This window comes from Nyctereutes procyonoides, unplaced genomic scaffold (assembly GCF_905146905.1).
Source record: "Nyctereutes procyonoides isolate TBG_1078 unplaced genomic scaffold, NYPRO_anot_genome, whole genome shotgun sequence".
NCBI lineage: Eukaryota > Metazoa > Chordata > Mammalia > Carnivora > Canidae > Nyctereutes > Nyctereutes procyonoides.
Genome location: NW_026575049.1, coordinates 26521476 through 26580506, shown reverse-complemented (window position 1 = coordinate 26580506; position 59031 = coordinate 26521476). Strand labels below are relative to the sequence as shown.

The following is a 59031-nucleotide window of genomic DNA, read 5'->3' as shown; positions in this document are numbered from 1 at the left end:
GACTACTCAGTAGAATGAGCCTTAGCTGGAGAAGATGACTCCCAGAGTGGGATGAGGACATCACAGTGGAGGGTGCGCCCCTCAAAGATGACCAGCCCTCCATGCTGTGATGTGGGTTTGATTGATTTATTTTTAAGATTTTAAAAAATTTATTCATGAGAGACAGAGGGAGGCAGAGACATAGGCAGAGGGAGAAGCAGGCTCCCCGCAAGGAGCCTGATGCAGGACTCAATTCCAGGACCCCAGGATCATGCCCTGAGCCGAAGGCATATGCTCAACCACCGAGCCACCCAGGCACCCTGTGATGTGGGGTTTTTGTTTGTTTGTTTGTTTTTTTTTTTTTTGATAGAGAGAGAGAGAGAGGCAGAGACACAGGCAGAGGGAGAAGCAGGCTCCATGCACCGGGAGCCCGACGTGGGATTCGATCTCGGGTCTCCAGGATCGTGCCCTGGGCCAAAGGCAGGTGCCAAACTGCTGCGCCACCCAGGGATCCCGATGTGGGTTTTTAAAACGTGATGATACGATGACCATTTCTTGGACTTGACAGAAATCAGCCTGAAAGTGTTTTAACAGAGTCAGAATAATTTGGGGAAATATAAAAATCCTCTAAAAAAAAAAAAACTAGTTTTCAGAATCAGAGCCCCTACGTAATTTTGGGGTCCTCTTATTCAAAAAGTAGAAAAAAGGGGCCCCTGAGTGGCTCAGTCAGCGAAACATCCAACTCTTTATCTCAGCTCAGGTCTTAATCTCAGGATCCTCAGTTCAACCCCTGAGTTAAACTCCACACTGGATGTGAAGCCTACTCACAGACAGCAATAAAGAAAAAAGAAAAAGTGCTGTCAGAGTACTAAAATAATTTTTTTCCTTTCAAAATATTTGATTCCTTTTCAAATGAAATAGGGGTTACAGGAGTAACATCATAAACTTAAAGTTGCAAAGAAATATATTTTGTTATAATTAGTACATTTAGAGCTGATGATTTTTATGGAACAATTTGTCAAAAGATTTAAGTCTTTGAAAAATCAATTTCACATATGCCTGAATTAATTTTATAGTAAGTTTATACAGTGACATTTTATTTTATTTTTTTTAATTTTTTTATTTATTTATGATAGTCACAGAGAGAGAGAGAGAGAGAGAGAGAGAGAGAGAGACAGAGACACAGGCAGAGGGAGAAGCAGGCTCCATGCACCGGGAGCCCGATGTGGGACTCGATCCCGGGTCTCCAGGATCGCGCCCTGGGCCAAAGGCAGGCGCTAAACCGCTGCGCCACCCAGGAATCCCTATACAGTGACATTTTAATATTTCCTCTCACATTTTCTGTATCTTGTGAGGTTGTTTTTTTCTTTTAAGATTTTATTTATTGGGACAGCCTGGGTGGCTCAGCGGTTTAGCACCGCCTTCTGCCCAGGGCCTGATCCTGGCGATCCGGGATTGAGTCCCATGTCGGGCTCCCTGCATGGAGCCTGCTTCTCCCTCTGCCTGTGTCTCTGCCTCTCTCTCTCTCTTTCTCTTATGAATAAACAAATAAAATCTTAAAAAGAAAAAAGATTTTATTTATTTATTTGAGAGCAAGAGAGAGGGCACAGCAGGGTGAGGGACCAAAGGAGAAGCAGACTCCCAGCTGAGCAGGGACCCTATGTGGGACTCCATCCCAGGATGCTGGGATCATGACCTGAGCCACGAGGCACCCTTGTATCTTATGAAGTTGTACAAGAAACTGAAAGTGAGGGGTGCCTGGGGGGCTCAGCGAGTTAAGCATCTGCCTTCGACTCAGGTCATGCATGATTCCAGGTTCCTGGGATCGAGTCCCATGTCGTCGGGCTCCCTGCTCAGCAAGGAGCATACTTCTCCCTCTCTCTCTTTCTCTCAAATAAATAAATAAAATCTTAAAAAGAAAAAAAAGAAAGAAAGAAACTGAAAGTGATACTTACCTAGCAGAGGAGATACTAAATGATCACCAAGGTGGTTCTTGCGGGATGAGGCTCACACACTGCACTTAGGAAATGTGGGAAACTCAAATGTACAATTTCTAATAATGGAGGCCTGCATTCGTGGTCTCCTCTGGGCAGGGGGGACTGAAAGCAACTTCATAATTTGTGTATAATTTTAATAATCTGTTTAAGCACCTATTGCCCTATCTTTGATGACAAGAAAAATTACTTTTAAAATTGCCTTTCTCAATTAATAATCAAACTTCACATGAAAATAGAATTATTTTCTATAAAATGTGACCTTTAACTTTGAGTTCTAGTCTTAAGCCTCTGAATACTTGCTTTGCAAAGTTGCAGAGGTTTTCAAAATCAGGGATTCTGGGGATCCCTGGGTGGCTCAGCGGTTTAGTGCCTGCCTTTGGCCCAGGGCGCGATCCTGGAGTCCCGGGATCGAGTGCCACATCGGGCTCCCGGTATAGAGCCTGCTTTTCCCTCTGCCTGTGTCTCTGCCTCTCTCTCTCTCTCTAGGTCTATCATGAATAAACAAATAAAATCTTAAAAAAAAAAAACAACAGGGATTCTAAACTCTGAAGAACTGACAACTCCTTGATATGCTTTATTGCAATGTCCATGTGTAGGCTTTGGTTTTGTAGTAATTTACTGACAGTGTCCTGCCCGAGAGCTGGCACTTCCTGTCCCAGACTTAGGCTGCAGAGCTTACATTTGTGTAGATCTACTGGATGAGCTCTTCCATGGGAGGGTGGGGGGGTCCCTTCTCTGACCATGGCTTTGGTGGACTGCAGCCATATTCTGCGGCTGCCAATCTGGGCACAGATCCCAGACTGGCCAGCCATGTGGGTGCACACTGGGTGGCCAGGCCAACTGCTCGGCCCCATGCTACCCACCATCGCCATACTTGCTGGCCAGGGCCTGCTCCCTGCCACCTGGTGTATCTTCTCTGTTCACACACATGCTTCACTGTCCCATTGGACTTCCTTTACAAAGCACAGGTTCAAGGAGAAAATTATTATGAATTTCAAGATGGTGGGAGCAGAGCGTTAAACCAGGAACTCGGTCCATTCTGAGCTGCGAGGCCTCTAGAAATGCACAGGTCACCCGCCTAGGAGTTCAGCCCTGTCCCCGCTCCAGTGCCCCTTCATTCTATTCTGAATCGTTTGTTCTTTTAGTCTCCTTGTCAATGAGAAAGTGAACTTAACTGTGGGCCTGTCATATTGGCTATAATTATAATAAATCTGATCTTCATCCAGTTCTAGTTCCTGACCCAGAGCTGTTAAAATCCTTGAAATTTCTGATCGATAGGGTTAAGAGGTACACCTTCTATTGTTCATAAGTCCCTTTCAGTCAGACCTGGGTGTATATTAAGGAGGTAACTTTTGGAAAACCCCTAAGGATGGGGTGGGGTGGGTTGGGGGAGCAGCCAAGTGATTGGAAGGTTGGAAGTTTCAGCCCCACTCCCTGACCTTTAGGTAGAGGAGAGAGGGTGGAGATTAAATTCAATCACCAGGGGCCAATTGATTTAATCAAGCATGCCTCCATAATGGAGCCTCCATAAAAATCCTGACCAATGGGATTCAGAGAGCTTCTAGATTGGCGATGGTTTCAAGGTGCTGGGAAGGTGGTGCAGCCAGAGAGAACATGGAAGCTCTGCTCTGCTCCCTACTTCCCTACCCCCTCCCCAAACCTTGCTGGATTCATCTTTTTCATCTGGCTGTTCCTGAATAAATAGGTAATAGAAAACAAAGCATTTTCCTGAGTCATGTGAGCCATTCTAGCAAATTATTGACTTACTCAGGAGGGAGTCATGTGAACCCTGATTTATATAGCCAGCAGATCAGAAGTAGGAGAGGCTGGGACTTTCCATTAACATCTGAAGTGAGGGCAGTCTTGAGACTGAGCCCTTAACTTATGGGATCTGACACTAACTCTAGGTAGATAATGTCAGGACTGAACTGGGGACACCTGGGTGGCTCAGCAGTTGGGTGCCTGCCTTCGGCCCAGGGCATGATGGCATGATCCAGGAGACCCCAGATCGAGTCCCATGTCGGGCTCCCTGCCTGGAGCCTGCTTTTCTCTCTCTGCCTGTGTCTCTGCCTCTCTCTGTGTGTCTCTCCTGAATGAACAAAATCTTAAAAAAGAAAAGAAAAAAAGAACTGAACTGAACTGCAGGACACCCTGCTGGTGTCAGAGAATGGGTCAATGTGAGAAGAAACCCACGTGTGGTGTCAGAAGTGTTGGTGCCAGTGGTAGTGGAGAAGGAATAGCATGTGGGTATGTCTTTGTAGGGTCAGGGCTATGCTAAGCACGTTGTTAGCACTTTTATTTTACTTCTTTCAACACCTGTGATAGAGACATGAAGCTGAGTCCTTTGTACAGATGAGCTGGGCCAGAGAAGGGGCACGGCCAGGGTTACACTGGGCAGAGCCTAAAGAAATATAGTGCACTCACCTTTAAAATCCATGTTCTTGGGATGCCTGGGTGGCTCAGTCAGTTAAGCATCTGACTCCTGATTTTGGCTCCGGTCATGATCTCAGAGTTGTGGTATGGAGCCCAGGGTCATGGGATTGAGGCCCGCATTAGGCTCCACGCTTAGCAGTGAGTCTGCTTGAGATTCTCTCTCTCTCTCTCTCTCTCTCTCTCTCTCTCTCTCCTTCTGCCTCCTTCCTACCCCTCCCCACTTGCACTCTCTAAAATCAATAAGTAAATCTTTTTTAAGAACCCATGTTCTAAGCCATTGCCTTTTGTTGAATTATTTTTATACCAGTATATGGTTGTATTGGTAATTCACATAAGCCTAAAGTCAGTTTTATGAAAAAAATGCCCCAGCTCAGAATATTGTTGGATCTGCAAAGGCTCCGACTCTGGTCACCCTTCCATCCTCCTCTGTGCTGACCCATCTCTGGTGTCTTCCCACGCTTGTCCCGATTATGTGTCCTAGAAATGCTACTTCAAACATTTGCAAGCCCTCCAACAACACCAAAAACCTTTTCCTCTGGCTTTTTCAAAACTCTGAAGGCTTTTCAAAAATGACATCAGCTGGGTGGTGGTATCGGTCGAGCCCTTACTGTCAATGTGGCAGACTCCCAGGCTCACCCTTGGCCTTCTTCTCCATCCACACTCGCTTCCTTGCTAAGCCCATCTGGTCCCATGGCTTGAAATATCCACTGAATGTTGATCATTCTCAAGCGTACACCCCCAGCGTGGGCCACCTGTATGTCCAACTGCCTGCCTATACACTGAGATATCCTCCTGCTTATCATGTGGAAAGCCAGACTCCTGATGTTTCTCCCCATCTCAGTAAATGGCAACTTCAGATTCCATGTGCTCAGGGCAAAAATTCTTGGAACACTGTGGTTCCCCTCTCGCTCATATCTCACGTCTGACCCACTGGCCGATGCTACTAATAACTCTTCCTCATTCTGACCACTTCTCTTCACTTCCACTGGGACCTCACCATTCTCCTGGGTCACTGGACCACTGCAGGAGCTGCCCAAGGGGTCCCTGCTTGCACCCTGGCCCCCTCCAGTCTGTTCTCAACACAGCAGCCTTGATGTTAATTATCATAATTACTGCTCCCAGTCTACGGTGCTTAGAATGGGCCAGACACCGTTCTGAGTGCTTTCGTGATACTAACTTTATTTAATCCTCACAATAACCACACAAAGTGATTGGTTGTTATCCCCATTTTACAGATTATGAACCTGAGGCACAGAGAAATTAAAGAACTCGTCCAAGATCACCCAGGTAGAAAGTGGTGGAATTGGGATCTAAAGACCCAATTCCAATTCCAAGAAGGAATTCTTATTCACTAAGCCTTTAAAATACAAGCCATTCAGGGTCCTCATCTACTCAAAACTCTCCAGAAAGCCTTCCTTGTTTTCTTAGCATAAAAACCAGTCTTTACAGTGGCCTATAAGGCACCACAGGAACTGCCTCTGCTACCCCTCCTATCCCATCTTCTACTACTCCCCCCTTGCTCTACCACACTCTTCCTCCTTGCTCTAGCACACTGTCCTCATCACTGTCCCTAGAACATATCTAGCATGTTCCTGCCTCAGGGCCTTTGCATATGCTGTTTCCTCTGCCTGGAATGCTCTTCCCCCTCCAAGTCTCTGCCCACATGACATTTTGTCAGTCAGACCATTCCTGGTCATGTCTTTAAAAAATTGTGGACCCGGAGCTTCTGGCTGGCTCCATTGGTAGAGCATGTGACTTGCTTTTGGGGTCATGAAGCAAGCATGGTGACTTGCTTTTGGGTCATTTTGCCAGCCCCATGTTGGGTGTGGAGCTTACCTAAAAATAAAATTAAAGTATTTTTTAAAAATTGCAGACCCCATCTCTGTTTTACTTTCCTCCATAACACTTTTTACCACTTGATATATGTTTACTTGTTTCTTTCTTGCCTCGCTCTCTTCACTGAATTTACATCTCACTAGAGTAGAGATTTTGCCATCACTTTATCCTAGATAACAAATGCCTGGCATAGAGTAGATGCTTAATTGAGAATTGTTGAGTTAATGAACTCATCTTCCCACCAAACCTCCTCCTTTCCCTGTGATCCCCATCTCAGGGGCAGGCGCTTTCAGACCCTGGGTCCCCTCCCTGGAGGTAATATCCAGGGTCTGTCCCTGTCTAAAAAAGTCAATGCATCTGTCAGATCCTGTTGACCCGACTTCCTAAATATTTTTCAGACCATCCACTTCCCACCATCTCCTTTGCCATCTCCTTGGTTCTGCCCTTCTATGACAGGTGCCTGGAATGCATACAAGATTACACTGAGCTTTTTTTTTTTTTTTTTTTTTTTAAAGATTACACTGAGTTTTGCACAGTTTGAATTTTTCTGTGTCCCCTTCCCATTGATCCTCTGGTCCTCCCCAACCCGGGCCCAAATGTGCTCTCCCTCGAGTGCTCCTGTCTCAGTAAATCCTCCACCATCAACACAGCTGCCCGAGACAGGAACCTGAGGGTCCTCCTTAACAGCCCTCTCTTACACTTCCAAACCACTGCCAGGCCTTCTCTTTTTATCCAGTTGGACGTTTTTGAAAACTGCCCCCTTCCTTTCATCCCCGTGGCCACCATCCCAACTCATCTGGGTTATTTCAACAGCCCCCTAGAGCTGGTCTCCCCGCCTGCCATCTGGTCTGGGCTAATCTTCCTAAAACACAAATGTGATCACAGGACTCTTCCACTTAAATTAATCTCTACCCTTTGCCGGGCATGGATACCACTCCCTGACTTGTTGTCCCTCAGCTTCCTGCCACTCTTGACTTCCGCCATCACTCCCTCCCACTCCCCCACTTTGATCATGCTGTTCCCTTGGCCTAGGATGCCTCTCCTCTCTTCTCTGCCTACCCAATTCTTCTCCCCTCCTAGACCCAGCTCCAAGGTCACCTTTTCCTGTGAAGTCTCCCCTGAATGCCCCTCCGCCCCACCCCCCAACATCCTCAGCCACCTACCACCTCCCCCTGGCAGCTCACCCATCCAGCCCTCCTGAGCAAGGTCACCTCAGCTCAGGTGATAAGAGGCCAAAAAGATATTTGGGGGCCAAACAGTAAGGCCTGAGTAAGCACCTTCTGTGTGGCTGGAACTGTTCCCAGAATCCCAAGGTCAAACAGTAGAAGCATATGGCAGGAGGAGGGAGTAATGGTCTGGAGGAGGGAAGAGAACCAACATGTTTGTACTGGATTCTGTGTTCCCATGCTAAAAACTTGGAAAAGGTTACTTCATTTCATCATTGCAACATTCCTGGAAGGTAGGGATTTCCAAAACAAAGAAACTGGTGCATAAGGTTTTCAAAACTTAACAAAGGCATCATTTCAAAGCAGTGGGAGGAAAGAAGAGATTAATCAATGAAAGGCTTTCATAGGAAATTGGCAACGCGTATGGCATGAAACTCCAAATGGAATGAATATGACCAGTAGTTAAGTGAATATTTACTTCAGTTTGGGGTCAGGTAGATCTTTCTCAGCATAACACAGAAGACAGAGACCATAAAGGAATATATTGAGGGAGCTGGATAGTCAAAATGTAAATGTTTAGTATGTCAAAGAATAAAGTTAAAATGAAAATGGAAAACTGGGGAAAGTATTTCCAACATGTTAATATAGACAGATATATCTAAACAGACAATTCACATATTAAGAAATATATGGGGGCACCTGGGTGGCTCAGTGGGTTAAGTGTCTGCCTTCAGCTCAGGTCATGATCCCAGAGTCCTGAGATAGAGCCCCACATCAGGCTTCCTGCTCCTTGGGGAGCCTGCTTCTCCCTCTCCCTCTGTCTGCTGCTCCCCCTGCTTGTGTGCTCTCTCTCTCTCTCTCTCTCTGAAATAAATAAATAAAATCTTGGGGAAAAAAAAGAAATAAATATATGTATCCAAAAAAGTTCAATTTTCTGAGTAATCATAGAAACACAATTTAAATTGAATTGAGGTGCCATGTTTAATTTACCAAATTATCAAATATTCACTTTAATAAGATTATTCTATCACAGGGTGCCATGGGAGAATGCATCTTAAAACTGCTGATGCTAGTGACGTGAGAAACAAAGAGGAAATGTAGAGGGGCATCTGGGTGGCTCAGTGGTTGAGCATCTGCCTTCAGCACAGGGCATGATGCTGGGGTCCTGGGATGGAGACCAATAATGGGGCTCCCCGCAGGGAGCCTGCTTCTCCCTCTGCCTGTGTCTCTGCCTCTGTGTGCCTCTCATGAATAAATAAAATCTTAAAAAAAAAAAAGAAAAAAGAAATGTAGATAAAATTAAATGTCCTCATAACCTGCAGCCCATTGGCAAATACTTGAGATAGGCAGATTGTAACGTTCCTCCAGGATCCTGAATCTTCTTTAGCATATGTAAATCCTCTAGGAATGTCCCTTATCTTTACTTCTCTCAGCCCCAAGGTGGATAATCACCTGCTCCTCACAATCCCGGGGCAGCAGGGAGCAGCAGGCAGCAGCCACAGTCGCTCTTCCTGCCCGTGGGTCCTGTCCACATGCTTTAATAAAACCATCATTTTACACCCAAGACATCTGAAGAGTTCTTTCTTGGCCATCTGCTCCGGACCCTGCCAACCTCATCAACACAACATTCAAAAAACTACACCACCAGAACTTGCCATTTTAAAGGTTATGGGGTGTCTGGGTGGCTCAGTTGGTTAAGCGTCTTACATTTGATTTTGCTCAGGTCGTGAGCTCAGGGTCATAGGATCAAGCCTAAGGCAGAGAGTCAGTTTGAGATTCTTTCCCTCTGCCCCTGCTCCGCTAAAATCAATCAATCAATCAATCTTTAAAAATCAATAAATGTTATAAACAGGGGTGCCCTGCTGGCTCAGTTGGTGGAGCATGCGACTTTTGATCTTGGGGTCGTGAGTTCGAGCCCCATGTTAGGTGTAGAGATTACTTAAACTTTTCAAAAAGGATATGAACAGATTTTACATTCTAAGGCAGAAGAGAACACCTTTGTTTACAGAGAACACCTCCCCTTTGTCCTAGATTGTTCTGGAAAGATCACCTCTGTGGACTTTCTTGGTCAGGTAGCTGTGAAGTAAGACCTGCTGCTGCTCTTTGGGAAGCTCTGAGCCAGCTGCTTCAGAGGAAGACGTTGAACATTCTGTTTGGTTATATAAACTGGGTCTGTCAGTTAAAGAATTTTTTTTAAAACTGGATTTTCCACTCTGGGCAAGGGAGGGAAATTGTGTGTGTGTGTGTGTGTGTGTGTGTGTGCACGCACATGCTCGCTGACCATCTGCAAACAGGAGGATGGCTGAGCAAGCAGGTCAGACCTTTCCTGAATCACTGGTCTGGGCTGTCCAACTGCAGGTGGTATATGACCAGCCTAACCTCAGGGTATGCAGCCATATGTTGTGCTGGTCTGGCCCCACCAGGGCACGTGATGAGGGTAGGGGTTGACCCCAAAGAGAATGAATATTCCCAGTATCAGAGTTGCAGGAGCAGAAGCTGAAGTTGGGTTTCTCCTCCCTCTAGAGTGGGAGGGGGCGCTGTGGAGGTCTATGCTCCAGGCCATAGCGACTCAGCCAAGGGCTTCCACGCTTGAGGTCAGCCAGTTCCTATATACCAAGATGGAGGAGAGTGAAGAAAAGAGCCAGGGTGGTCCCAGTGGAGAATCCGAAAATGCAGACTTTGGCAGCAGCAACCTCTAGTTTAAATCAGCCTTCTGTCCCCAAACCTGCAGTAAGGGTCATCAGGCTGGTGGTAGCTGTGTTTTCAGGAGTTCTGGGAGGGTGCTGAGCCCAGGGTAGCCACCCTGGGAGCCGAAGACTGCAGATGTCACCAGATGGCAGGAGGCGACACATTTCTGGGGAGCAGGGCAGTGATCCAGAGTAAGGGAGGTGGCGGAGGTGACAAGCAACAGCCAGGTCAGAGCATCGCTTGGAAGTTGCTGGGGAGTCAAACCTGTGAAAGCTGGTCTCTTGAACAGCCCCTCAGGTTGTTTCCATTTGAGTGTTAAAGAGCAGAGTAGGGATGCCGGGGTGGCTCAGTTGGTTAAGCGTCTGCCTTCTGCTCAGGTCATGATCCTGAAGTCCTGGGATCGAGTCCTGCATGGAGCTCCCTGCTCAGTGGAGGGCCTGCTTCTCCCTCTGCCCCTCCCCCTGCTTGGGCTTTGTCTCTCTCTCAAATAAATAAATAAAATCTTAAAAAAATAAATAAATGGGCAGCCCGGGTGGCTCAGCAGTTTAGCGCTGCCTTCAGCCCAGGCTGTGATCCCACGTCGGGCTCCCTGCATGGAGCTTGCTTCTCCCTCTGCCTGTGTCTCTGCCTCTCTCTGTGTCTCTCATGAGTAAATAAATAAAATCTTTAAATAAATAAATAAATAAATAAATAAATAAATAAATAAATAAATAAAATAGCAGAGTGGCTCTGGAGATAAAGAATTTGAGGACCCCTGGTAGGAGGCAGGAGAACAGGCCCTTTAAATGCTGGGTGACTGGAAATTGCATCTCCAACTGTCAGCCAAAGCTTACATGTGAACATACTTTGACCCAACGAAACCGCTTCTAGGACTTTACCCTCAGGTCAAAGGAAGCTTACTGTACACAGGAATCTGTGAAGATGGATGGGGAACAAAACCATCGCACCTTTATTTTCAGAGACCTCTAGGTGAGATGGAGCACTTCCTTCACTTACACATTCAGGCAGCAGCCCACGGTAGAACCAGCAGTACCTGTGGCTTTGCTGCCAGCAGAATTGCGTTCAAAGGAATGAAGTCTTTCATAATAAGAAGTATACCTCTATAGCTCATTTTTTGGGTACTTCATAACGGACTTTATTTTCTAGAGCAGTTTTAGGTTTACATAAAAATGGAGCAGGAACTAGAGTTCCCATATACTTCTTGTATATGAGTCCAGAGTGGACTCTACTATTAACATCCTGCGTTAATTGCTTACCGTTGCTGAAGTAACACGTTATTGTTGACTAAAAACCATAGTTAATGATGTAGGGAAGATGTTGGGGTTCAGAGCCCACAGACCAGTAAGAATACCTGAGACATCTTTGGTGCAAAAATGTGGGTTTTTTTTTTTTTAAAAAAGATGTTATTTATTTATTTGAGAGAGAGAGAACAAGCAGGGGGAGTGGCAGAGGGAGAGGGAAAAGCAGGCTCCCTGCTGAGCAGGGAGCCAGAAGTGGGGCTCCACCCCAGGACCCTGACATCATGACCTGAGCTGAAGTCAGATGCTCAACTGAGCCATCCAGGGACCCCTAAGGGTGGTTTTATTAAAGCACAGGGACAGGACCCATGGGCAGAAAGAGTTACACTGGGTAATGAGAAGTGGCCCATTATATACTTTCAAGTTGGACCGGGGTTAGGGAGAGCGTAAGTCTCTAAGGAATTTTGGAAGAAGGTTTCCAGGACCTTGAGGGAGCTAGCTATGGTTGGGATAAGGTCATTTCACTGTCTGATAAACCCTTAGTCATGAGACCCTTCAGATGTCTGTCGGTGGGTCATATGCTTACAGGATAATTGCCAACACATATCTTGGGGGGGTTTAGAGATAAAGGAAGTTTCAAATGAATTTTTTTTAAAAGATTTTATTTATTTATTCATGAGAGACACACACACACACAGAGAGAGAGAGAGAGAGATTGAGAGAGAGGTAGAGACACAGGCAGAGGGAGAAGCAGGCTCCACGCAGGGAGCCCGACGAGGGACTCGATACCGGGCCCCCAGGATCACACCCTGGGCTGAAGGCGGCACTAAACCACTTGGGCCACCAGGGCTGCCCAGGAATTTTTATTTTATTTTATTTTATTTAATTTTTATTTATTTATGATAGTCACAGAGAGAGAGAGAGAAAGAGAGGCAGAGACACAAGCAGAGGGAGAAGCAGGCTCCATGCACCGGGAGCCCGACGTGGGATTCGATCCCGGGTCTCCAGGATCACACCCTGGGCCAAAGGCAGGCGCCAAACCGCTGCGCCACCCAGGGATCCCAGAATTTTTATATTAAAGGTAGACTCACAGGATCCTGGGGGTCAGGCTAGAATTGCCTTTTGCCCTTAGCCAAGTATTAACATCAAGGCAGCTGAGTTCTTAGAGGAAGGTCACTCTGCCTGTTTCAAGGTCTTGTCAGTGGGATGTAGGGAGTAAGGAAACTTAAGTTTTCTTTTGCCTTTGTTTCCCACATCAATTAACATGAGGGTGCATGCTTTATGTTGTGCATTGTATGGGTTTTGACAAATACAGTGTCGTGCAACCATCATTAGTGTATCATACAGAGAATGTACTCTGTGCTACGCAGTCCCTGAGCTTCACCTATTCATCCCTCCCTTTGCCTTCCTGAACCCCTGGAACCACTGATTTGTTTTACCGTCTCTAGTTTTGCCTTTTCCAGAGTGTCATATAGTTGGAATCACAATGTGTAGCCTTTTCGACTGATTACTTAGCAGTAATGCATTTATGTTTCCTACGTAAATGGCTTGATAGCTCATTTCTTTTTACCTGTGATAATAGTCCGTTGTCTGCACATACCACAGTTGTCTATCCACTTACCTGTCGGAGCACATCTCAGTTGCTTGAGTTTGGGCAATTATAAATAAAGCTTCCATAAATATCTGTGTGCAGGTTTTTGTGTGGATGTCATTTTCAATTCGTTTGGATAAATACTAAGAAGGGAACAACTGCTGGACCATACGGTAAGACTATGTTTAGCTTTGTAAGCCACCAAACTTGCAAAGTGTCTGTGCCATCTTGTATCTCCAGCAGCAATAAAGGAAAATTCTTGATGCCCAACATCCTCTTCGGTATTTGGTGTTGTCAGTGTTTTGGATTTTAGGTCTTCTTTTTCCTTTTTTAAAAGATTTTATTTATTTGACAGAGAGAGAACACAAGCAGGGGGAGCCAGAGAGGGAGAAGCTCCGAAGGGAGCCCTATTCCAGGACCCGGGGATCCTGACCTGAGCCAAAGGCAGACGCTCAACTGACTGAGCCATCCAGGTTCCCCGGGATTTCAGCTCTTTTAATAAGCATGTAGTGGTATCTCATCGTTGTTCAATTTGCAATTCTCTAACGACACAGGATATGGAGCATCTTTTCATATGCTTATTTCCCATTTCTGCTCCAGGTTTCACTATGAGCTTAGGTGATGCTTTCTATAGGAAGGCTACTTTCCCCCATTATATCAGGTAACCTTGGTGTGCAAGGTATGATTCCCAAACTCAGTAGGTTAGAGCAATGATCACACATCCGTCAGTATTGTGGGCTGCAGCTGATTGCAGCTTGGTAGGACCAGGGCTGCTTTGCTTCCCGCTGTGGGCTTCTAGCTCTGCTGGGGTAGCTCTGTGCCACATGTCTCACATCTTTGGGTCACTGTAGCACAATTAAAAAATATATGTTGATAAATATGTTTTGATATAATTGGTTTCCTTTGTAAACATTGGTAGGTTATTCTTTGCATTTTTAAAAAAGATTTTCTGGGATGCGTGGGTGGCTCAGAGGTTCAGCATCTGTCTTTGGCTCAGGGCATGATCCTGGGGTCTGGGATCGGGTCCCACACTGGGCTCCTTGCAAGGAGCCTGCTTTTCCCTCTGCCTGTGTCTCTGCCTCTCTCTGTGTCACTCATGAATAAATAAATGAAATCTTTTAAAAAATAAATAATAAAAAATAAATTAATAATAATCAATAAAATATTAATAAATTTCATTTCATTAATTAAAAATAATTAATGAAAATAAATAAGATTTTTCTTATTTATTTAAGAGAGAGAGAGCATGAGTGGGGAAGTAGGGGCAGAGGGAGAGGGAGAAGCAGCTCCTCCCTGAACTGGGAGCCCGAGGTGGGGCTCAATCCCAGGACACCAAGATCATAACCTGAGCTGAAGGCAGAGAGGCTTAACCAGCTGAGCCACCCAGTAACCCTTCTATGCATTTTTAAATATTATTTTAAGAGGGGGCTTCTCCAGGCAGCCAGAGGCATTCTTACACAGAGAAGGTTAAGAAATTCTGGTCTACGGCAATATATGATGCAATCTTGAGTATAATCCTGAGAAACGGGAAAGAACAGACAGTTATCACACAAGGGGAACTGGTTAATTAAACTTGTCTGTATCTTGACAACAGGATACCACAAGGGAAACAAAACTTTATTGTAGAAGAAAAATGAAATAAAACATTCAAAATTAATATTCAGTGAAAAAAGCAGGATATAAAATGTATGGTGTTATCTAATTTTTATTAAAAAAAGCATGAAATATACAGGCATTAATATATATACAAAAGTCTCAGCGGATATTTATGAAATTGTTAATAGTAGTTATATCTGCATGGTCTTGGGATTTGGGTGATTTAATACTTTTTCTCCACTCTTGTTTTTTTATTTCCTGCATTAAATATGTATTATTTTTATAAGATATAAAACCACATTAAAATTGTTTTTTATTTTCTTAATCAGTTTTCTTGAAGTATAATTTACACACAGTAAAACTCACCGCTTTTAAGCGTACAATTTCATGAGTTTTGACAAAAATATACAGTTGTGTAACCACCACCATCAAGTCAGAACATTCCCAACACCAAAAAAATTTTAAAAATTAAAAAAAAAAATTCCGCTGGGCCCTTTTGCCTCCTCTCCCCACCTCTGGGAACCACTGACCTGCTTTTGGTTACTCTAGTTTTGCCTTAGAGTTACTTATTAAAATAAACAATTGATCAGATGCTTAGAGAAGTTAGATAAATTGCCCAAGGTTGTTACCTCCTCCAAGAAGTCTTTTGTGGATGGATTTCTGTCTCTCTATCCTCTTTCTTCCCCGTCCTCCCCACCTCATCCAGTGTGTCAGTCCTTCTGTGCTGAACCTATGATGTTCAGGATTGATTCACACTTATCTTTCTCAAGTGTGCAAATGCCTAAGGGCAAGGACTCCACCTTGTTCACCTTTCAAACTCCTATAGCAGCAATAAGGCCATGCATGCTAAACCTTTTACTTACAGCAATTCTATCTTCCTCGCAATCCTGCAAAGGCAAGTTAAGTGTCTGCTATTGGCTCAGGTCATGTTCTTGGGGGCCCTGGGATGGAGCCCCAAGTCAGGCTCCTTGCTCAGCAGGAGTCTGCTTCTCCCTCTTCTTCTGCCTCTCTCCATCACTTGTGTGTTCTCTCTCTCAAATAAATAAATAGAATTTTTTAATAAAGATTTTTATTTATTTATTCATGAGAGAGAGAGAGAGAGAGGCAGAGACACAGGCAGAGGGAGAAGCAGGCTCCACGCAGGGAGCCTGACGTGGGACTTGATCCCGGGTCTCCAGGATTGCATCCTGAACTGAAGGCAGCACTAAACTGCTGAGCCACCCGGGATGCCCAATACATAGAATCTTAAAGATTAAAAAAAAAAAAAGAAAAGAAAAAGAAAAAGAAATCCTGCAAAGGTGTTGGTAAAATTACTTCCCATTAACCAATGAGGCAAAGGAAGCTCAGAGAGGTTAAGCAACTCATCTAAGGCCACACAGTAAGTGGCTGAGCTGGAACTTGAACCGGGTCCCTCTGTGTCCAGAGATTGTGTGCTCAATCACCTTGCATATACCACCCTCTGTAATGGTCAGACCATAGTAGGTAGTAGGTAAGAAGCATCCGCAGAATGCATGGATGGAGTGGCATACAGCTAGCAGGAAAGACATCTTTGGCCTGCTTTGTCAGCTCTTGACCATCTTCCGGCAAACTCCCCTTTCCTTGGACTCCTGAAGCCTAGGGTGGGCAGAGGGGGCCCAGAGGAACCGAGCGTGAGGTCTGGAGTGCCTGGAAGGAAAGATCCTCGAGGAGCTGCCGAGTGGGGGAAACAGCCTGCCTGGCAGATGGCACCCGGCTGGCCTCCGAAGAACCTGCTTCCCTTGGATGGCTTGGAAGCCAGGGACCCTCACCAGCAGAACTGAGGGGCAGGTACGGGAGGGGGTGGCCGCACCTGGGCCTGGGGATGGCTGGCCAGAGCAGTGCCCTGCACCGAAAACCTCCAGGGGCCTGAAGCACGGGAGGTCAGCTAGAATGGATTTTCCTAAGACAGAGAATCAGCCGGGAGCACAACACCAAGGCTGGGAGCGGGAAGCAAGTCTGGGAAGGATCCCATCCTTGTTCGTGCTGCTGGGGTGGAGGCGAGGATGTCCCAGGAATCCATCTCACACGTCTCTGCATGGCTAGCTGCCACTAAGGATGTTCACACTGTGTGAGGTCATCTGGGTGGTAGCACTGCTGAACAAAGTACCACAAGCCGGGGCTGAAACAGCAGAAACGTGTCGTCTCCCATCCTGCAGGCCACAGGCCCAAGATTAAGGTGTGAGCAGGGTGGGTTCCTCCTGAGGGTGTGAGGGAGAACCTGCCCCAGGCCGTCTCCCTGCTCTGGCAGGCTGCTGGCCATCTTTGGCATTCCTAATCACACCTGCAGCGACCCTATTTCCCAATAAGGTCATGTTCTGAGGCCCTGGGGTGAGGACCCCCAAATGCGAATTTGGGGGACACAGTCCAACACGTAACAACCCTGTTACAGAGTGGGGGGTCTCAAAAACGGCCCCTGTAGTGAGGGAGCCCAACTGCTTCCTATCTGTGCGACCGTGGGCAAATGGCCTTACCACTCAGGCCTCGGTTTTCAGGCCTGTAAAATGGGAACTGTGCTCGCCCTTGACACAGGCTCCAGCTGCTGCCCTTCTGGATCTGCTCTGGTGTTTCTGGCAAGGTTATAGGAACAGGCTGCCCCCAACCAGGGCCTGAGTGGAGGGGAGCTGGGCAGCCCACTTCCCATAGGGAGCAGGACTCCCTTAACCAGTGGCTTTAGCTGGACCACTTTCCAGCTGCCCAAACACTTTCCTAGGAGCGCATTCCCTGCTGTCTGAGAATCTTCTTATCCAACCCTCCCCTGGGGGTCAGACCTGCCTACCTGGCTCCCCCTTCCTTCTCTAGTCCCCTCATGCTGTCTGCTTCTTCGAAGACCCCAATGAACCCCGGGGGTAAGACTAACACATCCCACGAGGGGTGGTCACGAAGACCCTGCATACAAAGCAATCTGTGTAAAGTCTGGAAAGTACTGCCTGGCATTTGGTAAATGCTCAATGGAAGTTCACTCGTTCACAAGCATTTAGTCAGTGCCTGCTGTGCGCTAAACGCTGGGGCTGCAGAGATGAGTAAGACCTGCCTCTGCTTTCAAAGAGGTCACAGCCTCTTGGAAGAGATAAACCAAAAGTAGCCCAAAAATCGAGGGCACAATGTAGGGGGTGAGCATTCTGGAAATGATCTCAGAGAGGTAATTCAGGAGAAGCAAAACGCTGCAAACCTGAGGGTGCTCCAGTCTCCATCATTCACAATCCGTCCTGCATCCTGGAGTCAGAGGAGCCATGGTCCTCAAATCCAGACCTGACTGCTCCCTCCTCCAGCTGCCTGGCACCCTGGGGGGGCACCCAGACTCCTACTGAGGTTCACACACTGCCGCTGGGCTGGCCCCTGCTCCCTGCTCCAGCTTCGGCTCAACCTCACCTACACTCAGGCCAGGTAGACCGTCACGCCAGGCTTTTCCTGGCGCACTTCCTTTCTCTACTGCCTCTTTGCTCCCAAAAGGACTTCTACCTGGAATACCCTTCCCTTTGGTGTCATGTGACCACGTCCTCCACATCTATTAGGCATCGGTGGTCACTTCTTCCTGGAAGTCCTCCCTGATTTCCTAAGCCAGAGGTAAGCAGCCCTCTTCTGGGTTTGTCTCACTGTTCTGCTAGAGCCCAGCCCTCATCTATTTCCCCACAGGACTGTGAGCTGAGGACAGAGACCATGTCTGCATTTTAAAAAAATATTTAATGTATTTATTCATGAGAGACACACACACAGAGAGGCAGAGACACAGGCAGAGGGAGAAGCAGGCTCCCTGTGGGGAGCCTGATGTGGGACTCGATCCCTGGACTCCAGGATCACACCCTGAGCCAAAGGCAGACGCTTAACGGCTAAGCCACCCAGGCGTCCCTATTTATTCATTTTTAAGATTTCATTTATTTGAGTGAGCGAGAGAACATGCACATGTGTGCACAAGCAGGAGAGACAGAGGGAGAACCAGACTCCCTGCAGGGGACTCCGACATGGGGCTCGATTCCAGGACCCCAAGATCATGACCTGAGCGGAAGGCAGAGGCTCAACTGAGCCACTCAGGCACCCCTCATGTTTGCATTGTTAATTTTATATTATGAAAGATCTCAAACATACACAGAAAAGGGAGAGAAGAGCCCGGTGAAACCTGTGTGCCCATCAGCCCAGGTTACATCGATTCTGTTCCCCTGGCTCCAATTCTCCTGTTTTCTTTCCTCTCTTGGCTATAATAAAGCAATTCATTCCCCTCCCCCTCATAGACTTCATTGTGCTTCTCGAAGAAATTCAATAAACGGTTTTTAACCCCATAAATGACGGTTTGTTGTAGAGCTTCGTGTAACAGCCATTGGACACAAGCTTCCTGGCGAACATTTGGGAACGAGAGTGTATTCAAAGGACTGTGACGCATCCATTAAGATGATCAATATGAAGAACGCACAGCCACATGGCACAATGCTTGCGCCAGGAAAAATCCAGAAAGGCAAAGAGCCCGGTGCCAGGTGGTCTCTGTGCTCTCCTTTGGCAGCCAAAGTGCACCTGCCTGGGTTCCCAGCCAGAAGGGAGAAGGTGAAAAGGAAGGTGGGCGTGCAGATGGTGGGATACCCTTCAAAACATTTTTCAGCATCCTTAATGCCATCTTCCCGAGCTGCGATCTGCAAAGCAGTGGCCGGGCAGCCACTGTGAAGCCACCTGAGGGACCGATGGAAGCCATCAGCCTGACAGAAAGCCTCACTGCAGACTTTATGATGAGGGGTCTCTCTGACCTTCTGTGTCTGGCCCTCCTGGCTCCCAGAATGGGGGCCACCGCACCGCATGGCTGTGTTTTCTTCCACTGCCTGGGGTCTGGGTTTGTAAAGGTCATGGTGCAGTGGCACAGTGTGATCTGATATTCTGGGCCATGTGTGCACTTCACCGCACCCAGTGCCTTGGGACCCTGGTCCCTGCCAGACAGCTCTTCTATCCTGGGCTCTGCTGGTAGGGCCTGGAGCTCTCTCTGGCTGTTTTACTGGTGATCAAGGTCAGTAGTGGTGGTATCTCTGCTCCTCTGACTTGTCTGGGATTGACTGCAAACCCCAATGTGAACCATAGCGCTGTCCTGGGGAAAACAGGATCCACATCACAACCTGGTTTCCCGGCATGCTGTCCTTTGAGGAGGAGTTTTGTCCATAGCAGATTTCCTTGCCTCACTGATGGAGAGAACGAAGGCAAAAGGAATATAGAAAAAAAAAAAACTAAATTTCCTTTGCAGTCCACTGACAAGTACTTGGGACAGGCAGGGTGACCTTCCTCCAGGGGCTTGGCTGCCTTGGTGTTAACTCTTTGCTACAGGCAAAAGGCCGCCTTAGCTTGACATGAGTCCAACCTTCAGGGTCCTGTAAAAATCCCTTTGGAGGGACGTCTGGGGGACTCAGTGGTTGAGTGTCTGCCTTCAGCTCAGGGCCTGATCCCAGAATCTCAGGATCGAGTCTCACATCAGGGTCCCCGCAGGAAGACTGCTTCTCCCCCTGCCTATGTCTCTGCCTTTCTCTCCGTGTCTCTAATAAAATAAATATTAATAACTAAAAAAATAAAATCTAATAAAAGATTCTATTTATTTATGAATAAATAAATAAAATCTTAAAAAAAAATTCCTTTGGAAGCTTCCTTTCTCTCTACCCCCTAAGACACACATTCGCAATCATCCCCCAAGCATGTGGCCTCCTGATATACGCCTGAAAAGTCTCATGACTAAGGGTTTACTAGACAGTAGTAAATGACTCTTTCCTAACAATAGCTAGCTCCCTCCAGGTCCTGGAAACCTTGCTTCCAAATTCCTTAGAGACTCACAGTCTCCCCAACCCCCTCCTAACCTGAGAGTACATAATGGGCCATTCCTCATGACCCCAGTGCAGCTCTTCCTGCTCACAGGTCCTGTCCCCATGCTTTAATAAAAAAACACCTTTTTTTGCACCAAAGACATCTCAAGAATTCTCTCTTGGCCATCAGCTCTGGATCCCACCAATACACCAACATTCCAAAACTACATCACCTGGAAAACCAGACCAGAGGAATTTTGGAAGGAGGACCCACCATAGTGCATTATTTATGTGGTCAGGTGTGGAAGGAGGAGTTGGAGTGGAGAGCAGGAGCCTCAAGTCATGGTCCCAGCTTCCAGGTCACTTGGGGACCTTGGGACAGATGGCAAGTCAACTGTCCTCCAGTTGACTCATCTACCAACCTATCTGTTCAGCTCTGACTATTCAACCAATTGGGTGCCACACACACTTGCTGAGCAGTTTCTCTGGAGCCTGTGAGGAGACCTGGAGCTGCACCGCCACAGTTCCTACCCTCAGGAAGGTCTCTGCAAACAGTAACTATGATTTTAAATGATCAACACTGACTGAGGGAGTAACTCTTGGGGCATGAATAAACATACACACACACACACACACACACACAGTTTCTGGGAAGGACTATCATTTTATAGGAGCCTTAAACAGGAGTAGTTCACCAGTCAAGTGTGAATAGCAGCTGCAAAGATGGAGGCAGGGAACCACGGGGTTTTCTGGGGGTCTTGGAGCAGTTACTCCAGCTGGGCTGTGAAGGGTGTCAGAGGGTCTGCTGACCTCACAGGGCTGCCAGCAAAGGCCTTGGAGTCTACCACTGGGGTATTTTTATCTGACAACAAATGTGTGTGCGTGGCAAGCAACTCTTCCATTCTTCATGGATACCAACCGGATGTCCTGTAATTCACTCCATTCTAACAATATGCACCCAGAGGTAGCACCAGACCCCACAGGTACAGGGTTGAGTCCCATGAGACTGCTCCCTACTTCAGAAGCCTGTTGCAAAGTGGTGGGTCCCCAGGCCACCCGCACTTCTGTCCAGTTTGACTACAAAGTGGGGGTCCTCATTACCCTCTCCTCAGGTTCCATGATTTGTTGCTATAAGAGCTCACAGATCCCAGGGAAATAGTTACTTTGCTGATTTATTAAAAAGGATATTATAAAAGATGCAAATGAACTGCCAGATGAATAGGTCCATAGGGGGAGATCTGGAAGGGTCCAAAGAGTACAGGAGCTTCTGGGCCCAAGGAGTTTGGGGTGTGCCACCACCCAGCACATAGATGCATTGGCCAACCCAGCTCTCCAAATCCCCTTGTTTAGGGTTTTGCGGAGGATCCATTACACAGGCACAATAGGTTAAATCATTGGCCATTAAATCACAGTGATTGATTTAATCAATTAGAGGGGGTGGCTGAAAGTTCCAACCCTCTAATCCCATGATTGGATCCTCCGGCAAGCAGCCCCCACCTGAAGTTACCCAGGGCCTTCCAGCCAGCACTCACCTCATGAACTCCAGGATGGCTGAAGGGGATTTTGTAAAAAGCAAAAGATGTTCCTATAGCTTCTGTAACTCAGAAAGTTCCAAAACCCTTTTAGGAGCTAGGAAGACCAGATAGTATAACAAAAGATGCTGGGTGGAACCCCTATCACTCAAGGATCTGGAAGCCAAGAACCAGAGATGAAGACCAAATGTACATTTCTCATCATATCACAACAGAGTCAAGGGATCTGGATTCGAATCCCAACAACTACCTATTGTAGTAGTGACTCACTGAACTGGAGTTTCCTGCTTTTAAAAGTAAGAATGATTGTAAATACCAGGTTGCAGTGGGAAATAAATACAATGAAAAAGCACCTGACAAGTGTCTGGCATACAGTAGGTGCTCAGGGTGTGGTTATTATCTTAAAAAAAAAAAAAGAAACTGTAAATTTGAATGTAACAAACATTAGTGCTTACAGGTCAGGTCACCACAGGTCAGGTCTTTCAGGGCATCTCCTTTAATCCTTGCAGTCATTCTGTCAGATAGATTGTCACCCCCATTTTACAGAGGACACTGAGGCTCAGGTGGCTTGTTCAAGGTCATACAGATGATAGTTTATGGTCACACAGATGACAGGTAGGGACTAGAATAGAGTAGGTTGGGCTCCAAATCCTGAATCCTTCCAGACTCTTCAACAGACGGCCTGGTCCCTCCCACTCCCCTTTGTGGCAGGGACCGTCCACAGTGTCCTAATATCATACCTCAATTCTTCTGCAGTGACAGAAACTGTAGTTGGGCACACTGTAGCTCAGTCCAAAGCCTGCAATTCCTTACTCCCTTCCACTGGCTGCGGCCATGGGGCTAGTTTATATCCAATGAAATGTAAGGAGAAACATTAGGTGGAACTTCTGGAAGTCTCCTTAAAAGGGAAGGTTGCTTGCAAGTAAATGTTTAATTAAAAAAATAAGTAGGAAAAAAAAAATAAGTAGGAAGAGGAAGTGCCAACTTCCTCCCTTCCTCTTTCCTTCCTGCTGGCTGAACTCAGACAAAATAGGTGGAGTTCAAGCGTCATCTTGGGCCACATGGAGCTAAGCTGGTAGGACGAGATGGTGAGTCACCATCCCAGACCTAAATGGCCTCCCCTTCCCTCCTCCTTTTTTTTTTTTTAATTTTATTTATTTATTCATGAGAGACAGACAGAGACATAGGCAGAGGGAGAAGCAGCCTCCCTGTGGGGAGCCCGATGCAGGACTTGATCCCAGGACCCCAGGATCATGCCCTTCAGCTCAACCACTGAACCACGCAGGTGCCTCCCTTCCCTCTTCCAAATTGTCAGCTCTTCTCTGGCAACCCTTTTCTTCAGCATTTAAACAGGCTCAAGTTTCTCCTAAGAGAAAACATACTCAATCTCATGTTGCCTTCTCTCTCTTCCTCTTCACAGCCTACCAGCTGGGAATAACGGATGACTCTCAAGGTCTCCAAGTCCCCCATATATCCTAACCATTCCTCAATTCATTGCATCTGGGTTTTTCTCTTTCTTTCTTTCTTTCTTTCTTTCTTCTTTCTCTTTCTTCTTTCTTTCTTAGATTTTATTTATTTGACAAGGAGAGCATGAGAGAGCACAGGCAGAGGGAGAGGCAGAGAGAGAGGGAAGCCTGATGTGGATCCCAAGACCCTGATATCATGACCTGAGCTATAGACACGTTTAGCCCACTGAGCCACCCAGGCACCCCTGCATCTGGTTTTCTGGGCTACCTTCCTACCTGAATGCCTGGGTCAAGGGCCTCTGGATGGCTAAACCTAATGGAGTTTCTTCAGTAATCTAACTAGAGCTCTCAAAAGTATGTTACATTTTGCCCATGCCCTCCTCCCCCTGGGTTCTATGTAGCCTCTGCTTCCCCTGCCTCTCCAGGCCTTGCTCCTGCTCCTTCACTGTTGTCTTCTCTAGTCCTCTCCATTTCAGGATTGACTTCTTTTCCTACATGTCTTAAAGGCACCTAAACTCAACATGTCCAAACCGAACTCAAGGCCATTCATTCCCTTCTCCCACTCCCCAGGATTTTCTAGCTGTTCTTTCCAGAAATCTGGGGGGAATCTCTGACAAACCTCTTCCCATCATCAACCCCAACCAATCCATGAATCAAGCCCTAACAATTTCATCTCCTACATAAAATCCATCCACTTGGCAGTGGCAGCTGACTCAAACCACTATCATCTCTTATCTCTTGCCTTGAGCGGACACAACGGTCCCTTAATTGGTCTTCACTTCAATACTCCTAAACATCTGTTTTGTCCAAAGTAGTCAAAGGGATCTTTCTACCAATGGGATCATGTCCCTGGCTTGCTCAGAAGTCAACAAGTTTCCTTTGTCCTCCGCATGAATAGCTCAACTCCCAGTCTGGGGCAGGCAAGGTCAGCCTTCGTCTCATTCAACCTTTCATCTGTGTTCCAGCCACAGAGACCTTCTGTGACATGCATGCGTCTTGAACTCACACTCACACACTCCCTTTTCTCGTGCCTTGTGCACTAGCTGTCTGCCCTCCATCCCATGCCACATCCATAAACTTCTCTTCCTAGCATTTAGCCCACCTCGAAAATGATTTATGTACGTAAACGGTGTCCTCCCCAATGAAAACAGTAGCTTTCGGAGGGTGTCTTTCTTGCAGCTTCATCCCTATAGGGCCAGGCATGGCCACCCAATGAATATTGATGGAGTAAATGAATAATTCACCGGGCCCCAAACCCAAAGTGTCCATAAAGAACCCAAATCCTAGGATCCCCGGGTGGATCAGAGGTTTAATGCCTGCCTTCAGCCCAGGGCGTGATCCTGGAGACCCTGGATCGAGTCCCACACCGGGTTCCCTGCATGGAGCCTGCTTCTCCCTCTACCTGTGTGTCTCTGCCTCTCTTTCTCTCTGTGTCTCTCATGAATAAATAAATAAAATCTTAAAAAAAAAAAAAAAAGAAGAACCCAAATCCGGTGTCTGAAAAGCATCCTGGAGAAAATGCGCAAATAAAATGGGCGAGAGGCAATCACTTAGGCAAGCCCTCCCTCTTCCCCCTTCCTCCCGGAGAGAAAGGGCGGAAAACGGCGCCTGCGCACACTCCCCGACCGCCCCATCCCCCTTCGGCCGCGCGGTGGCGCTGCGCGCGCGCTCCCGGCGGCGCGATCCTCCCGGCCGGCTTCAGGCCGCTCTAGCCGCCCTTCTCGCTTGCTCTGCTGGGAGGCGGGCGCAGCCGCGGGGGGTCCCTCCAAGATGGCGGCGCAGAGGAGGAGCCTGCTGCAGAGTGTGAGGAACCGAGCGGCTCCCCGGGCTGGGGGTTGGGAGCCCGAGGGGGCCCTGTCGGGTGCAGGCGCCGCTCCCTTCGGCCTGGCGAGGGGTGGCCGCCGCCCTCCCCTCTCCCGGGCCGGCCCCCCTCACCTCTCAGGCCGGGGAGCGCGTGCAGCCGCGCGAGGCCCGCGCGTGCGCGCTGCCGCCGGCCGTCGGGGGCTGGGACTCGCGGTGCTGCGACCCCGAGCGTCGAGGGCGCGTCGAGGGCGCGTCGAGGGTGGGGAGCGCGGTGCGCGCGGCGGCGGGGTGCCGGGCGGGGAGGCCAACCTCCCGGGTTTCCTGCCAGTTGCTTGACGTTGTAAGCTTAATTTATGTAGCAGCCCCGGGAGGTTCGCGTTTGACGGGTGAGGAAACCGAGGCACAGAGGCGCCGCGCAGCTAGTAAGTGGCAGAGTGACCCGAGTGGCAGCGAGTTCTGTTCCCGGCTTGGACGCACTATGCCTCAGTTTCCTTCCCTGTCACTGAGACTCGCCCGCGCCCCCTACCTCCCCCCCCCCCGGACCCTCGCGGGTCTGCAGCCGCTGCGTCCTCCTCAGGTGCCCAGGGATGCACACACACCTGGGCGCCCGGCGCCTGCCCTGCCCTGCGCGCGGGGGTGCAGGTTCCCTGGACCCTCCCCAGGTGGGGGGCGGCTGTTGCGCCTGCCTGTGGGCCGGTGCCTACGAGGAGTTCCACCAGCACTTATCACTAGGTGCCAGGCACTCAGTAAATGATTGTAAAAAAGCCTTTGTAGCCATGTCCAGTGCCTGGCCTTGGCCTCACAGAGGTGCAGCAGACATTGGCCCTCCTGCCCTTGAGGGTCTTAATTAAGGCATCAGAGTCGGAGGGAGGGGTGACCTGCAGTTCTGCACACTAGTGACAGGCTTCGTGTAGGCTGTCTTTGAAATTGGTCTCCCGGTGAGGATTGCTCCCCTCTGTTAGCCGCCCCTTTATTGGGCTGGTGCTCTGCCTGTCACCTTGTCATGGAGTTAGATAGTCCTGGCCCTCTGCTTTGTAAGCTTCCAGAGGGCAGAGCCTCTGTGCCAATTTCCCATTGTGAAAATCCCAGGAATACAAGCAGGACTGTAGTGAATGCTGGAAGTGGGAACTACTGTGGGGCGGCTTGGCTTGGTGAGGAGAGTGGCTTCCAGCTCCTTCTCTTCTGGGTGTGATGGGGCCCAGAAGACTCAGGTTAGACAGAAGCTTTGCTAGTGCCAGCTCGTGTTCCTGGGTAGAAGTGGAAACTTTTAAAGACAGGATAATTAGCTTTAAGCGCATAGTATCGTGCTGAAGGGTAAGGGGATGGTAGCAGTGTCCACATGAGGCCCCTCTCACCCTAATGATGATCAAGCTATCTCTGCTCACAGGGTGTCTGAGTGTCCAGCAGTGTGTGATTGTCCAGGCTCGCTGACCTCTCCACTGGCCTGAGTCTGGTAAGGGCAGCTCAGATAACATCATTGAACAGAGGGCTGTAAGGGCTACTAGGCTGTGGTTGCAGGGCCTGGGGACACAAAGATAGGTAAAGTGTGTGCGCACCCTCAGTGCGTTTGCAGCATAGGAGGAGCCACCTACCACTAACATAAGGAGGAAGGCACTGGGTTGTCAGTGTTGAGGGGCTGTGGGTGGCCTGATTTGACTGGGTCAGTGGAAGCTTGCAGGGAGGCCTGGGGATTTGCTGCCAACATGGTGCTGGGAGGGTGTGCTGGGGCCAGATGGCAGAGCATTGAGTTTCACCTTTGGTCCCCAGCCAGCATGGTACCTTAAAAGTCTTTTTTTTTTTTTTTTTGGTACCTTAAAAGTCTTGAAGAAAAGAAGAGCTTTTGAAGATAGCTTGATGTGTCCAAAGGAACTTGGGCCCTTCGCAACCTAACAAAAGTACAAGTCTCATATGGACTTGGGCAAGCCACTTAACATCCCTGAACTTTGGTTCCCAAGAGAAAGGACTCCCAGGAGCATTATTAGGATTCATTGAACTAACACATTACAGTCCTGGCCTCGCATGGTCACAGACCAGCATGAAGTTTCACCTTTGGTTCTGAGCACTGACCATGTGGCAGGCACAGTGTAGGTACAGGGGACACTTTTCCTCATGAAGCCTCTGTTCTAATGAGGGAGACAGTAATGATGAGTAAATACAGATTCTAAACAACACAATATCTGTAGCATCAGGTGTTGTGAGAATAGTCTGGATTCAGAGAATGGTGGGGGGAGCCTTTTAGAGTGATATGGGAAGAACCTTCAACATTTGATGGGATGAAGTAGGGGATTTGGGAGGGAGTATTCCTGCTTGAAGGAATAGGGCTGCAAAGGCGAATGTGTTTGGGGAGTGCCAAGGAGGCCAGCGTGGCTGGAGTATGTGGTGGGGAGCGGTGGTAGCCAAGGTCCCAGGGACCTTACAGACACTGTGGACTTTGGATTCTATTCTAAGTGTGTTGTGAAACTGGGTGCTTTTTAGGAGGGCTGTATTTTGGAGGAAGAGCTGTTAGGATTTGCTAGTGGATCAGATGTGGGGGGGCCTGACAGGGGAAGAAGATTCTAGAAGCATTGCAGGGCTCCAGTGCTCTTTACTGGGATAGGGAACCCTGGAAGAGGAGCACATTTGAGGCTGGGAGAATCAGGAGTTTGGTTTTGCCTGTGCTACTCTGTACTTAATTATAAAAAGAAAAATCAACTTGAAATTAATGTTTTTACCTTAGAAATCTTAGTTTGAGCAGCTACATCTACAAGACCACAGGCGCTAGCTCTCTATTTTTTCTAATACACATAAGAAATATGCCCCCACTTTAAATGTCCATTAGGCCATCACCTACAGCCATCTCCTCCATGGTCAGAACGTGGCCCAGCTGCTCCAGCACACAGTGAGTGCTCCACAACTATTTAGGAGTCCCTTTAAGAATGTGCTAGGACTATATTTGTGATGAAAACATAGAGAGCCTTTGATGCAAACCCTACTGGGAGAGGTGGGGGCCAGGAGCTGAGCTGGTCCCGGAGGAGTGGAAGGCAAAGGGCGTCATTCAGAAAGACAGAGATGGCAGGAGGCACAGGGCATTTTAAGCTATTTGGGGAGAAAGAACAGCTGCCTCCCTCCCCTCCCCTGAGCCATCTTCCTGGGGGCATTATTCTCTCATTCTGAGCTTCCTTTTTGCCTCCGAGGAATTTGGGTGCTTTCAGCACAAAAACACTCAGCCTTTTCATACTATAATTTGATATTCAAGCTGTAGCCTAGACTTGGAACCAGTCTTTGTCCGCTTCGGCTGCCCAGGAGTTTGAGATGAGTCTCTGCGGGGACTTTCATGGACTATTATTCTGTGACACGGTTGCGTAGGTGTGTGAGGTTGCTTGAAGTGAATGTGCACATGGAGTTTGTAACCCTTTTAACCAGTTATGGGCAGTTGGATCACCAGAGATACTTCTCATACCAAAATAGGAATTTTGGGAACTCCCTCACACAGGTCAAAATCAGGCTTTTGGAAGCAGCCTCCTTCCTCACCATATTTTGTGTTCAGCTTCTTCGGGAGACACCAATTTGCAACCCATCAAAGAGTTAAAGTGTCGCACGCTCATGGTGGTCTGTATTTACGCAGCTCAGTGACAAGGCTATGTTAGCGCCAGGCGCCCCCTTCTCAGCTCGGTTCCTCGCCCGCTGGTGCTGGCAGGCCTGGCATTTGTGGGCGTGGGAGAAAGTATGTGTCAGCGTGTGCCGGGGTGGGGTAGGGGGTGGTTTTGTGACTAGGAAATACACGACCTTTCTGAAAATTGTTCAGAACTGTGGAGGAAGGAAGCAAGAGACTTGGCAGTGGGGTGCGATCGGCAGCGGAAGGTGGGACTGGCTAATCCCCGATGGAGGGAAGAGAGCCGGGACAGCAAGGTGGCAACTCGCCCGGCCACAGCAGCATCAGAGTGCTTTCTGGGCCACCGCTCAAATCAGGGAGGACCGAGTACTCTCCCACTCCTGCATGGGCAGAACCTCCTTGAATTCTCTGGCCACTTGTCATTGAACGTCTGAGGTGCTGTGGGGCCTTCCACGGAAGGAGCTCTCATAAGTAGATGAGAAACTGTCCATATATCATTGGATCCAAGACACCTTTAATTATAAGGACCTGTCATTATTTTATATACTACTAAGAAAGAAAACACACTGCTAATTAACTTGTAACACACCAATTTCAGGTATTAAAAGATTGAAAATATATGTCTTGGAATCAGTGAAATAAGTAGCTGATTAAAGATACTAGGCTAGGGATCCCTGGGTGGCTCAGTGGTTTAGCGCTTGCCTTTGGCCCAAGGCCCGATCCTAGAGACCTAGGATCAAGTCCCATGTCGGGCTCCCTGCATGGAGCCTGCTTCTCCCTCTGCCTATGTCTCTGCCTCTCTCTCTATGTCTATCATGAATAAATAAATAAAATCTTAAAAAAAAAAAAAGATACTAGGCTATAAAACAACAACAAAACAGAGGCATCTGGCTGGCTCCTCAGAAGAGCATATGTGATTCTTGATCTCAGGGTCGAGTTCAAGCCCCACTTTGGGTGTAGAGATTATTTAAATTAAAAAAAAAAAAAAAAACAGTACCACGCTGTAGCATGAGTTGCCAAAACACTAGACAGTGAGTGACCAGTATGCCTAGTAAGCCACTAGGATGGATTTCTCAGGGAAGAGGCCCTGTAGCCTTGGGCAGTTATTTTCCTGGAGTGTGGGACAGGTACAGTGAGGGGGGGTTTGGTGTGTGCTGACATAAAACTCATTGTTACATATTGCACAGGTTATTTGTTTTTCAGTTCTCTTTCAGACTGATGAGATCCAAGAGGTAAAGACTTGATTTGGTCCTAGTGGGTCCTTAACACCTTTCTGATTCTTGCTAGTCCTCGCCCACGCTTTTTTTTTTTTTAAAGATTTATTTATTTTTTTTAAGATTTTTTAAAAAAAAATTATGATAGAGAGAGAGAGGCAGAGACACAGGCAGAGGGAGAAGCAGGCTCCATGGCCTGGAGCCCGACGCAGGACTCGATCCCTGGACTCCAGGATCATGCCCTGGGCTGAAGGTGGGCACTAAACCACTGAGCCACCCAGGGATCCCCTAAAAAGATTTATTTATTCATAAGAGACACAGAGAGGCAGAGACATAGGAGAAGCAGGCTCCCTTCAGTGAGCCGGATGTGGGACTCAATCGCAGGACACCAGGATCACAACCTGAGCCGAAGGCAGATGCTCAACCACTGAGACACCTAGGTGTCCCCAAATTTTATTTTTAAGTAATATGTACACCCAGGATGGGGCTTGAACTCACAACCTGGAGATGAAGAGTCACATGCTCCACTGACTGAGCTGGCTAGGTGTCCTACTCCCACATTAAAAAAAAAAAAATGATTTTTAAAGACCATTTATTTTAATCAGTGTCTATTTCAATTTTTTTTTTTTACAGTAGAATAAATATTTGTCTTGATGATTGTAGATACGTAAGGCTGTTTCGTAGCATTCAGAACCACCACAACAATGGTGGTCTTCCTGACTGGTGTGTAGTCTACGGTAATTATAAGGGATTACTTGTCTGAAACTGTTAAACCAGCAGGACTGCATTTATGCATCCATCATCTTCAGGATTGTTGGTAACCTGGGCATATTTTCCCCAAATAACTTTGCCTCTTTGTGTCACAAGGCCCAACTCACTCATGTGAGGTGATCAGTGACAGTACCTTTGTGGTAATAACACCCAAAGTTGTATATAGTGGGGATGAGGGATTCTTTTTTACACCGAGTATTGGCAGGCAAAAGGTGGCTTTCAATTCAGGATGTGTTACATGGGCCTTTTTGAAACATAAGCCCATTGGCCTAATGAATCTTTCATATTTAGGTGGTTTTCTAGTAAACCCGTCTCCAACAAAGCAGACTTTAGTGACCATCCTCTTCCACGCTTTCTTTTTTCTCTTTCCTGTTTGAATGACTTTTAGTACTTCTGTTTCTCCCTGAGCACGAACTTTGGGTAAAGGAACTTCCCACTTCCTGCTTTTTCTTTTCATTTTTGTTTAATCATATTGGAAAGTACTTTAGCTTGGGACTGCCCCTCCCTGTCCAGTAGATATACAGGTACTGCTCCTTGTGGAGTCTTTTCATCATTCTTTTGTTTGGTGTTTCTCTTTTCATGCATCTTGATAGTCTTTTTCATTTGTATTTTTTCAGCATGGTGCAGTTTATGATAGAGCTTAGCTTTCATACCAGTCATCTTTTTCACTTTCTTTGAACGTTCATGAGCCTCTCAACCTTCTTTCTTTCTCTTTTTCTCCTGGTAATCCAAATGATAGCCCTAGCGCTTCCCGTGTAACTCAATATATTCATTTTGTAGCATTGTGATGAGCTGCCAGGGGCAGCTGCTGGACTCAAAGAGGCTCTCAACCTTCTCTCAACCTTCAGGTCTCCCAGGCCCATGAGCTAACTCCACCCATTTTTAAAAAATTTTAACAGAACAGGGCTCTAGCTCAAAATCTATAGCAGGCAGCAGGCTCAGCTAGAATTTAATAATCTTGTTTTGTTTTCATTTTTTTATTATCTTCAAGATTTAGTATTACAGGTTTTCTCTTTATCATACTGAATTTTATGTTCAAAATGAAATCATTTGAGTAAAAGAAAATGTGGCAGCATAAAGAAAAAATAGGTGGGTTAATTTCTTAAAGATAGTAAATGGATGGTTGAGGTGTGGGAAACATGGGCCTCTGGTGCTGGTTGGATTTGAGCAGGGCCTTTGGAGGTGGATGGGGCTCAGAAAGAGAAAAGGGGAGGCCTTGGAATGCCTGGGTGGTTCAGTGGTTGAGCATCTGCCTTTTTGCTCAGTCTTGATCCTGGGGTCCTGGGATTGAGTCTCATCAGACTTCCTGTGGGGAGCCTGCTTTTCCCTCTGCCTATGTCTCTGCCTCTCTCTCTGTGTCTCTCATGAATAAATATATGAAATCTTAAAAAAAAAAAAAAAGAAAAGAAAAGGGGAGGTCTTGCCTCACACCATGGATACTTTTTAATATTCTTTTGGGTAATTTTTTTTCTTACTTCTCCTTTATTTTAGTAGCAACCCAAGTCCAATTGGCTAGGAACTTTATGTTTAAAGACTGTCAGTGTGAAATAACTAGGACTGTGCTCAGTCACTTTCATATGTATAAATAGTTGATTTGATTTAAAGTGTATGCCTGCTTCTGTGACTGTACCTGTAGGGTCAGTGGCCTCTTGGTTTGAGATCCCCAAAATACATTCGTCCTTTCAAGTAGAGCAAACCTTTGGTGACGGTGTTACTTCCCTCCTGAGTTGGTGCCGACACCTCCTGCTAGAAGTAGGTTAGCTTCGCATGTTTTTTGTTCTGCTCACAGCTTTTCAGAAATCTTTTGGAACCCTGCGTAGGCCTTATCTGTACAAGATAGACAGCTGGGTGAGATTGTTAATCTTCAAAGGTAAGATTCAAAATTATGTCAACAGACTGGAAAGCTGAGATGAAAGCATTAAGATAGAATCCAACTAATGTAAATTTAGGTTTAAAAAATCCTCTATAGGAGTGTGGTTGGGGGAGACCGACTGGAGAGGACCTCAGAGGAAAAAGACTTTGTTGTTTTAGTTGACAGCAAGTAGGCATTTTCACATGGAGGCTAGATGTCCATCTTTTCTTTAAGTGTATATAGGCTTTTGGTTTTTGTGTCTTGATTTTTCTATCCTACCACTCTATTGATTTCTTTTATTTGAGTTAATTTTAATATTAATTCTTTAGGTTTTCCAAGTACTATCCTATCAACTGCAGATGGAGATAATTGTACCTCTCCAGTTCTGAAGCTCTGCTTTTTTTTTCTCTTATCTAATTGTAGGGGCTGACACCTCTAGTTCAATGTTAGGTATGGAGAAGGTGGGCATCTTTGCTGTGTTTCTGATCTTAATGAGAATACCTCTTGTGTTTCCCCACAAAGTAGAATTCTGGCATTGTTACCAACTGAAGTATACACGTAATGACATGTTAAGGAAGTATCCATTGGGGCGTCTAGGTGGCTTAGTAGGTTAAGCGTCTGTCTTTGGCTCAGGTTATGATCCCAGAGTCCTGGGATCAAGCCCCACACTGCTTCTCCCTCTCCCTCTCCCTGCCATTCCCCTGCTTGTACATGTGCTCTCTCTCTGTCAAATAAATAAATAAAATCTTAAAAAGAAAGAAAGGAAGAAAGAATCTGTTGATTACTGTTTTCTTGAGTGTTATTATTGGGAATGCACAGACAGTCCTAAAATAAACAATAGCCCTGGAGTCCATACCCATTCACCTGAAAACCAATTGCTAGTTAATGAAATAATATATAGTTGACCCTTAACATGGGTTTGAACTGTGCAGATTTATTCCATAAATACAATACTATAAGTGTATGTTCTTTTCCTTAAGATTTTCTTCTTTTTCTTTTTTTTCTTTTTTTAAGATTATTAGAGAGTGTGTGCATGTGCACACACATGGGGGGAGGGGCGGAGGGAGAGGGAAGAGAGAATTTTAAGCAGACTTCACACTGAGCTTGGAGCCTAATACAGAGCTTGATCCCAGGACCTTGAGATCAGACCTGAGCTGAAACCAAGAGTTGGATGCTTAACCAACTGCACCACCCAGGGGTCCCATTCCTTAGATTTTCTTTTTATAAAAAATTTTTTTGGGGAAAGATTTTATTATTTGAGACAGAGTATGAGAGAGAATGAGGTGGAGGGGAGCAGGAGAGGGAGAAGCCAGCTCCCTGCTGAGCAGGAAGCTCGACGCGGAGCTTGAACCTGGGACCCTGGAATCATGACCAGAGCCGAAGGCAGACCCTTAACTGACTGAGCCACCTAGGCACTCCTGATTTTCTTAATATTTTCTTTTTTCTAGCTTACTTTATATAAAACATATGACCTACAAAACATGTTAATTGTTTATGTTATTGGTAAGGCTTCCAGTCCCCTGTAGCCTATGTTAGTAGTTAAGGTTTTGGGAAGTCAGAAGTCACACGTGGACTTCCGACTGTGCAGGAGGTTGGTGTCCTTAACACCTGCATTGTTCAAGAGTCAACTATATTTCCAAAATATTGCTAGCTCAACCTTATGAAAATCAGATTTCCAAAAGAGCACATAACATCATAGAGGTGTCCAGGTACTAGTCATAAATACTGTCTGAAGAAGAAAGTGCTTGTAAGTAGATTGACCACCGTCATACAGTTTTTTAGGTTTGGGAGAGCTTGTTTTTCCCCAACAAGCAGGTGTGGCCTCAGCAGTCTGGGGCAGCATCAGCCTGCTCCCCATAGCAGTGTCATGAGTGTCCATCGGGAAGTGCTTCAGAAGAGTGATCCCTGTGCCCTGAAACACTGGCGTGGGCAGTTGCTTGCTCCAGTTTGTTTCCTACCTTCCTTGTAAAAGACTCTTTCATTAGTGTTTTTCATAGCATATCTCACAATGTAAAGTGAGCCTATAAGTTGCTTGGGTAATATTTATTTTTTTGCTAGAAAGTATTAGTTTGTTGGAAAGATTCAAGCCCATGGAAGCCTGTCTTGGTCCCTTGTGGGAGGTAGGGAATAGCAGAGGAAGCACCACAGTTGCAGCACCAATGACAGGTTTAAATCGTGGGAGATAATTTGTATTGTCCATCTCCTATTCAAGGACACATTCAGTGCATCTTAATCTTATTTATTTGAGAGTATGAGTGACAGCACCAAGCAGAGGGGGAGGGGCAGAGGGAGAAGGAGAAGCAGACTCCCCACTGATCAGGGAGCCCGAAGTGGGACTGGATCCCAGGACTCTGGGATCATAACCTGAGCTGAAGGCAGATACTCAGCCAGCTGAGCCACCCAGGTGCCCTCAGTGCATCTTAATTTCATCTTTAATCACAGACGGGATTCTAGAAAGTATAAATATCTTCTACTGTGCTTTAAAATAGCTGTGGCGCTTCGGAGTGCTGAATATTGGTCTCTTGACCCATCTTTTCAGGAGGAGGACATGGGACATGCCTAATTGGGGAGATGCTTTTTTGCTTAATCTCATGCTTAATTCCATTTGGATTGGAGGCAAGGGATAGACCCTAGAAAAAAGGGCTGCTTTTGGAGATTGATTTACTAGGTTGCCTGAGACCTTTGTGAGGTCCCTGACAATGGTGGTATACTAATCAGATCTAAGACCTAAGGGATGATTGGCAACAAAGCAGTTCATTGAAAAAATAATTATTTCTTTGACAGTGGACTCTTTCCAGTGGTGTGGAAGGGCTTAACCTTTTTCCCACCCAGGCACACATGTGCATGTATATACATGAACAGAGTACATGGACCCCTCTGGTCCACTGCAGAGGCCACACTGGCCTTTTTGAATTTCCTTAAACCTCACACACTTATTATTCTACCTCAGGGTCTTTCCACATGCTGTTTCCTCTGCCTAGAAGTTTCCTTTGCCATTTTCTGTAATGGCCACTGCTCCGTAATCATTTAGGTATGGCTTAGTGGTCGCCTCTTCTGATCATTTCATCTGAAAGACCCCTCACCATCCCTGGCTGTCTCCTTACTCTAATTTAATTTTCTCCATGGCAAATATCTTTGTCTCAAATAGCTTTATTTATTGTATTGCATGTTTGAAGTTTCTTTTTCACTAGAAAGGAGACTTCAAACAAGGATCCTCAGTTCTTTTCTGCACGGTGGCTCCAGCACCTAGAACAATGCCAGCCTTTTGTAAATGCCCAGTAATTCTTATTGAATACATGTTTGTATTAATTGAACATACTGTAATTGCATAATGTCATGTGGGTTCAAAAGACTTAATTATATTCACATTTATATTAAGAGAGATATTTATATTGCTTTCAAATGAGACAGGTCAAGATTACAGCTCGAAACAATTTGTGTCACTGTGGAGCAGTGTTTCTTTTGTTGTATGTAGCTTGACCTAAATGCCTGGTGTCCTCAGAAGCTGAGCAGAATTTCAGCTCTTGTTGCTGTTTCTTTTCTATGGCTAGATTTCGGTGACATCTTCTGTTTTCAAAGGCTACTAGTAGACATGAGTGTTTTTTTTTGCTTTTGTTTTTGTTTTTTAAGATTTTAGTTATTTATTCATGAGAGACAGGAGAAAGAGAGGCGGAGATACAGGCATAGGGAGAAGCAGGCATGATGTGGGACTCGATCATGGGAGCCGAATGTGGGACTTGATCCTAGGTCTCCAGGATCATGCCCTGGGCCGAAGGCAGGTGCTAAACCGCTGAGCCACTCAGGGATCCCCAGACATGAGTGGTTTTTCAGAGATTGTGGTGACATAATGTGAATAAATCCTTTAAAGACGTAAGTAAATTTAAAGACATGCCATGTTGATGGATTGCAAGTTTTGGAATGGTGAAGATGTTCACATCTCATTGATCTGTAAACAATTCCAGTCAAAATCCCAGCAAGATTTTCTTGTAGATATAGACAAGCTGATTTTGAAATTTATATAGAAGGCAAAGGATCTAGGATCACTGAAATAATTTTCAGAAAGAATGCAGCTAGAGGCAACCCACTACCCGATTGTAAAATACAGATTATAAGTAAAATATAGATTTGATAATAGAGGTTTAAAAACAGATTTATAAAGCTGTGGTAATCAAGAGCATGGACTTGGCAGAAGGATAGACACATGGATATATGGAACAGAGTAGAGTCCAGAGATAGACTCACATAAGTCCAGCTACTTAATTTTTTTAAAGAGGTGAAGAGATAATTTAATGGAGAAAAGACAGTCTTTTCAACAAATGGTGTTGGAACAATTTGATATCCCTTTGTGAAACAAAACCCAAAAAGTTAGACCTAAACTTCTGCCTTATAACAGAGATTAACCCCAAATGGATCACAGGTCTAAATGTAAAACTGTGAAACTCTGAGAACAAAAACCTAGAAGGTCTCTGTGGCTGGTGCCAGGCAGACAATTATTAGACAGAACATTGAAAGCATATACCGTGAGAGAAAAAGCTGATAAAATGGATTTCAGCAAGATTAGAAACTCTTGCCCTGCAAAAGATACTAATAAGCAAACGAAATGACAAGCTACAGGGACGCCTGAGTGGCTTAGTCAGTTAAGCGTCTGACTCTTGGTTTCAGCTTAGTCATGATCTCATGGGTTGTGGGATCCAGCCACATTGGGCTCTCCACTCAGCAGGGAGTCTGCTTGAAAGATTCTCTCCCTCTGCCCCTCCCCTCACTCGTTCTAAGTAAATAAATAAATCTTTTTTTTTTTTTTACTTTTTTTTAAAGATTTTATTTATTTATTCATGAAACAGAGAGAGAGAGAGAGAGAGAGAGGCAGAGACACAGGCAGAGGGAGAAGCAGGCTCCATGCACCGGGAGCCCTACGTGGGAATCGATCCCGGGTCTCCAGGATCGCACCCTGGGCCAAAGGCAGGCGCCAAACCGCTGCGCCACCCAGGGATCCCTAAATAAATCTTAAAAAAAAAAAAAAGAAATTACAAGGTACAGACTGGGAAAAAATATTTGCAAATCACATGTCCAACAAAGGACTTTATCCAAAAAACATAAAGAGCTCTCAGAACTCAACAAGTGAGAAAACAAACAACCCAACTGAGAAATGGACATAAGGAAAAAAAAAGTAGGTATAAGACTTAAAACAGACACTTAACCAAAGATGTGGGGATGGCAAATAAGCACATGAAAAGATGCTTGACACCGTTATTAGCCATGAGAGAAATGCTGATCAAAGCCACAACAAGACAGCTCTACACACTTCTTGAAGTGTCTCCATTTAAAAAAGAAGACCATGAGGTGGTGAGGATGTAGAACCTCTGGAACTCTTGTGCATTATTGTTGGGAATGGAAATAGTACAGCACTTTGGGAAAGTTTGGCAGTGTCTTAGAAAACTAAATAACAATCTCATCCCTACTCTAGAGATGTGAAAAGTTATGTTCACACAAAAACCTGCCCATGACTTTATACTGGCTCTCTTTTATTTCCAGAAACTGGAAACAGCCCAGATGCCCTTCAGTGGATGAGAGGATGGGCCTCTGCATCCATCCCATGGAAAACTCTACGTGAAGGGACAGATTTGCTGCCTGTGGCACCTTGGCAGGGGGGTGGTATTATCTCTGAGGCATGGTGCTGAGTGAGAGGAGCCCTTCCCAAAAGGTTGTGCCCTTGAAAAGACCTGGAGCATACGTAGTGATGGGTGCCAAGGGCTGGGGAAGGGAAACGGGGTTCAATGCTCAATGGGACAGAGTTTCTGTTTTACAAGATGGAAAGAGCTGTGGGGAGGATGGTGGTGCTGGCTACACAACACTGAATATTTAATACCACTGAACTGTATGCTTAAAAACAGTTAAGATGGTGAATTGTGTTATGTGTGTTTCATCACAATAAAAAGAAAAAAGTTGTGTACTGCCTAATTTCACTTAAGACATTGTTTTTTAAAAACAAATTTAATTATTTATTTGACAGAGAGAGAACATGAGCAGGTGGAGTGGGAGAGGGAGAAGCAGACTCCCCATTGAGCAGGGAGCCAGACTTGGGGCTCAGTCCCAGGAGTTTGGGATCATGACCTGAGCCGAAGGCAGACACTTAACCAACTGACCCACCCAGATGCCCCTACTTAAGACATTCTTGAAAAGACAACATGATGATTTGAGTACAAGTTGGCTTGCCAGGGATTAGGGGAGGGTGTGGCTACAAAAGGGTGACACAAGGGTCTGTTTTGAGATGATGGGGCTGTTCCAGATTTTGGGGCGGCAATCACATAAAATGCCTCTTAAAATTCATAGACTGGCATGCCAAAAAAAGTCCATTTTACTATATGTTAATTTAAAAATAAAAATAAACTCCCACACCCTGCAGAAGTTGCTGCAGGGTGCAAAGCACAGAACTAACGTGCTAGAATAAATGCAGCATGAAAGCAATTAAAAAAAAAAGTCATAAAGTCAGTCACTGTCAGTATGTAAATAAACAGAACATGAAAGAAGCTTTGCCACAAAAGCTATCTGATTGCAAAAGCCTGCTAAAGTGGTTTTCACAGGCTTTTTTGAAGATGGTTACTGCTATGGCACACAGTATCCATGCCTGTTAATATGTCAGTACAGCGTCCCATCCAAACTAGCCTTCTTGCAGTTGACCTTTGAGTCTCCCAGTTGTTTCGGTTTGCTGTAGTTCAATCTGGTGGTCCTGGAAATGCTCCTGTGAACTGGGCATGGTGCTCAGGTAGGGGCTGGGTGTGGGGAGGCTTTCAGTGAGAAGCTATGGATTGTACCTGGGCCTTGTGTCTGGGCCTCAAAAAATGCACATGCTCAGAGTGTACTCCCAAGGAGATATAGGCAATTCTGAATCTGTGTTTGGGCTGGGCCTGGACAGCCGTGTGTGCACGTGTATAAGGTTCTAAGCTCCATGGTGATGATACTGAGCAGTCTAGTTTGAGATCCATGAGGTAGAATGGCAGTCAGAATCAGGCAGGCAGGAATGAGGGAGCCAGCTATAGTGGGAGTGCATGAGAAGGCTGTCAGCCAAGCCCCGGTTGGGGTGGCGTGGTCTTCCTAAAGAAAGACTTCCTGGAGGTGGTGACTGTGAGCCAGAGTCGCAAAGGGCATGGAGAATTGCCAGACAGGATAAGGAGTGTTTTTATGCGGAGGGAGAGAGTGGGGTGCTGTGGTCTTGTATTGGTGGAGAAGCAGGTAGGAGAGGACACCAGAGCAGAGTGGGGACCCGGGGCAGAGGCCCCAGAGGCATGGAGCATGAATGAGGCTAGCTTGCAAAGGCAGTTTCTTCAGAAGCCATTGGGCCATTGGATCAGTCACCTGGGAGGAGCTGCCTGCATTGCTGCTATCCTGGGCCCCACCAGGATCAGTGATTCTGGGGCCTGGGCCTGGAGATCGCCAGTTATAACTAGTACCTGAGGGATTGGAGTCAGAGCCACAGCAAGAAGAGGTGGGGAGCCCCCAAAGAGCTTTCTACCAAGAGTTTGCCTCATCTGTGTGTCTCACTCCTGTTTTGTAACATAGCTCACGCTTGGAAACCACTGCTGAGCCTTGAATTTGGGAGCTCTGCGCTTCTCTAGATTTCCTGGAGGAAAACATTGTGAACTACCCATAAAAAATATGCAGACCCTTCTGTAGGTGCTCATTCATACAAGCATAGTTTTCCGGAAGGAGGTGGAACCCGCTGCACGGGCTCTGGGGCTGCTACATTTTGTTGGGGAAGGAGGAGTTGAGGTGGGGTCTGTCCTGGGGAAGACGGTGAACTTCTTGGTTTCCTGGTGTCCTCCTCAGGAGCAGCAGCCGAGCTGGACAGATGACCTGCCTCTCTGCCATCTCTCTGGGGTTGGGTCAGCTTCCAACCGCTGCTACTCTGCTGATGGCAAGGGCACTGAGAGCCACCCCCCAGAGGACAGCTGGCTCAAGTTCAGGTGAGCATGCTGGCGCGGTTTGTGGGCAAGACCAAATAATGGTTTTGCACCTGTCTCTAATGGGGCTCGTCCGAGGGAGTTGGCATCCCCTGCTGTCCTTTGCATACCTGGACCTCAGTCTAACTGAGGGCCTGCTACAGTGGGGGTGGGGAATGTCCCAGAAGGCCACATCCAGGTGGAATGATGGTCAAAGTGGGAGGATCCAGGTGGACACCTGAAGCCACCGCTGCCGTATCTGGTCTCCCCCAATTGGTGTCACTCTTCTGTGAGCCCCTGGTCTCAAGCCACCCTCCTTCTCCCCCTCCATCTCTCTCTGTCAGGAGTGAGAACAACTGCTTCCTGTATGGAGTCTTTAATGGCTATGATGGCAACCGAGTGACCAGCTTCGTGGCCCAGCGGCTGTCTGCGGAGCTCCTGCTGGGCCAGCTCAGTGCCGAGCATGCTGAGGCAGATGTGCGGCGTGTGCTGCTGCAGGTAGCAGGACTCGGGCTGGTTGACCGGGACCCCGGCGAGTCAGGTGCCCCAGGAGCTCAGCCCTATGACTGTAAAGTGCATGGTTAGCCAGGGTTGGTTTGAAAATGCTGCGGGCTCCTTCTTCTGCAGAGGAACCCACCCTGGGAGCCTCTCCCAGCAGCAGGGTGTAAGGACAGTCTTGGCCATGGGGCCTGGAGTTTAAAGGGGCAAGTGCCCCTGCCTGTGAGGCAGGTTAGGAGCCATTTGCTGCCCTGTAACTTAAGGAGCAAGGATGTTTATTTATTTTATTTTATTTTATTTTATTATTTTATTTTATTTTATTTTATTTTTATTTTATGTAAAGATTTTATTTTATTTTCTTAAAGTAATCTCCAAATCCAGTATGGGGCATGGGGCTCAAACTTACAACCCCTAGATCAAGATCCACATGCCCTTCTGACTGAACCAGTCAGCCGCTCCAAGGCACAAGGGTTGTTTTTTTTTTTTTTTTAAGATTTTATTTATTCATGAGAGTCACAGAGAGAGAGAGAGAGAGAGGCAGAGACACAGGCAGAGGGAGAAGCAGGCTCCCTGTGGGGAGCCCAATGGGGGACTCAATCCCAGGACCCCGGGATCACAACCTGAGCCAAAGGCAGACACTCAACCACTGAGCCAGCCAAGTGCCCCTGGAGCAAGGATTTTAAAAGTCCGTTGTGGCATTCGACAGTGCCAGAGGCTTGTGGTCAAAGTGAAAGTTCTGTTGATGCCGTGTTGGAGAGCCCAGTGCTGTGTGATAAGGGCAGTGAAATGAGATTGTGGATCTGAGGATCTGAGTCATTGGTGTCAGGAGGCATTGTTGGGGGTGGATTGTACTTAGAAAGACTGCCACCCCCACAGAGGTGTTCTAGGCGGGTGTAGCAGACAGTAAGCCAGTAAAAGTACCACACTTGTAATAGTGAAGTGGGTGGTGCCCATTGATGGAGGAAGCAGCCCTATGAGTTCAGCCTGCCAGCAGCTAAGTGGTTTGTCCTCTCACAGAACCAAAGAATGGCCCTTGGTTTGGGAGCATAATTTGCAATTCAAAACAATGCCTTTTGTAAGGGCTGCAGGAGCTGAATGCCCCTGCAGGGTGCCGAGGCCCTTGTGGCCCTAACTCCCCCAAGACTGGAAGGGATAGGGGACCCTAGGGAACCATTAGGCCAGGGAGTAAGGAGTATGGAAGTGGTGACCAAGAAAGGCTGGAACTGTGGAGCTGAGGATTGATGCCAGCGCTGGTGGGTGGTTGGAGCTGGTGGAATAGAGGGCTGTGGTTGAGAGCCCCAAGTGGGTGGTGACTGGAATTCAGGCCAGGGAATCCACCCTGAGGTTAAAGCCGCCTCTGGTGCGGTACTGCTGCTCCTGTGTGCTCAAATGCGGGTAACCCTCATCGCCTTGGTGCCCTTCAAATTGGAACACCCCAGATGGATCAGCCTGGAATGTGAAAATCCTCCCACTGCCATTGGCCTGACCTCACCGCTAGCCTGTGAGCAACTGCCCATGAGTCAGTAAAAATATGGACAAGAGCCTTGTCTTGGGCAGCAGTGCACCGCCCAGCCATTGGTATTGCTGCAAGCTCACAAGCTGAGCTGACCCCACCTTGCCACGTTCGGTGGGGGCACTACCATCCATGAAGTGTACAGACTCCCTTCTCCTTGTCAGCTCCTATCAGCGGCTGTCCCAGCTTGCTGGAGGCTCGGGCAGTGGGGCTTTGTCACCAGATCTCTGGGGTGCATGCGCAGGGGGCTGAGGAGCTTGAAAAGCTATATCCTCCTGCAGTTTAGAAAGACCTGCCCTGGTGGACTTTGGCTGTTCTTGAAGGTACCCTGTCCACTAGAGCAAATTGGGCTTCGTGGCTGTGTTGAGCCACCATTGGGAGCCATCCCTTATCTATGATATGATTAGGAATGTGAGTATGGCAGCTCCACTATGTGAGGGCCTTTGTTTCTCACAGAGCCCATTAAGGAGCCAGAATAGATGTTCTAAGGGGCTTTGAAGTGGGTGGCTGGGAGTGAAGCCCTCTGGCCTGAAAGCCCTCAGGCAGCTAGGAGGATCTCCAGGACCCTCAGTGGCTGGTGCCTCTACCTGGGAGAAGGAGCCAAGGGTAACAAAGGAGAGGGCTTGATGAGTTGACTTTTGTGCCAGCTAGCTGTAAAGCTCACTGTTGAGCTTCTCCCCAACAAAATGTGGAGGCGTTGCGTGTGACTGCAGAGAATGGTAGATAAGTGTGGTACGTGTTACCTCAAAAGTGTGAAGGGACCCAAGGAGTGGCAGGCTTGCTGTAGCATGGTGGGAGGCCCAGTAGTTCACAGTTGGTGTTTAACCTCAACCGGAATTTCCCGGCCTTTAGAGGATCAATTAAGGCTCAGAAATTAAACACTTGTGGCAGGCCCTAGAATTTTATGTAGGGCAATAGCCCAACCTCTGTGTTACAGGTGGATCACATCCAATGGAAGTTGAGCGCCTTCTATATCCTGCCTGTTACACCCTGTAATTTAAAGGGTGCCGCTTGCTGATGTTTGGAGGGGTTCCCAGGAGGCGTTAACAAGAGCCATAAAATGTCTCTTTTATGCGTCCCAATGGGTAATTAGAGAAGTATTTGGGTGATTGTCCCTTGGAGGAGGAACAGGCTCCAGGGGACTGCCGGGGCAGGGGCCTGGGCAGCTGCTCCTCTCAGAGGTCAGAGTACAGGAACCAGATTCTGCTGCCGGGGCTGGGGCATGCCAGGAGGTGGTGACATCCACAGCACCTGAGCAGAGGCCTCTAACTTGTGTCCTGGCTGTCATTAGGGGTCCCTGATCTCTGGAGCTGCCCATACAGAAGGCCTGTGGGTTACCTCCAGAGAGAGAGGGAGGGAGGTTGCAGGCCACTCCTCCGTTGGGTTCCTGGCTGTGGGGGGCGGTGAGTCCCCCTTTACTGGCAAGCGAGATTTGGACTTTAGGAAAAAAAAGAATTCTCTTTTTCATGTCTAGCTGCAGCATTGATACCATCTAATGCCCATTTTACTGTATCTGACTTCCCTGTAAATTGTAATGACATGGCATTATATTGTGGAGGGGCACAGCCTCTAAGGACTCCTAAGATTCTAGCCCCAAGGGAGCTTCCTCTGGTTTGGACGTGGTCAGGGAGTGCAGAAGTGTAATAACACTGAGCAAAATGACCTGCCCACTGAACCATCTCAGTTTCTACCTAAGACAAGATGTGCTTCATCTAGGGTCATCCACCTATTCAGTGGGCCTGCACTGTAATTTTGATGGCGCGATGGGCCCAGCGCCGAGCCGTAAAAATCTGAGTCAGGCGAGGCAAAGCATCTTCCTCCTTAGCTTCGGCTCTGGAGGCTTTTGGGGAGCTCTTCTTCAGAGCCCACCGCCTTTTTTATTTTGTCTGACTCCTGCCTTTATGGCTTGACACATTTGGGAGCCCCCTTGCTGTGGTGACAAGTCCGGGGATCCGCTAGGGTGTCTCTAATAAAATGGGTCCTCAGCATCTTGGGTGTTTCATTTTGTTTTTTAACAAATTAATTAACTTTAGAGTCTTTGGCCAGGCCAGCCAACTAACACATCTCAGCCGCTGCGAGCAACAGTTCAGAACCAGTTCAAAGTCCCGTAAGAGTCAGCACCCTTCTCCCCACTTTGGACAAATTTTTCTAGAAAACCTTGCATTGCCAGCATGGTATAGTCACTTGTTTCCATTTCTGGTTCACGCTGGCCATCGTCGGGCATTTTGGTACAATGGATAGTAGGGAGTGGAGGTTTTCTCTTTCCTGACTCATGCCGCTGCCTCCTGCCCTAGGATGTCCGAGGAATCGGATCCACCTCCACCAGTGCAGCGTTGACCAGTGTATTTGGGAAAGTTCCCCAGTCCTGACAAGGTGGCAGTAGCAGGTTGGCATGTTACACCACTGCGCTCCTAAGGCCTGAGCCATTTTAGTAGGGCTCTTACAAGAGTCCCCTCCTCTGGGCACCCAGGAGGAGCTGGTACCATGTGCTCAAGGACTCTGCTTTTAGTGATGATTCATTGTGCTGTACCACACCAGGGCTGGGACTCCCAGGATCCCATGGGGTTGGAGACAATTTGCGAGAGTAGGGAGCGCAGCAGCAAAGGAGGTGCCGGCCCAGGCTGCGTTGACACCTCTGGTGGCATTGCCTCAGTCCGAGCTCAGCACCCACCCCGACCACCAGCACAGTAGCCCCAGCAGCCAGCCTCCCTTCCCGGCACCAAACTAGGGGAGCTCTCCTTGGCTCCCAGGGCCTTACAGCCTGTGCCCCTGGTGAGAAAGAGGTAGAGCCCTATGTTCTTGTTAGTGCCCTGTGGTTCAACCTTCACGTACGATGATAACCAGTCACTTCTAGACAGGACACCCAGTGGGGTCTCATTTGGAGACTGATGGGAAACACATCCACCTCAGAATGGGGCCTGCTGGTTGGTCTCTGCTGGGGAGTGTGACCTTTTACAGCACTAACAATTTAGGGTGGGCACTTGTGGCAACACCCAGCAGCAGTGCCAGGCAACACCACAGACTGGCAGCAAGCAGCCATTCCTTCCCGGAGAACCTGATCAGTCTGGGAGAGGAAGGTAGCAAGCCCTTCACAGCAACAAGGCACCATATAGGAGGACAAACTGCTCCCACAATCCCATCATTGTCACCAGTTATGCTGGTACAGGTATATTGAATTAGGATTACATATATGCCGACCTGATGTTATGGGTTGGCAGGAAGCTCTCTCAGCATCCAGCCTTCACCCACCCCTCACCCCCCCACCCCCGCCCCGGGGATGTGAGACCCACAGGACTGTTCTGATTGAAGGTACAGTCTCAGGACACCCCCACAGGAAGCAGTGTCACGGATTTTTTATTCCCAGATCCCAGAAGCAAGAGGACGCCATGGAGCTGGGGGGTGGGGAAGGACATATCTCCACCCCAAGTCAAGAGCCAATCGGAGATAAAGAGCAGGGTAGCAAGCACCTATTACTTACAAGGTGGTTGGGGTGGAGGTCGCTACTTTTCATAGCCTTAACTCCAAGTGGTTATCTTAGAAGGTGCCCCAGGAACTGCGAAGCCAGAATTTGCAGTGGGTCTGCTGAGCTCAGGCCCTTACCTGTGTCCAGACTCTGGTTATGAGCAGGGTAATCCCACTGTCGGTCATCTTGGCAGCAGCTCAAAGACAAAGTTGTTTTTCTCATCACAAAGGGACTCCCCACGTCCCCAGACTCCAGGCCCAGGCAGCCGGCTGCAGTCCTTCCCCACATCTGGCATGGTGGGCTCTGGAGGAGATCCTCCTGGGGAGAGGGGCGACAGGGGTGTGGTGGGAGGGGGCCAAGCTCTGGTAGAAGCAGGGTAATTTCGGATGATCCCTTGTCTCCTCACTTAGGGTTTGCTGGTACTTGCTGGCCAGTTCTGCTTTCTGCTTGCTGTTGTCCTGGAGGTTTTCCTGGCATCTCTTTTTGGAAGCACGTCCAGAGGCACTTAGTTTTAGATGAGAAGGATGGAGTCCTAATCCTCGAAAACAGTGTTCCTGGCTGTTTTCCAGCCTCAGCACCTGGGCCAGAAGGCCTCCGTGGCCTCAGGGCCCTGCGCCATTGATGCTCGGCTGGTCCCCCTCCCTCCCACAGCCCCTAAAAGGCAGCAGGGTGACTGGCATCAGGGGACTGGCAGGATGTAGTGACAATACAAGGTGTCACTGCCCTAGGCTCATGCTGAGCTGGGTGCTGGGTGCGCAGGGTAGATTATCTCAGTGCCCTCCGCCCAGAGCATTGCTTATCTCCTTCGTGGATGAGTTGGAGACTCCGGGCAGGCAAGTGGCAGAGCTGGGATTCACCGCAGGCAGCCTGATTCTAAGCCTTGCTCGGAACCTCTCTGTGGGCTCCTGCCCCACTGGTGTCTGCAGTGTTCCCTGGAAGGCTCCAGCCCCATGGGGCAGATGTCTCAGTCCAGCATTGCTCTATAGGAGCCATAGTCCTTGCAGTGCCTGTCATGTGATGACCTGCAGTTCCTACAGAATTTGTCACTATTAATAGACATTTCAGTATCCGGTGACAGTGGTATTTTGAACCAGCCTTTCCCCTGACACCCACCCTTCCCTGTCCTGTATGCCTCCAGGCCTTCGATGTGGTGGAGAGAAGCTTCCTGGAGTCCATTGATGACGCATTGGCCGAGAAGGCAAGCCTCCAGTCTCAGCTGCCAGAGGTAATCTCCCCAGCCATTGACATGACTGGGCCAGAGCAGCAGGAGTTAGGGGGACAGTGTGTTTGCAGGGGCCTCTCCTGGGGACCTTCCCTGCCCACTGTGGGCAGCTCCACTCAGGCTCAGTGTTGGGTGGGCAGATCAGTCCTCCACCTGGACTTGTCCATAGCCTCATCACCCACCCGCCCACATCAGCCACCAGCAATTCCAGAACCAGCAGGACAAGTAAGGTCATGTCTGGCTCTCCTGCAAGAGGCCTGCCCTGGAGCTGTAGTGTGGCTCCATCTTGGCCAGGCCCTCGGATCCTTGCCCTTTAAGGGAGGGGACAGCTGGCGGGAGATGGTCTCCGAGGACTCATCCCACTCTGACCCCCTGATGATGGCCTGTAGGGTGTCCCTCAGCACCAGCTGCCTCCTCAGTATCAGAAGATCCTCGAAAGACTCAAGGCTCTGGAGAGGGAGATTTCGGGAGGAGCCATGGCTGTCGTGGCGGTCCTTCTCAGCAACAAGCTCTACGTCGCCAATGTCGGTGAGCCAGTTACCTATCCCCGTGCGGGGAGTGCTGGGCGAGAGAAGGTCTGTGCGTTCTTTGGGCATTCTGCTTCTCAAATGCGTTAGCCCTCTAGCTCCTGTCTCCTGAGGCCGTAGGGTACGTTTTCCTGTTTCTGCACAGGAATGCTCTGCTCCTGGCATGGGGAGTTGGGAGGTACCAGCTAGGAGGCAGGCTTTACTCCCCACTCTGCCCCATCTGGCTATGAGCAAGTTGCGTCCCCTCTCTAGGTCACCTCCATGGCTTCCTCTTCTGGAAGAAGTTTCTGAACTGTGGAAGACCCACTCAGTATCCCACGAAGGGCGGCAAGATGGGCTGGCTGAGGGACCGTAGGGATCTTTGGATTTGTGGGCAGAGAAGAGGCCGTCTGGGAACCCAAGAAGGCTGTACCCACTGGGTACAGATTACTGCAGGAGTGGTGTAGAGACCCCACTGATAATGTCCTCCTTAAGATTTCATTATGGACAGAATTCAGAAATGTAAAAAGATAAGGGGAACAGCAGGGAGTGACTGCCTGTGTGTCCAGCCCCAAGCCCCAACAATCACCTCCTTGAGACCAGTCTCATTTCCTCTGTGGCCCTCTGTCCCCACAAACCCCAGACATCATGTCCTTTTATCATTTTGTAAATATTTCAGTATGTCTCCCTGGAGAAGAGGTCTCTTGCTAAAATCATAATTATCCTAGGATGACACTGGAAAAGTTTAACCTAATTCCTTAGTATCATTAGCACGCCCTGACTGGTGACTCACTCCAGTGGTCTAAGCCTATTATCTTTGCTCATTTTCAAGGATTTCCACGCGTGAGATGCCTGCCTCTTCTCTCTCTCTCTCTGCTCAACACGCCCCGTTCCTCGTACCCAGAGTTTGCTCAGCTGCTCAAATTCTCCTGCAGGTACAAATCGTGCCCTGTTATGCAAATCCACGGTGGACGGCCTGCAGGTGACACAGCTGAACGTGGACCACACCACAGAGAATGAGGACGAGCTCTTCCGCCTCTCTCAGCTGGGTACGTCTGAGTGGGGCCGACCCCCACAGCTCACTCTGTTCTCTTCTGATAGCCGTGTAGGGAGAGGCATGAAGTGCTCGGGCTGTGACCTTGGGCTTGGGACCAGCCTTCCTGGGGTTGGATCCCAGCTCTGCCCCTTACTAGCAGGTGATGTTCAGAATTTCAGAAGGTTTTTGTGCCTCAGTTTCCCCATCTGTGTAACAAGGATTGTAGCAGCGCTTGCCTTGTGAGGATTAAGAGTCCATGTGTCTAAAGTGTTTCCAAGACTACCGAGTATGCACTAGGTCCCGTGAATGGTGGAGACTAGGAGGCCAGCCAGGTCCCGGTTGCAGCCACCACGGCCTAGCCTCCCTGCCCAGGGCCTCTGGGTGTGGTGGGCGTTCTGATGGGGCTGGCCACAGGGTACCAGGGAGCTTTGGGTGAGCCACTCCAGAGGGCACCCTGCTGTGACTTCATCCTCTGTTCCCTGGGTCCTCATTGCCTTACTTTGGGGACTGTGTCTGTATGCCCTTCCTTTCGTTCTTCATGATGAACAGGACCTGGGATTGTCCTGTTGTTCTCCCTCTGGCAGGTTTGGATGCAGGAAAGATCAAGCAGGTGGGAATCATCTGTGGGCAGGAGAGCACCAGGCGCATAGGGGATTACAAGGTCAAGTATGGCTACACGGACATCGACCTACTGAGGTAGGTGGCCGGCCCAGCTGCCGCGTGCGTAAGGCCAAAGGGCCTGGGCAGAAGCAGATTTGGGGCTCTCGGGACAAAAGGTGCAATTGAGGTAGTTGAGAGCCCAAGAAGACTTTTCTTCCTCCTAGAGAGGTTGGTGTGTGGTCCTAGATCCAACAGGCCAGGAAGTGGGGTTCCATAGAGCTGGACTGGCAAGGGGTCAGTTTGGGGAGCTGAGTCAGAGCCAGGGACAGCAACCAGTGTCTGGTGCCCAATGGGAGTGTCCAGTGTTGGCATGAGCCACCTGGTATGAATGGGGACGGACAACAGGCCTCCTGGTCAGTGCTGTGCATGCCTGGCCTAGGGCAGAGGTCCAAGATGAAGTAGATGCTGCCCTCCGCAGACCCTTCCCTTTTGGTTGCCACCCAGCGCTGGCAGCAGCAGATGGGCAGTGGTGGTGATCGTGGGCCGTCATTGTAACGAGCCAGTGCCCAGCTCTTTACACACCATCTTACACAACCCTCACTCAGACCCCGTGAGGGAGGTCCTGTTGTTGCCCGGAAAGTATGTTCACATGAAGAAACAGATGTGGCAACATCAGGGAGCCTGCCTGGTCGCAGGGCTAGCGGGGGCTGAGGCTGGACTTGAACCTGGATGCAGGTTCATCTTGAATCCAGAGCAACATCCCAACATTGACTGGGAAGATAGACATGTGTCTGTGGTGTGTGTATGTATGTGTGTGGGTTGGTGTGTGTTTGTGTGTGGTATGCAGGGGTGAGGTTTGGAGGTGTATGCAGTGTGTAGATGTGTGTGGGGGGTATGTGTGTAGGAGTATGGTATGTGTGGGAGTGTGGTGTGTTTGTGTGTGGTACGTGTGTGGTATGCAGGGGTGTGGTTTGGGGGTATATGTGGTGTGTATATGTGTGTGGTATGTGTGTGGGAGTGTGGTATGTGTGGGGGTGTGGTGTGGGTGGGGTGTAGTTGGGGGTTGTGGTTTGGGTTTCTGGGGTGTGGGGGGGGAGGGTATGGTGTCAGGGTGTGTGGTTGAGGGGCTGTGGCGTGGGAAGGAAGGGAGGGTGTGTGGGGTTGTGGTTTGGGTCTCTGGGGTGTATGTGTGTTGGGGGAGGTGTGTGTGGCCTGTCACAGCATTTAAGGTCACAACCAGGGCCGTGAGGGACTCATACCAAAGACGCCAGTGTCAGAGCCAGACTCGTCATAGCCTAGAAAGCATGAGTTACAACTTGTTACTCTCCCGAGATTTAAACAATTGAGCTTGGAAATTTTCGTCTCTAATTTGTGGGGTTCTGTTTGCTTAATTGGAAAGTACATTTGTGGCTTAAAACAATTCAAGTAGCACCAAGGATGTACAGTGAAAAGTAAGTTTCCCTCCCACCCAAGCCCGGACTCCCTCCCAGACGCTGCTGGTCCTGCTCGCTTGTGTCCTGTGCACAGAGCCAGAGCCCCTGTGCACGTGGATGTGGGGGTGTGTTTCTAAGACACCCGCAGGCGCTGGCGTACTGTCTCCCAGCACCTCCCTTGTTTCCTGATGGGTGCTGCCCTCCCCTGCTGCGCAACACTGGGTGGGCTGGCAGCGGCGCTCTCCGTAACAGCTGCCCAGGTCCCAGAGCTGGGCTGTGGCCACACTCCCCAGCCCCCTACTCATGTTCCAGACTTTGCTCTGCCATGTGCCATTGCCAGGAACATCTTAGACTTGCCTCCGTGTGTGTGCACACGTACTAGAGCTCTGTGACATCTTCTGGCTCTGCTGGCGCCTCAGTAAAGGGTCCCTGTGCACCCGGGGTGCACGTGGGGTCTGAGTTGGCGTGGATACTTGTTCTGGAGGAGCCCGGGAGAAGTGGGCTTTTAAAGGTGATCCCCACTCACCCTCTTGCTGTCCCAACTGTCTCCGCATGGGCTCTGTGGACAGGAGCTGAGGACTGGGGCCAGGATCGGGCACCCGATGTCCACTGCCCTGACCCCAGCTGCCCCCTGGCTCTCCTGGGCCTCAGCTTTACATTAGGCCCACCCTCAGAAGACAGTTCTGTTTTTCTGGTTTTCTCTTTCCTCTATTTCTTTTCCTCTTATTAGATGTGCATTTAACTTTACATCCTGGGCAGATTCTTGCCCTTAGCAGAAGAAATGTCCCCTGGTGCCCTCCCAACCATGGCTCTCCCTCACTTTCTTCCTGTAGCGCTGCCAAGTCGAAGCCAATTATCGCAGAGCCCGAAATCCATGGTGCACAGCCCCTGGACGGGGTGACTGGCTTCCTGGTGCTGATGTCGGAGGGGCTCTACAAGGCTCTGGAGGCAGCCCACGGGCCTGGCCAGGCCAACCAGGTGAGCCGGGCCCTGGCACAGCACAGCCAGCCAGCCCTCCTCAGCTCCACGGTCCTCAGGGACCCAGAGCCCTGGTTCTCAAAGGCCATCTCCAGACAACTTCTCAGTCTTCAAAACTGGGAGAAGAAAAAACCCAGTGCTCTAAGAACACCCATCCCACCCCAAAGCTGTGCTTGTTCGGGGCTTGAAGCAGGGTCAGTCCTGGGGGCCTGAGCAAAGCCTGAGGGGAAGAGGGGGAGAAGGAAGTGAATTTGCATGGGCACATGGTTCTGGAGTTATCCGAGAAGGGCCCTGGGCCGAGAAAGAACGCCCAGAGCCTATAGCCTGAGCCTCAGGCTCCCTCCGCCACCTTCCCCTCCCTCCCCTTCCCTCCTAGCTGCCTTCACTTAAACAGCTTGCTCCTTGTCTCTGACGCCAGGTGATAACGTCTACCTTTTTGGGATTGTGGTGAGGGCTAGGTGTGATAAGCTTAGGTCCCCAGCCAGTGGGAGCCGCTTATTTTTCCTATTCTTGGAGCACACATGTCAGACTAGTTGTCACTAACGTGTGGCTTCGAGACAGTCACCTCCAGGATGAATTTTTTTTTTAAGATTTTATTTATTTATTCTTGAGAGACACAGAGAGAGAGAGAGGCAGAGACACAGGCAGAGGGAGAAGCAGGCTCCATGCGGGGAGCCCGATGTGGGACTTGATTCCGGGACTCCAGGATCACGCCCTGGGCAGAAGGAGGTGCCAAAAATTCACATTGTGTTTCTCCTTCCATTTGTGCTTCCTATAGGACGGCAACCTTTTCTGCTTTCTTCTTTTTAATTAAAAATGATGAGGAAAGTGTCTCATGTGCCTGTCTCCTGATAACCCGTGTCTCAGCATTTTTCACCTATTTTATCTTATCGTTCCTGTCAGTAGCCTTGTGACACAGGTGGCGGGGGCTCACTGTCACTACGAGTGAGGGAACTTGGCACTCTCAGAGTTGAGAGGTCTCGCCTGAGGTGACATCTGGTCAGTAACAGAGCTGAGCCCACCCCGGGTGGGGCTTGGGTCATTTCCTGTGACCTGCCCCGGCCCTCCTACCTCCAAGAGACTCTGGCCAGCCATCACGTTTGTGTTTGTTTGTGAACTTATTCTTGGTGTGATTTCATTTCTTTTCTTTTCTTTTCTTTTCTTTTCTTTTCCTTTCCTTTCTTTCTATCTTTCTTTCTTTTTTTTTTTTTTTGTCTTTGCCATAGAATTATCCAGTGGCTTTTCCTGGGTCCTAGAATGAACTAGATAGTGGACTTCTCTGAGGGCCTGTCTTCATTATGTTTTCCCAATTTCTAACAAAAAGTTTGCTCCAGGAAACAATTCATACTGGGCGTTTTTATGGTCTCTAGAGTGCCCTCCCATCCATTGTGCAATTTAATCCTAATAACCCAGTGAGGCAGATATTATCCTCCATTTTATTGGTATGCAAGCCAACAACTGGAGAGATCACAAGGTCACACCTTTTCTACTGAGAAAGTTCCAGAAGAATTATCCTGAATACCTTGAAAAGCTCGGATTTCAGGCTTGGCTGATGCAGACTTCCTTCACCTGCTTGGCAGGTGCCCCTTGAGCATCCCACTTAGGCTCTGGAGTCATGGGCCGCAGCCCCGGGTACCTCCTCCCTGGCCTTCATCGGGTTTTGCTCCCCATCCCTGCAGGAGATTGCTGCCATGATCGACACTGAGTTCGCCAAGCAGACTTCCCTGGATGCGGTGGCCCAGGCCGTGGTGGACCGGGTGAAGCGCATCCACAGTGACACCTTTGCCAGTGGCGGCGAACGTGCCAAGTTCTGCCCGAGGCACGAGGACATGACCCTGCTGGTGAGGAACTTTGGCTACCCTCTGGGAGAGATGAGTCAGCCCACACCATCCCCAGCACCAGGTATGTGTGCGACGTGGACGGGAGGCCACCTAAGGCAGCTGGCCAGGACTGGAGGACTGGGTTTGGGGGGCCTGCTGCCTGGAGCAGAGCTGGAGCCAGAGGCCTGGCTTGCAACCGTTCTAATCTGGTCTCTCTGACTTTACAGTTCTCTGAGCTGAGTTTTTTTTGTTGTTGTTGTTTGTTTGTTTTGTTTTGTTTTTTCCTTTTGCCTGTGGGATGAGGATTATCACACCTTCCTGGCCTACCTCCTAAAGACCTGAGTTACTCCCTCTGCCTGCGTCTTTGCCTCTTTCTCTGTGTCTCACATGAATAAGTAAAATCTTAAAAAAAAACAAACAACAAAACCTGAGTGCATGAACAAACGCTTTGCCAAGCCACAAGGCCACATAAGAGGGATGAAGGCGGCCGCTGCCGGGGTGCCTACTGTGCGCCTGGTACTTTACCCAAGAGTTCCTTCAGGCTGCCTTAACGCCCTAGAGGCAGGTGGCACCCCCTTTTACTGAGGAACTGACGCTTTAGAAGGAAGAGAGGGAGGCAAGGTTAGGCATGTGGACAGAGGGTCCCCCGAAGCCTGGCTGTGTCCCCAGACTGTGTCGGGGGGAGGCTGAGACGCTATATTTTCTGCTTTTGTAATTCTGTAATCAGGTTGCTTAGGAAGAGAGGTGCTGCTTCTTTTTTTGTTTCTCTCCCAGGGCTGCTCAGTGTCAAGCCCATCAATTCCTAGGGGCTACGTTTCTTTTTCTTTTCTCAACCAAGCAAGGCTCAGCGTGCAAGCAGTGCAGAAGGATTTGTTCTCCCACAGACACCAGGGTTACTGCAGTTTCTCTAACTTGTTGTTATTGCAACCATATTTTTGTTGGGCCAACCTCAACTTACCCCTGGGCTGAAAGCGCCATGGGAAGCCAGGCAGTAACCCCTTCCTCGAGGCAGCTCAGCGCATACTCTCCTGCTTTGAGCACCAGTGGTGCTTTGTTGCCAAGAGGAACCCCCTGCCTGCCTGGAAGAGTTTGCCATGAGACTGACGCCCCCTTCACTGTCCCAAGGGGCAGAGGGCCAAGCTGCAGCTCTGGGAGCCAGGCCTGGCCACTGCTTACCTTCTCGGCCCCTCAGACACTGCCCCCGTTGGGCCCTGTGGCAGCCCTGTTCCCAGCACCGCAGGGATCCCCCCTCAGCCACTCCCTGCAGCCCATACTCTCTTCCTCCCCACACTGCAGGAGGACGCGTGTACCCCGTATCCGTGCCATACTCCAGCGCCCAGAGCACCAGCAAGACCAGCGTGACCCTCTCCCTCGTCATGCCCTCCCAGGGCCAGCTGGTCAATGGGGCCCACAGCGCTTCCACCCTGGACGAAGTCACTCCCACCCTCACCAAGTAAGCCCTCATCCCAGCCCCAGCCACCCTCAGGCCTGCCCCCAGGACAGTCCTCGGTACCTGGACAGGACAGGCCATGTCCCGGGGTCGAGTGGCGTTGGGTGAGGTGCCCTGGGGTCTTGGACCTCTCCAGACCCCCACCTTCATCCCCTGGGGGTCCTCCCCAGACACGGAAGCAGGAGGAGGCCGCCCCGCAGTTTCCAGCAGCTCACAGAACCCAGAGCTGGGAGGGATGGAGGTTCAGGGCATAGTGGGCGAGGCGGCCGTTGCGGACAGCCTGCTGCGGGTATTTTCCTGCGGGTCCCACATACTAGTTTTCATTTCGTGGGAAGGTTCTCCTGTTCTTTTCTTTCTCTCTTCCCACCTCCTCCCCATCTCAGAGCGTGTGATGCAGGTTTGCCTCCCCGGTGGCAGCTGTGCTGGGGGACATTGTTTGGCCTGTGCTGGCTTGTCAGAGCCGGTGCTCTGACTGAAATGTCCCATTTTAGCTGTAAAGTGAGTCGTCCGGTTTAAGGCGGGGGAGGGGTGGAGGCAGCGGGAGGCCTAGAGCCCAGGGGTGAGCAGACTGGGCCCCTTCCTCACCACAGACCTGCAGGTCCCGTGTCCCTCCTCCTCTTCCCTTCTGTGGAATGTCCACCCGGTCCCCGCCCTCACCACCCCAGGGGACGGGATCTGGTTTCCACATTCCAGCCCTGCACAGAATAATAGGGATGCCACACCCGGCCCACTCAGAGGATGTAGCCAATCGGAAGGGCCATCCAGGAGGGAGTGGTGCCAGCAGCTTCTGTCTCCCCGGGGGCCTTCCCTTCTCCCTGCCCTCATGTCCCATCACAGCCATCATAGCTGTGGCTGCTGCTGCCACCACTGCTATGGGGCAGAAGGGCCTGCCCAGCAGCTGGGGTGCCCCAAGTGCACAGGGGTGGCCTTCCTGCAGGGCCGCCCGGAGGAAGCCACCAAGCAGTGTCCACAGAGGCACAGTGTGATAGCTGTGGTCCCAGACCGGGCAAGAGAACCGGCCGTCCTTCCTCACCTCTGCTCCTTGGGCCCCTAAACCGTCCCTTCCCTTCGGCCTGCATCTGAGTGTTAGCTGGGCCCCACGGTGGGCGGGTTGGTGCTGGGTGCCCGGCAGCGCTAGGAGTCTGCTGGTCACACCCAGCTGTTCTGTGCTTGGTGACGGAGCCGGTGCCCAGGGAGCTCTGACAACGGGGCCCGTCCCCACCCAGGCAGTGAGAGGGGAACAAGGAGTGAGGAAGGTTTTTTGGAAGAAGAGCCCTTGCCTACGAGTGATCAGTGGGATTTGGCGAAGCTGGCGTGGACTGCCTCTACCTCAGCACTGCTCTGAGGGAGACGTTCTGTGTCCGATACAGTGGCCACTAGGACGTGTGCTTATCCAGCGCTTGAACCGAGTGATCCATTTCATTAAATTCTAGTTAACTTAAAGAGCCACATACAGCTAGAGTTGGAAAATACATTTGATTTTTCTTCTGCCCTTAAGACCATCTGACCCAGGGGTGCCTGGGGGGCTCAGTTGGTTAAGCGTCTGCCTTCAGCTCAGATCATGACCTCCAGGTCCTGGGTCCTGGGTCCTGGAATTGAGCTGGTCTCCCTGCTCAGCAGGGAGTCTGCTTCTCTCCCTGCCCCTCCCTCTGCTTGTGCTTTTTTTCTCTCTCTCAAATATATATACAAAATCCTAAAATTAAAAAAGAACATCTGACCTGGCTCTCGTGACCTGAGGGGCCAGCTGAGGCAGGGGGTAAGCTCTCTGTCCCAAGGGTAGAAGCCAAGGTGCCTGACTGACTCCTCTGTCATCCCCACAGCCAGAGCCCGACCCTGACCCTGCAGTCCACCAACACGCACACCCAGAGCAGCAGCTCCAGCTCGGACGGGGGCCTCTTCCGCTCCCGGCCTGCACACTCGCTCCCGCCTGGTGAGGATGGCCGTGTCGAGCCTTACGTGGACTTTGCTGAATTTTACCGCCTCTGGAGTGTGGATCATGGCGAGCAGAGTGTGATAACAGCCCCGTAGCCCCGGCTGGTGGATGTGGCCCGAGGACAAGGGGGCCTGGCTCTGGGGCCGGGTGGGCCTTTCCTGCCATTTGCCTGTGCCACAGGGACCAGGGAGGCCCAGCCCTCAGCCTGCACCACACACTCGCCCCACCGGACTCAGTGCTGCAGAGAACATTCTGTCAGAGAGCACCAGTGCAGACTGGACTTTGTCCCTGCCCAGGAGCTGGAGGCCACTCCCTCAGGCAGACTCCGCCAGAACCGTTGGTGTTTCTCAACAAACAGCACAGGGCAGAAACTGTGCTGGCCTGCAAGCCTGCCGAGTGGGGCGGAGTGTCAGGAGTTACGTGCTCTGCATGCCAGGGGTCCAGGGGCTGCTGCTTCCTCAAGACCGCCACCTCCCCCGGAACAGCCTGTGGCCACTCCTTATACCCCTATACCCGTGAGCAGTGGGTCCCCCCTTCTTTCTTTAGCAGCCCCACTTGGCATTTGCACATTTGCAGCCTGTACCCCATCCCTGGGCCTGCCCAGCTCATTTCCAGTGTTAAATGCTCAGGAAGACCAAGGGAAGTGTCGGGAGCCTGGGATGGCTACACAGGGACAGGTCAAGTGAAAAGGAACGAAAGGGGATTGGTCCAAGAGGAGCACTGGTCTTGGAGTCCACCAGAGCGGCAGTGGGGGTAGGCTGGGCGTGGCTGAGCTTCCCCCAGACACGGGGGTGCAGGAGAGGCGAGGATGTGCCCGGACAGAGGGGGATAGTGGCCGCTGTTGTCAGGCCCCTCCAGGAACAAGGAGGCCCTGAGTCAGGGTGAGCCAGTCCTGCTTTGCTTTTCCCTTAACTGCCACTGAGGAAGGCCACAGGCTGGGGATCCGCCTTACCCACCGCCAAGGAGTCCACCGGCTTTAAGGAACAAACTGGTCATAGTCGGGCCTGGGGGCTCAGTTGAAAGAACGGTGGGAAAGAGGTTCTTGGATACCGGGTGCCCTGGGCGACCAGGGGCTTCGGAGACCCACCCCACTTCCACCGACACTTAGGGACGGGATCAGACCAGCCCAGGCTGTGCGACCACTTCACACGTTCTCCGCCTTTGGTGAGCAGAGGCTGTGACCAGGGCTGCTGGCAGGGAGTGCCGGTCCTGCTGGCAGGAGGCAGGCAGGCCCAGGAGACTCCCAAGCTCGCCGGGCTCCCAGGATGTGGGGGAGCAGAAGTCAGGCCTTGCTGTCAGTCTCTGAGGCCGCCCTGGAGCTCCCCGCCCTCCCCAGCCCCAGGCTCCTGCCCGGTGACACCCTAGACGCAGCTGCCAAGCAGGAGGCACGTGCGGCCCCGAGGGAGCCTGAACTCTGGATGGTGAGAAGCCAGTACTGAGGCCCTCTCTCCGTGCGGTGCGGGAACGTGTGACTGCAGCCCAGCAGGGCCCCTGTGGTGCATTTGGGGGCGGGAGGCTCTGACTCCCTCCACTCCCTCCACCACGAAGCCGTCTCTGTTCCACAGGTGAGCAGATTTCAAGTCCGTCACAAGGGCTTGCGAACAAAGAGAATTCTCTTCCAAGAATGTCTCTGTGATGCTGTTTGGTCTCTAGAAATAGAATCACTTTTCTAACGCAATAAAGAAAGCATAATAGGTGGTCTTACACGTCGTGTGTTAAGGGTGCTGTTACTCAGGTCTCGCGTCCCTCGCAGCAGCCTGGGCGGCGGCTGCCTCCTCCTGTCCTCCTTCTCAGCAGCGGGCGGCCCCAGCCCCAGATGCTGGGTCACCCGGCGTCCCTCCCCGTCCCTGCACGTTTAGAGGAGGTGACGGTCCCCTCCTGCCACAGGGCGGGCCCTCCAGGCCCTGTGGGCAGTGGCGGGCTGTGTGTAGCACTCCGTTTTCCTGACAGGGAGGGAGCCCGGTTCTTGGTGTGTGAGGAGTGGTGTGGCCGACAGAGCTTCAGGTCCCCAGGACGGCGCCCTCCCCCTGTCACCAGTTAGTGGATGTTCAGGGACTTCCTTTGCTTTATTTTGGTTTTGTTTGGGTGGAGGACTTTCTATAAATACC

The 59031-nt window shown here is 49.3% G+C and overlaps 1 protein-coding gene and 1 pseudogene across 5 annotated transcripts; one reads left to right on the top strand and one right to left on the bottom strand.

Moving 5' to 3' along the window:
- Positions 1 to 25009: 25009 nt before the first annotated feature.
- TAB1 (TGF-beta activated kinase 1 (MAP3K7) binding protein 1) lies at positions 25010 to 58627 on the top strand. 5 transcript variants are annotated; one of them, XM_055327885.1, is made up of 13 exons: positions 25035 to 25105; positions 26493 to 26558; positions 38067 to 38235; positions 40359 to 40495; positions 40816 to 40969; positions 47084 to 47170; positions 47557 to 47695; positions 48609 to 48722; positions 49294 to 49405; positions 51576 to 51720; positions 53400 to 53622; positions 54837 to 54993; positions 56811 to 58627. In XM_055327885.1, the coding sequence occupies exons 3-13, from the start codon at positions 38203 to 38205 to the stop codon at positions 57016 to 57018; spliced, it is 1509 nt and encodes a 502-aa protein (XP_055183860.1). In that variant the 5' UTR covers positions 25035 to 25105; positions 26493 to 26558; positions 38067 to 38202; the 3' UTR covers positions 57019 to 58627. The 5 variants fall into 5 exon arrangements, with proteins under 5 accessions (XP_055183861.1, XP_055183860.1, XP_055183863.1 ...); XM_055327887.1 differs by lacking the exon at positions 25035 to 25105 and adding an exon at positions 25466 to 25527; XM_055327888.1 differs by lacking the exon at positions 26493 to 26558 and having other exon boundaries at positions 25046 to 25105.
- LOC129511326 (ribosome biogenesis protein NSA2 homolog) lies at positions 30529 to 35227 on the bottom strand (annotated as a pseudogene).
- Positions 58628 to 59031: the final 404 nt, after the last annotated feature.

Coding starts and splice junctions, on each gene's coding strand:
- TAB1 (XM_055327886.1), top strand. CDS start 25,073: ATGGCGGCGCAGAGGAGGAGCCTGCTGCAGAGT. Junction 40,970..47,083: donor TGCGGCGTGTGCTGCTGCAG/GTAGCAGGACTC, acceptor GTATGCCTCCAG/GCCTTCGATGTGGTGGAGAG. Junction 49,406..51,575: donor ACGGACATCGACCTACTGAG/GTAGGTGGCCGG, acceptor TTCTTCCTGTAG/CGCTGCCAAGTCGAAGCCAA.